Genomic DNA, 72,089 nt, shown 5'->3' on the forward strand with positions numbered 1-72,089 from the left:
AAATTTCGCGTCTGTAGCACGTCATCTTCGTAGTGTAGCAATTTTAATAGGTAGTAGTGTACATAAGTGCTTACGTTATTATAACACACAGGGTGATTCCACGATCATGATACAAACTTTCAGGGCCAAGGTATCAAACTGATGTGAGGGACAACGGAATGGAAACGACTGAGTCGGAAGTTTCAAGCGAATACCGTTTTGATACCACTCACAGTGGAATACCTGTACCTGCACTGTTGTTGCTACGATTGTGGGGTAGGTGTAACTTCCGGGGGCGGTTGTGTGAATCAAAACAAGCAAAAAATGCCTAGTAAACATGGGCTCTAAAACGAATACTTCAAGAACTAAGAGCATTTGTTAGTCTTCGATACTGTGAAATACATCTCTTCTTTGGTTCCCATATTTTTGGAGGAGGTAGCACGGACCAAAACAATAAAAAAACGTACAGTAAATATGTATGGGTTCTAAATGCCTACCCTAGGATCTATGGGTACTTGTGCAGTGGAAGAGATGTGTTTCATAGTACCGAAGATGAACAAGTATCAATAGCTCTTAAGGTATGTATTTTAGAGCCCACGTTTATGCGCAACATTTTAGTAACAACAGCAGTGGTACATATATTCCACAGTCAGAGGTATCAGGACGACTTCCCTTATAATTTTCGACTCCGTATTTTATGGGCCAGTGTTCCTTGCCTAAAATTGATACATTTACCATCGCACCTGAAAGTTTGTGCCAACATCACGTGATCACCCTGTACAAAGAAGAGATATACATGGTACACTTTAGCTACCTGAGAGGACACCATGACAAACAAGGAATAGTAGGACATGCAGAACAGAAATAAACCACAAACCATTGATGGAAATACATTTTATTTTGCACATGAGTAGGTAACATTCGTTAATTGCGTACTATCTTTACGTTCCAGGTCATAAAAGTGTGAGGACCATCTGCATTCACAGCAGCCTGGAACCGCACTAGAGATTGGTTTTCTGCCGCTCGAAACAGCGGTGGATCATAGAAAGATCAGCTGTGGCGGCACAGTTCGTGCACTGCTTGCAGATCGCACGTTGCGTCCTGAATTTGCAGCCATGCCAACAGTAACTTCTTCAATAATCTTTTGCGTAAAAGGCCGGTTGCCTCTCCCAGGAGCAATTCCCAAATCGTCAGTTAATTCGAACTTTCGAATCATGTTCCTCAAACCTGTTGCCGAAAGAGGACCCCTCCGTGTTCCTTTAATGCGCCGATACTCGCGAAGAGCAGCAACACCGTTGACGTTGTTTTGATAAAACAGTTCTGCTCACACTGTCCAGACCCAAGTAGACTGTCTGCAGCTGTAAGGCACTCTGACGCTCGTGTTTCAGCCCTACGTCGCCGTACCAGTACCGGCACCTAACGGCAACTCGTGACACTAACACTGCTAACAACGAAAATTCTGCAGCTCACAGTCTAGACATCAGACTGTAAAATTAGCTACCACTACGATAAAAAGTTTTCCGTTTACTGGCTAAAGTAGCAAAAGTTTAACCATAACTAGACTGTACACCCTGCAAGACATTTCACTCTGAGTAGCCCAGCGTAAAAGAGGGATGGCGCCAGTAGAAAGGTTTATTGACGAGGCACTCTGCAAGCAGAACAGTACATCTACATCTACATCTACATGGATACTCTACAGACCTATGCTCTCCCCATCAACTTCGTCCGTCTCGTTGCTTCCTTTCTCTCCCATCGTCCCTCCTATGTGACTATCCACAATTCCAACTCCCATACTTTCTATCCCACTGCTGGCGTGCCCCAAGGCTCCGTCCTTTCCCCTCTCCTCTGTCTCCTGTACACTGCTGATATGCCCAAACCTCCCCCACCTGTTCATCTTATCCAGTTTGCTGATGACACCGACTTCCTAGCCCTTTATCTTACCCTTCAACGCTCCCAACGTACCCTCCAAACCCATCTTGACCAATTCACCACTTGGTGCAACCAGTGATTCCTCCTATCAACCCCTCCAAGATCCAGGCGATCATCATAGGCCGCACCACCCGCTCCTTCCGTCTCCATAATTTCTACCTCACCATTTCTGGCCGTCCTATCCACCTCACTCCTACCCTAAAATACCTTGGCCTCACCCTCGACCGCCACCTCACCTGGACTCCCCATCTCCTTACCATCCAACACAAAGCTCACAACAGACTCCGCCTCCTGAAACTCCTGTCCGGCCAGACGTGGGGTCTGCATCCTTCTACCATCCTTCACACCTACAAATCCTTGATCCGCCCTATCCTCTGTTATGCCAGCATAGCTTGGATTTCTGCCCCTCCCCAGTTCTATAAAGCCTTCCAAATCCTCAAATGCATGCGCTCCGCCTTGCCTTCCGCATCCGCCTTCCGTCCCCCACGCACATCCTCTACGACCTTATCCCCTTCCCCCACCTTCTCCTTTTCCTTGAACACATCTGCACACTATATATTGTCCACCACCTTCATCCCCCTCACCCCTTGGTGTCTCCCTTCCTCTCCACCCCCAACCCGTTGCCGCGCCTTTACTGCAGCATCCCACCCTCTCTCCATCTCCACACCCTCCACCTCCCTTCCCAACGCAACTTCCACCATCTACCCCTCCCGGATGATGAGCTTCGCCCTGACATCTACCTTTACTACCAACTCTAAGCCCATCTTCCTGCCTCCTCCTCAGGGCTCCTCCTCCTCTGCCTCCCTTCTCCTAAGTGGCTTTCCCCTCCTACTCCCCCTCCCTCTCTTGTGCTCCCCTTCTGTGTCTCTGCACTCCCTCCTGCCTTGTCTTCCCTCTTCATCTCCTGCCCCAACAGTCTCCTGCCTCTTAGTGTACCTGCTGATGCCCCTACTCTCTTCATCCCGCCACCTCCCCTGCTGCCCTTGCTCTCCCCTCCTCTTCCACCCTCTCCGACGTCTCCCTCGGCAGGTCCCACCTGGCAGTTTTATACTTCACCATGTGTGCTCCAAGTGGGTTTTAAGTGTGTTGTTATGGAGTGTTTTTAATATTGTGGCCGACTTTTAACCTGTGCATGTGCATTCAGTGTCTTCATTTTGTTTTAAGGCTCGCCAGCTGTGTTTTTTAACTTTATGGTGACTTTTTTAATTGTCCCCCCATCAACGTCTCCCTGTCAGTGTATTTTTACCTCCATTATCTCCCCTTACGCTGTTTTATGTTCCCCTTTTTTATCGCCCTATATATGTAGCATTTTATTCTTGTGTTAGTTGTCATGTCACTCTGCTGAAGAGCGGCGGATTGTGCCACGGACAGCCCTCCCCTGCCCATATGGGGCAGGGGAATGAAATCACAATAAGGAAAAAAAAGAAAACATGGATACTCTGCAAATCACATTTAAGTGCCTGGCAGAGGGTTCACAGGAACGAATTCTCTATCATTCCAGTCTCGTATAGCACGCGGAAAATATGAACACCTATATCTTTCCGTACGAGCTCTGATTTCCCTTATTTTATCGTGGTGATCGTTCCCTCCTATGTAGGTCGGTGTCAACAAAATATTTTCGCATTCGGAGGAGAAAGTTGGTGATTGGAATTTCGCGAGAAGATTCCGTCACAACGAAAAACGCCTTTCTTTTAATGATTCCCATCCCAAATCCTGTATCATTTCTGTGACACTCTCTCCCATATTTCACGAAGTACAAAACGTGCTGTCTTTCTCTGAACTTTTTCAATGTACTCCATCAGTCCTATCTGGTAAGGACCCCACACCGCACAGCTGTATTCTAAAAGAGGACAGACAAGCGTAGTGTAGGCAGTCTCCTTAGTAGGTCTGTTACATTTTCTAAGTGTCCTGCCAATAACACGCAGCCTTTGGTTAACCTTCCACACAACATTTTCTATGTGTTTTTTCCAATTTAAGTTGTTCGTAATTGTAATACCTAGGTATTTAGTAGGAGGAGTCGGGACAGACGGAGGAGAAGGTACCTGGATTCGGTTAAGAATGATTTTGAAGTAATAGGTTTAACATCAGAAGAGGCACCAATGTTAGCACTGAATAGGGGATCATGGAGGAACTGTATAAGGGGGGCTATGCTCCAGACTGAACGCTGAAAGGCATAATCAGTCTTAAATGATGATGATGATGATGAGGTATTTAGTTGAATTTACGGCTTTTAGATTAGACTGATTTATCGTGTAACCAAAGTTTAACAAGTTCCTTTTAGTACTCATGTGGATGACCTCACACTTTTCGTTATTTAGGGTCAACTGCCAATTTTCACACCATTCACATACTTTTTCTAAATCGTTTTACTTTTTGTGTTGATCTTCTGATGACTTTATTAGTCGATAAACGACAGCGGCATTTGCAAACAATCAAAGACGGCTGCTCAGATTGTCTCCCAAATCGTTTATATAGATAAGGAACAGCAAAGGACCTATAACACTAGCTTGGGGAACGCCAGAAATCACTTCTGTTTTACTCGATGACTTTCCGTCAGTTACTACGAACTGTGGTCTCTCTGACAGGAAATCGCAAATCCAATCACATAACTGAGACGAAGCACGCAATTTCACTACGAGCCGCTTGTGTGGTACAGTGCCAAAAGCCTTCCGGAAAGCCAGGAATACGGAGTCGATCGGAAATCCCTTGTCAATAGCACTCAGCACTTCATATGAATAAAGAGCTAGTTGTGTTTCACAGGAACGATGTTTTCTAAACCCATGTTGACTGTGTGTCAATAGACCGTTTCCTTCGAGGTATTTCATAATGTTCGAACACAATATATGTTCTAAAATCCTGCTGCATATCGACGGTAACGATATGGGCCAGTAATTGATTGAAAGATCTGTTTTGAACCATTTTTGGGACGATTCTAAACAAGAGATTCAGAGAATTTTTTCTTTTTTTACTTTTTTTTCTTTTTATAGAGAGGATGACGTGCCATTTTTTGGTGATTGCGGGGCTTTCTGTACTCTTGGCAGTGGTCCTCGAATGTTTTTACCCGGTGGATGTGTCATGTATATTTTATTGGATTACTTGATGATTTTGGTTATCGTTGAACTTTCTGTGCCAGTGGTCGTCGAGTGTTTTTACCTGATGGCTGACGATGCTCCTCTGAAGGTGAAACGCGTCATAAATTAAATAAATAAAAAACCATTTGCAATGGAGACTGCGAAACTCTTTCTTGAACGTCTCAACAGGTTGCTGTACCATTAGCCGAAAGATGGAGTGGTGTGGTTTTCAAGCACATGTCATGCGCTTCCTGTCACCGCAAGTAACTAATTCCCACCCTATCAATTTCTCTTTTTAAATTCTCCAACGTATCTACCCCACTAAAGAATCCACATGTTACGCACCGACTCATAGAATTTCAGTTTTGTTTTTTCTGATGAAAACATTCTCCTTAATACTCCTCGCCCAGAGATGCGAATGGGTGACTATTTTATCTCCGGGCTACTTCACTTAAGCGGATGCTGTTATCATTAAACCATACAGAAGAGTTGCGTGTACTCGTGAAATATAACGGTTGCATTTTTCTCTTCTCTTCAGCCGACCACAGTAACAACATAGCAACGCCATGTTGGGTGATGTGACAAGACAGGATTACTCAGTCATCCAGACTTTTGCCCCTTCAGCTGCTTAAAAGGCTGCTATTCCTCTTCAGGAATCGGATGTTAGTCTTGACTCTCTAGAGATACCTTTCCGGCGTGGTAGCACTTGTGGTATGAAAATGCCATATCGTTGAGGAACTCAAACCAGCTCACAGAAGCAAGGTCCATAGCTCGTGTTTTACAGATAGTACGGTGAAATCTTGGAAATAAAGCCTTGTGTAGGAGCCACAGAGTGTCTCAGGAATACTGAGTGTCCATTAATTATCATTATTACTTTAGCCTTGAATAACTTTAAAACAAATCTAGATAATAAAAACTGGTTTTTAACAAGTTACAGGACAACTCATAAACTGATGGTCCTCTTACATACGAGGTGTTGCTATAACAATAATAATGGGACTGATGCTGTCACAGGGTAAGTACGCATGCGCCAAAGACGATCGACCAATAAGTGTGAAGCGTGAAGCCTTCTCTGTAGAATGCAGCATCTTTGGTATCAATAGACAAATCGGTGTGACCATGGCCTTCATTTGTATAAGAGCTTTTATTTTGTTTTCCAGGAAAATGGTAAGTGTAATAATAGAGCAACGAACTGTCGTGAAGTTTCGCGTGAAACTTGGAAAAAACCGCTACTGAAACCTATGTGTTACTAAAAGAACAGTACGGCGAAGACATTTTATCACGTACGCGAGTTTTTTTGTGGTTCAAGTGCTTCCAAGTTGTCCGAAAGACGTTCAAGATTGCCCGTGCCCAGTACGCCCTTCGACGTCAAACACGGATGGAAACATCGAAAAAGGACATAATGTGATTCGATTTGACTGCTGTTTGAGTATTCCACCGATTGCCGAAACTGTAGGATTGAAAAAGTATGCGTAGGGCAACATTAATTTAACGTAAGAAAAGTGTGTGCAAAACTGGTGCCGAAAATTCTGACGATCAAACAGAAAGAAGCTCGCGAAAAAGTTTGTACTGGTACTTTGAATACCACTGCAAATGACCTTGATTTCTTGGGAAGCGTGACGTTCTTGGTTTTTCACTTATAATCCAGAAACTAAGCACCAACCCATGAACTGAAAAGGTCGAGCTTCACAGAGAGCGACAAAAACTCGACTGAGCGAATCAAGACTCTGAGCGTTGATGATTGTTTTTATCGATGTTCATGGAATTGTGTATCTTCATTGTGTTCCCGAAGGTCAGACTATTAATAAGAATTACTACCTTGACATTCTTGCTCAAATCTGTGAGAAGATAAGAAAAAACGGACCATATTGTGGAAGAGCAAGTCATTGATTCTGCATCAAGATAACACACCGGCTAACACCGCATTGTCTATTAATCAGGTAAATATCAGTCTATTGAAGCAGTGAAAGAGAAATCGGCATGCGTTATTAAGGAGTTCACAGAGGAAGACTTCCAGCACTGTTTCAATAAATGGAAAATTTGCATGGAGTGTTGTAGGTAATGAGGACGGGACAATAAGTAAATACGTATTTTTTTTAAATAAAATGTTTTACAGTAGTAGTCCCTTTATTTTATAGCCATTCCTCGCACACGTTAATGTGTGCACCCCCCAGTGGCACATACAACGTCCAATCGATATTAAATTTCTCTGCATGTACACTCCAGGAATTCGTATGACGATATTTTCAAATTCTTTACGAATTTGTGTCTTCAAGTTCTGAAGATCTCTAACCTTGGTTCGGTAAGTCTAATCCATTACAAAAGCCGCTACGAAGAAGTGTAATTGTATGAGATCAGGTTATCATTGCAACCACCGAATCGTACCACCTCGCCCAATCCTGCACGAAGGCTTTTCATCCAGAAATTGATAAACGGATTGGGGCAAGTGAGGTGGCCCACCATCCTGCTGGAATATGACATCAGGTTGCAGCTGTTCTGATTGTGGCACAGCAAACTCTTGCAACATGTCCAGGGCACTGTTAAGTATAGACCCGCTCAACAAGAATGGACCAATGATGCAGTTGTACACCTGCACGCAAGCCCACGTCACACATTGCCTTGGGGGCAGTCTCTTCCACGTGTAACATGAAGACATCCTGATTGCTGTATGTGAACGTTATGGCGGTTCAGTTTTCTGGGTACTGAGAAACAAATCTTTTGTAAAAATAATATTTTTGCGTCATTCGTGGCTACCGTATCCACTGAAATCTGTTCGCGCTGATGGATGTCCGTTGGCTTTGGTGCCTGAAGCAACTGCAATTTATAGGCGTAAGTAGGAGATCTCTTATTGTGCACTTTGTGCACTGTAGATTGTGACATTTCCAAATTTCTGGCCTCCGTGGCCACAGATGTAGTCGGACTTCGAAGCAGCTGCATGAAGAGGATCGTCTTATAGAAGACTATGCAATGTTAATCATGACATTTCAAAATTTCTGGCCTCCGCAAAAATGTTGTCGGACTCCATGCAAACACCTGTCCACGTGGCTGGCTGAAACAGATGAGCGACCCGCCTTGTTTATGGAGAGCACTACCTGTATTCATCGGTGACGGAATAGTTCGTCAGAGGGGTGATTCCATTCCATGCCGTGTCCGAAACTTTGCCGCACTTTGGTATCGGACTTTGTCTCTATGAACCAGGCTACACACTCACTTTCTCCTGTAGCGCCCACATATTCGTCAAATCAGCGGCACCTAAATAATAAAAAAAAATCTTTATGAGTTCTCTTGTGACATGTTGAAAACTAGTATATTTTTAAAATTATCCAAGCATAAAGTTGTAATGATAATTTTTGTACGCCCTGTGTGATAGACTGCTAAGAAAGAGAAGCTACTAATGGTGAAATACGAGTACGTTGGAATGTAATTGGGATAGAAGACAAGAGTATCATGAATTTGTGCCAAGGCAGACGTCCACCTGTATATTTTGTCTAAATAATAGCTGGAAATACTTTTAGAGGAATTCAGTATAAGGTATCGCACAATCATGCAATCACCTTGTCTCTGACCCGTATTTGTGGGCGTTACAACACAAAGTGCCAAAACATCTCTTCCACTTTTTCGAACATTACAGCCGCTAAGCTGCAAACTTCGTTGGACAAGCACTCCTGCCAAAATGATATGGTGGAAAGGGACATAATTACAGCCTGTTTACTACCATAAGTGATCGTTACACCACACACTGTTCAGCAGAGGGAGGTTTTAAAGACAGAAATTATATTTGGAAAGTACATAATCTCTCGGTACTGGAATCTACCGCTCAGTAGCGAGCACTGTATGTACAAAGGTAGAGTAAGCGAAACGCCTGCGTTGATGTAATGTGTTTTGTAGGCATACTTAAGGTGTTGCCTCTCTGCAGGAGTTTAGGACTGTCTCAGTTGACAGATGACATTCAGGTAACGAACTACAACAAACAGCGTCCTGTAAACTTGAACTTCTTTGTTTGCACGTTGATAGTAAAGATTTGTAATTGCTGTGACGATTGTTATTAGTAAGAGGAAACTGATCTAAAAAAAAAATGATATTATAACAGATCAGTCGCTTGCTGTATAATCTTGGCATATAACTAGATTTTAGATATTCGAATTTTCCAGTTCGAATATTTCAAAGTTTTTGTAATACTCTTTATCCCTCCCCTTCCCTCATCACCGTCCTTTCTTTCGAGTAATTCCTTCTCCTTTATCTGTTGTTAAATGTTTCTTTCAGTATTGGGCGGTCCGGCATGATATTTGCACCGAAACTCCTTCCGCTGAGCGAAGGCATCATGACCAACAGCTTAACAGCATGCTGATCTGCCTTTGAAATGTAGTACAACAACGATTTTGCTTCCTCACTAGGTTTCCAGAGGTCTGTGACACCACTTTCGCAAATTTCGACCGTGTGGTTTTAGGGTGCAGAGCTGTCGCCCGACAATGTCTACATCTACATCTACATCTACATGATTACTCTGCAATTCACATTTAACTGCTTGGCAGAGGGTTCATCGAACCACAATCATACTATCTCTCTACCATTCCACTCCCGAACAGCGTGCGGAAAAAACGAACACCTAAACCTTTCTGTTCGAGCTCTGATTTCTCTTATTTTATTTTGATGATCATTCCTACCTATGTAGGATGGGCTCAAAAAAATATTTTCGCATTCGGAATAGAAAGTTGGTGACTGAAATTTCCTAAATAGATCTCGCCGCGACGAAAAACGTCTTTGCTTTAATGACTTCCATCCCAACTCGCATATCATATCTGCCACACTCTCTCCCCTATTTCGTGATAATACAAAACGAGCTGCCCTTTTCTGCACCCTTTCGATGTCCTCCGTCAATCCCACCTGGTAAGGATCCCACACCGCGCAGCAATATTCTAACAGAGGACGAACAAGTGTAGCGTAAGCTGTCTCTTTAGTGGACTTGTTGCATCTTCTAAGTGTCCTGACAATGAAACGCAACCTTTGGCTCGCCTTCCCCACAATGTTACCTATGTGGTCTTTCCAACTGAAGTTGTTCGTAATTTTAATGCCCAGGTACTTAGTTGAATTGACAGCCTTGAGAATTGTACTATTTATCGAGTAATCGAATTCCAACGGATTTCTTTTGGAACTCATGTGGATCACCTCACACTTTTCGTTATTTAGCGTCAACTGCCACCTACCACACCATACAGCAATCTTTTCTAAATCGCTTTGCAACTGATACTGGTCTTCGGATGACCTTATTAGATGGTAAATTACAGCATCATCTGCGAACAATCTAAGAGAACTGCTCAGATTGTCACCCAGGTCATTTATATAGATCAGGAACAGCAGAGGTCCCAGGACGCTTCCCTGGGGAACACCTGATATCACTTCAGTTTTACTCGATGATTTGCCGTCTGCTACTACGAACTGCGACCTTCCTGACAGGAAATCACGAATCCAGTCGCACAACTGAGACGACACCCCATAGGCCCGCAGCTTGATTAGAAGTCGCTTGTGAGGAACGGTGTCAAAAGCTTTCCGGAAATCTAGAAATACGGAATCAACTTGAGATCCCTTGTCGATAGCGGCCATTACTTCTTGCGAATAAAGAGCTTGCTGCGTTGCACAAGAACGATGTTTTCTGAAACCATGCTGATTACGTATCAATAGATCGTTCCCTTCGAGGTGATACATAATGTTTGAATACAGTGTATGCTCCAAAACTCTGCTGCAAACCGACGTCAATGATATAGGTCTGTAGTTCGATGGATTACTCCTACTACCCTTCTTAAACACTGGTGCGACCTGCGCAATTTTCCAATCCTAAGGTACAGATCTATCGGTCCCAAATGTCTTCCATCATGTTCGGATTGGTGACGAAGACACCAATTAGTTCATTCTCTTGCTCCTAAAACTAGTGTAGCACGATTATGATCTTGTGAAACGGTCAGTTATTCTGCTGGAAGATGCTGTCTTTATCGGGGAAGACATTGGGCATGAAGGAATGCAGCTGGACGGAATCATGTTCACGTGGTGCATCATTATGGTGCCTTCCATTAATATAATTGGTCCCATTAAGCCCAATTAAAGTTCCCCATAGCGTTATAATGCCCCCACCATCTGCATCGTTAGCGTGGTGCTTGTCCGAGTCAACCGTTCGCCTGGATGACGGCTTATCTGGGCTCGACCGTCGCCCTGATGTAACAATGAACGTGATTCATCTGACCAGGCGATACGGTTCCATTCATCCACGGTCCAGTCTCCATGAGCCCGTGCCTACTGCACACTGACCGGTATGCTCGAAATACCTGTACCTACGCCTGCATTGCACTCTGCCGCCAGATAGACAACAGATCGCCGCCAACCTGCTTTACCGAGCGGGAAAGCTTGCGACCTCCACGCTCTGTGATGAGTCACGGATGTCCAACACCTTGCCACCTACTCGTGGTTCCACCGTCCTTCAACCACATTCCGTACACGCTCACGACAGTAGCACCCAAACAGGCGACCAGCTTCACCGTCTCCGAGATGCTCATTCGTTGGCAGACGCCAGACCTTAACAATTTTCCCTTTGCCAGTCATTTACTCCAGTTGATTTGCACATTTATAACTCGTGTCGTAAGTGGAATGGTTTCCCATTAGTCTCTGCTCCGCTTATACACTTTCCTTAGCGTTTCACGTGCCCACAACGCCACTAATTCAAGCGACACCAAATGCGAGATTTAATATTGCAGTGGATAGTGAGCGTATTGTTTTGAATCAGCAGTATATTTATGGCTGGACCGTAGGGATAAGTCACTTGATGGCAACGATACTATGTATAAAGTGCTGATAGAATCTGTAATGCCTTCAGCGATATGCGGTACAATTTTTAATCAAGATTATTCAAGACACTGAAGAATTAATGGCATTATCTTCCAGCGGACATTGACTTAAACCATTGCGGAAATAGAGTAAACGTCCAGTCGACGACGAGGATTATTGTTGTGAGACCTCTTGGTGAAGTAGGTTAGGGATTTGTTTGGGGATGTGATTGGAAGGAACGTTATGTTAAAAGGATATGGGATATGTATGACGGACGGATATAATATGTGGGACGTGGGTGTCGGAGAATGAGCAAGATTGTAGTTAACGTTTTTAAGTTGAGGGTGGGATGAGTGTTGGTCTGGTATATGTAAATAACGACCGTGGTATTTAGTCCCCAGGTTCGAGAAGTTAGTAATTACAGTAATTCATCCACTTGTGGGCTTTCTTTTTCATGGTTAGTACTTGGGATTCTAGCTAAGTTTTTGATTAAGTTTTAGTCCTTGGTACCTTAGTGTTCTAGCTATGTGGATGGGATGGGTTTGGACATAGGGGAGCAGCTGCATCGGATTTTGGGTGATAATGGAGACGTACCACTGGTCGCACGAAGAGTGAAGACATTTTATGGAGTTGAAGGGATCGTTGTAACGAATTGGGAGAAGTGGTAGGAAGGACTGGAAACTGATGAGGAGAAATGAAGTATCAGGAATAGGTACACAGGAGTGGATGATTTTGGTACATCGGCTCTGTATTGATTGGACCGTACAGATCTGCTGGGAATGACTGTGGTGGGGTGGAAAACACGGGAATGGGAAACACTGGTTTTGAGTAGGGTGGATTGCTAGAAAGGACGACATTAGGCAGTTGTATGGTGCTTGGCAATTGCTAAGGAATAGGGGCATTGTTGGACAGAAATCACACGCAGTGATGGACGACATGAAACACAGTACATACCTAATAGAGGTTGAGTGGTATATTTATGACGAAAAGTGGTACTGATTTCACCACATGAGAAAGCGGATAACAGACATAAATAACGTTCATGTTTAACACAGCTCATAGTCGTAACATAAAGGTCGATATCACACTCCAGTCCTTCTTTGCCGTGCCGCACGCAGAGAGCCGCCTGTCTAGTTAGATTTTTTGCAGTACCGGCGTATTGTGCAGGTGGTATTGGAATGCGTTGCAGGCGGTATACGAGCGTACGACCACGGCTATGGAGAGGCAGGGAGTTGAAGATGGTCAGAAATGGACAGAGGGCAGGAGGATATGAAGGGGTGAATGGGGAGACAGACAGAGAGAGGGAGGGGAGGAGAAAATGGACAGAAGCAGAGATTTGGGGGGGGGGGGAGGTAGAGAGGGTAAGGAGGAGATGGACAGAGGGAGAGAGGGGAGGACGACAGAAAGATGGGGGATGGTTAGAGAGAGGGGAGGACGAGTTGCAGAGAGAGAAGAGGAGGTGATAGAGCGGAGGAAGGAGAGAAGGAGATGGACTAATAGAAGAATGGAAAAAATAAATACTTGGACAACGTCGGGTTTCTAAGGTAATGTAATTCACGCTGGTCACGTATTCAGGAGAATGGCGGTTGAAAACCTCGGCCAGGCAGCAGTGAGAGCAACAAAGCTTGCATAGACTGTTCACTATAGCGCTGTGAAATTTTTGAATAAGAGAGCTATCACATTGACGCAGAGTGCTGACCAGAATGGATTTATTTTAAGAATCCTAATCGGGAAAAATCATGGGTTAATCCGGGACAACCATCAACATCGACTGCAAAACCAGATCGATTCGGCAAGAAGACAATGCTCTATGTATGGTGGGATCATATAGGTGTGGTGTATCATGAGCTTCTAAAACCCGGTGAAACTGTGAATACTAATCGCTACAGGCAACAAATGATCAATTTGAACTATGCATTGATCGAAAAAAGACCAGAATGGGCCAGAAGACATGGCAAAGTAATTTTTTTACACGACAATGCACCTGCACACAAAGCAACACTGGTTCAGGATACAATCAAAACACTTGGCTGGGAGCTGCTACCCCACCCGCCGTATTCACTAGATTTGGCCCCTTCCGACTAACATTTGTTTTCATCAATGGGACACGCATTGGCTGAGGAACACTTCGATTCCTACGAAGAAGTCGAAAATTGGGTGTCTGATTGGTTTGTTTCAAAAGACGAATATTTCTATTGGCGTGGTGTCCATAAATTGCCAGAAAGGTGGTGAAAATGTATAGCAAGCAATGGTCAGTACTTTGAATAAAATGTTTTTACTTTTCAATTCAAAATTAGTGTTTCATTTTCACAAAAAAACGCTCGTTTCATACCGGGACACCTGGTATTTGGCCAAATAAATATGAAATCTCAGGTACAGCTGGAGGAGTTTCATTTTTAATAAAAATTATACCAGCTGATGTCCCACCATCATCCAATTTAAATATGGATGTACGAAGAACTAATATAACAGTGCATATTGTATCATTCGTAACTCTAGAAAAATGATTTGGATTTGTATTATGAGTTCATGCCGCAAGAGCGACTTGTTTGCCTAGTGCTGCGTTCTAAGTGTTTAACAAAGCAGTTTCACCGATCTTGCACGAGTGGACCACTGACGACATTCTCAGACTTCACTAACGCGCGCGTGAAGCCGGTTGCCGGCTGCCTCGTGAGCGCGCCACTCGGCTCCCCCCACTGCAGTGCGGCGACGTGTGGCGTGGCTCGCTTTGTTTCGGCCCTCGGGCTGCGCTGTCGTGTCAATTGGAGCCGACCCGTCTAGCGCCAACCCCACTGCGTGGCGTGACGCCCGCCAGCGGCCTTCCCGCGTTCGTCAGTGGCGCGGGTCGATCCTACACTCCAGAGAAGAGAGAGGAAGTGCGAGGGGTTCAATAAACTGCTGTCACCTACCATTTCCGAGACTGCAGGGGCGAAGTTTTCAAACAAATAAACGGTATCCCATCCAGATTTCAGTTCGTCGATTGGGTCTGATCACGTGCGTTAGACATGGTACGAGAGATCGCCACAATGTAGGGCATATTTCTGGTTTGCAAAGTATCCCAATTTAAGCCGAACATTTTAAAAACCTTGCCAGGAAATGCACAGGGTGACATTATTGAACATCATATCACATGACCATCATCAAACCCATGGCATTCTTCGAAGATGGTAGGTGGAGCACTCTTCTCAGCTGCTGTGATGTCACCAGTTGACATCACAGCAGCATATGACTGAAACCCGTCACCTGTGTTCTTGTAGCGTACGTGGTGCTATCAAGACTGAACTTTAAAAAGGAATTTTTTTGAAGATTTTTTGATCGCTGTTCAAAAATGATTATTAAAATTGTTATATGAAATAAAATCGTCATAAATTCTGAACTGTTTGCGTTACGACGTTCAGACTACACAGTTGACCACGGGGCATGTTGGGAATTAGTATGCGCTGTATGGTATCGTTTAGCGACGAAGCCCACTTTAATTTGGATGGGTTCGTCAATAAGCTAAATTGGCGCATTTCGAGGACTGAGAATTCGCAATCGATAAGTCTCATAACCATCAACGGGTGACTCTGTGATATGCGAGCTCCAACGATAAGAATAATCGGTACGATATTCCTTGATGGCACGGTGACGACCGAACAGTAAGCGAATGTTTTGGAAGATGAGTTCATCCTCATTATCCAAAGTGACCCCGATTTGGACAAGATGTGGTTCATGCAAGATGGAACTCGACTCCATCGAAGCCGGAGAGTATTTGATATCCTGGAGGAGCACTTTTGGATCCGCATTCTGGCTCTGGGTTACCCAGAGGCCACTGGCATGGGCCTCGATTGACCGCCATATTCTCCGGATCCGAACACGTGCGACTCCTTTTTGTGGGGCTGTATTAACAACAAGGTATACTTCAGTAACCCCAAAACCATTGCTGCGCTGAAAACAACCATTCAGGAGGTTACTGGCAGCATCGATGTCCCGACACTTCAGCAGGTATGTAGAATTTCACTATTCGTCTGAGCCACACCATCGCCAACGTTGACAGGCATATAGAACACGTCGTAACCTAGATCTGAATATCTGTAGTGACGCTTACATGTTGAAAAAGTGGGTGGACGCCGTAGTTTGTAACTAATTTAGGTCTTTTTTCATATAGTTCAATAATTGTCACCCTTTGAAAGTACCGATTCCTCTTCGCGACCTGAGAAGCCGTTTGTCAGCAGTAGCGTCGTGACCTGAGTTAATGGTGGAAATGAACTACTCACGTGCGTGCCTTCAGTTTCGTCTTTTCCCGACGCAAACGAAGGTAAGGTTCTATTAAAGGCCGGCCGGTGTGGCCAAGCGGTTGTAGGTGCTTCAGTCTGGAACCGCGCGACCGCTGCGGTAGCAGGTTAGAATCCTGCCTCGGGCATGGATGTGTGTGCTGTCCTTCAGTTAGTTAGGTTTAAGTAGTTATAAGTTATAGGGGACTGATGTCCTCAGATATTAAGTCCGATAGTGCCCAGAGCCATCTGAACCATTTCTATTACAGAGGTTAAAAAAAAAACAAGTACAAATATCAATAAGGTAAAATTGAGAGCTTTCCTACAATTTGGACTTTTACTATGGAAGCAATAGGGCCAATTCAGACTTGTTTACGCTGCATTATCCGTCTTGTAAGACTTTAATAATTGAAAATAATAAACCACTAATGGCAGGTTGTCTATTTTGAGTTTAGGACTTGTACCAGTTTGAGTTAAGTCTTTAGACATGTCAGTTACAAACAAATCCTATTTCAGAATAAATCTTGGCAACTCTAGCATGTTTCCTTGTCATTGACGTTACCACGGGCGTTTCCGTAGCTAGTCTGCACGAAAGGTAAGACTTTGGAGTCGCTTTTTTCGCCAATATCATTGCACGAAGATTTTTTTTTTTTTTTTGCTGAAGTTTCCTGGCTCGCCTTTAACGTAAGGTTCCTTTGACCTCTTAGTAACTATCTTCTGGAGAGTGGAAAGGTAAGTAACGGTATGAGATCCCTAGCAGAAGGCCGCATCAAACTAGGAATAACCAGCGGAGCATGGACCACATGGAGTGCCAAGGCCGTTTCGAGGCAAAGACCAATCAGTCTGTATCACACTGCTGATACTGCTGATCCCGAAAAATCAGATACGCTGTCGTGAACCCTCTTCGAATGGAACAGGTTGGTTTTTGGTATCCTGCTGTAGGCAGGATGTTGTATCACAGTTTTCTTTATTTTCTTAAGAAGGCATACGTGCCCGCAATCTACCAATATTGTAAATCACAGTTACTTTCCTTTCGCCTCTAGGACTTGTATCGATGGGTCTCACTTTTGGAAGACGTGTGTGTTGTGATCGAACCCCAATCTTGTCCTAGACTATGGGACTAGCAGCAAGCTGAAAGAAATCTTGGTCGTAGACTTTTAGATGCTTGTTAGAGTGGGGATAAACGTTAATGTTTCCGCATAACCTAAACTGTTTTTAAAATTTCGTATTTGTGGGGATCCACTGCCTCCAGATGCTTAATAAACATGATCCGTAGTAGGCTGTAATGCGCTTTTTTTTAATCGTGTGATTAGCTAATTTCGGCTACTTGTCATTTTAAGCACATGAAAAACTAACATAGAGAAGCACTACGTTGCCCGTATGCATCGCCGTGTATAGATAACACTTTACATACCTCACAGATAAAACATGACTGCACAAAATTTCTTACGACCACATGGTTACCAGACTGTTACAAGGTTCGCATCAAGGGAGCAGTACAGATCACTGTTTCACCTTCCCCCGCATGTCTAAGCGGGCTTGGTGGCGCCTATGAAAAAGTTGTCTCAAATCCAGCAGCACAGGGAACTGATATGGGTTACCTTCACCGACTGCGGTGTATTACGTCATGTTGCGAAATAAAGAGGGGGGTGGGGGAGGGGCGGCAATATTCTTTCGACATATAAAACAATACCCCGCCTATAATTTTGGGTGTTGCATACGTCACAGATCAGATTCGGCTAAGGCTGATGTGGAGATGGCTAGTCATGCCGACAAGGATATCCTCAAGATACCATCTGACGTTGACTGAACAGTCAGGACGCGGAGTCCAAGTGCAAGAACGTCCCCGGCAAAGGATCTGCGGCGGCAAAGATGACCATAGCCAGAGCGACTAAGACAACAGAGTGGCTGTCTTCGGTTCTACCACTGGCGCCGCAAACGAAGTTATTCTGGCCATGGAGCCGTTTTTGCGGCAACCGGAGTTTTCGTGCCATTTCAGTCGACGCTTCCGAGTTGCTCCGGTTGAGTACGGATCGAAGGAGTTTCAATTACCCGCCCTCCAAGGTCGCGGGGTGACGATGTTCCCTCGATGCCCACATACAGAGCGGCGCGTCTCACTCGTTTTAGATACTTTTTCACACGCATGTTGTCGTAAGCATATTAACCCTGAAGATGTATCATATTCGTTTTTCTTTTTTTTTTCAAATCATACTATACGCCTGTCGGTTCCAGAATAGTAGCTCCAGATCATTTCTGCTGCTCCCATAAATTAGTACTTTATCAACTAATTCTTCGTTACTGAAATCATTTACATATTAATAACAATACGCACTAAATATTCAACGAACAGCATAAACTGAATGCACTTCGGTATATGCACCTGATCTAGAAAGACTTTCATTCCACTGTACTTCATTCATAGCTTCAGAAGGCCAATCTATAATATTAACCGCGTATCTCCTGTCTCAGCCAAGCGTTTTATTGTTGAGAGGGGGATAAAATCCTCTGTGGTGCATGCTTACTACAGGATTGCCCAGGTCATAGCAATCTATAAAAAGGGTAGAAAATCGGATGCACATAATTACCGGCCAATTTCACTGACATTGATTTGTTGTAGAATCATGGAACATATTTTGTGATCAGACATAATGACCTTTCTAGACTCTGAGAAGCTCATCTGCAGAAACCAGCACGGTTTTAGGAAACAGCGGTCATGTGAGACGCAGTTGGCCCTCTTTGTGCGTGATATACAACAGGCTTTAGATACCGGCTTCCAGGTTGATGCCATATTTCTCGAAAGGCGTTCGACTCAGTTCCGCACTGGCGCTTGCTACAACAAGTGCGCGCTTACGGTCTATCCGATGACATGTGCGGTTGGACAGAAAGTTTTCTAACAGACAGGGAGCAGTATATCGTCCTGAACGGGGTGACTTCAACAGAAACAAGCGTAACTTCAGGTGTGGCGCAGGGCAGCGTAACAGGTCCTCTGCTTTTTAGGATTTACATAAACGATCTGGCTGATGGTATTGACAGCGGCCTTAGACTGTTTGCCGATGATTCTGTAGTCTACAAGAAAGTAGTATCACACGAAAGTTGTGAACAGATCAGTGAGGATTTGCAGAAAATAAATGCGTGGCGTAATGACTGGCAGTTATCTCTGAATATTAGTAAGTCTAACCTACTGCGTATAACAAGGTGAATATCCCCATTAATGTACGAGTACAAAATAAATGCCCAGTCTTTGGAAGCGGTAACGTCCGTCTAGTATCTGGGTGTGACCATTCGAAATGACCTCAAATGGAATGATCAGATTACACAAGTAACAGGTAAGGCGAACTCTAGATTGCGGTTTATTAGTAGAATCCTGAAGCGATGCAGACCTTCAACGAAGGAAATAGCTTACAATACGTTAGTTCGTCCAGACTTGGAGTATTGGTCGTCTGTGTGGGGCCCTTACCAGTTGGATCTGATTCAAGAGGTTGGGAAGGTCAAAAGAAGAGCGGCAAGATTCGTGACTGGTACATTTAGCGTTAAAAATCTCATAGGAAGTTTGAAGCGGGACACACTTGCAGATAGACGGAGCGCTAAACAGAAGGGGCTGCTCACTAAATTCCGAAATCCGATCTTCATCGAGGATGTAGAGCGTATATTATTACCACCAATCTTCAAATCGCGCAATGATCACCATTCAAAGATAAGGGAAATAAGAGCTCGTACTGAGGCGTTCAGACAGTCGTTTAATCCTCGCGCGATCCGCGAGTGGAACAGGGGGGGGGGGGGGGGGAATACGACTTTGGCGCGAATTGAGCCTTCCGCCACACACCGCTTGGTGGCTAGCGGTGTATATATGTAGATGTAAATGTAGAGCGTCAGGAAAACTTAGTTTCAGATACATTTTTACTATGTGATACCTTTCAGACCTACAAATTGCTATATCGCTGAATTAAATACACTCAGCAGCTGTATCCCATTAACCCCCTGCAACGCTCAAGTTTTAATTTTGGATCAAAAGTTCCTAAACCTTCGACTGTAATGGTGCAAAAGGGTGGGACCCTGCGACGTCGCCCTCGACCTCAGTGACGCTTGAAACAGCAAGGTATCGACGTATACGAAAAAAGGTCACACATCAGTTCACGTCAGCTGAGCGTCAATAACACCACCCCTTCCGTTGGCTCGTTGATTCCCACACATTTCGCAGTTTGCTGTGTGATCAGCAAGATGACGATGTTCTTGACAAATCTGGCCATTGCTGCCAGCCTATGGGCATTTCAACCATTCTCGATGGATATTGGGGGCTGCAGCCCCAGTAAACGTGATCGCACACCTTTGGAGTGTAGAGTGAAAGCAGATTTTGCTGTGTCATGCAGGGTGGTATCACTAGGGACCATTCAAAAATTCAGCAAAATGTGAATGTGATACGAAACATGTTTTTCCATCCCTCGTTTCTCGCGACCTGCTGTCGCGCGATCATGGGACGGTTCGACATTAACACACGAATGAATAAAATGACAAACTGTCCCCCTAAGACGACCCATTTAGGCGATACTCTCGGTGCCACACACGCACATTTCTTAAGCATGTAGAAGTGTACCTGTCAGAAAGTTCGCCACCAACTCAGCCGCAAAGCTGCTCTAGCACTTGACGGTTAGGCAACCCATTCTACACCCGCAGGTAGCGTTTGCCTTCCTTCAGGCGCTTGAGCAGCCTCAAGGCTGAAGGAAAAATAGGAAGATTGGGCTTCACGTCACGTCGACATCGAGGTCATTAGAGACGGAGCGCAAACTCAGTTGGTGTCGAACTTGGTGAAGGAAATAAGCCGCGCCCTTTGAAAAGAACCATCCCGGCATTTGCATGGAGCGATTTAGGGAAACCATGGAAGCCCTAAATTTGGATAGCCGGAAGCGGTTTTGAATCGTCGTCCTCCCGAATGCGAGTCCAGTGTGCTAATCACTGCGCCACCTCGCTCGGTACCGCAAAGCTGAATTAGTGTCGAAATTTCTGACAGGCATATATTTCTAATCACTGCGCCACCTCGCTCGGTACCGCAACGCTGAATTAGTGTCGAAATTTCTGACAAGCATATTTTTAATGTGCTCAATAAAGGTGTATGGATACCACAGAGGGTGTTGCCGAAATGGGTGGTCTTCGAGGGACAGTTTGCCATTTTATTCACGCAAGAGCCAATGTCGTGCAACAGGAGGTCGCGGAAAAAGGACAAAAAAAAAAAACACGTATCACCTTCAAACTGTCCGCCCCTTGTAGCTGAGTGGTCAGCGCGACAGAATGTCAATCCTAAGGACCCGGGTTCGATTCCCGGCTGGGTCGGATATTTTCTCCGCTCAGGGACTGGATGTTGTGTTGTTCTAATAATCATCGTAATTTCATCCACATCGACCCGCAAGTCGCCGAAGTGGCGTCAAATCGAAAGACTTGCACCCGGCGAACGGTCCACCTGACTGGAGGCCCTAGTCACACGACATTTATTTACCTTCAAACTTCGTCGAATTGTTTGAATGGTCCCTAGTGGTTCCACCCTGCATGGCATAGCCAAAAACTGTTCTCATGCTAAACTCCAAAGGGATGCGATCACATTCAGTGTGGTTTCAGCTCCTCAATGCCCACAGAGTAGAGGTGAAATTCCGAAGGGGTGGCAGCAGTGGCCAAATTTGTCAAGAACGGCGTCTTGTTGCTCATCACATTGTGAACTGTCTTTCCGATAGCGAAATGTGTATTAATCAACACGCCAATGGAAGTTGTGGTTTCATTGAGGTCCTTTATGCCAACCTCCCCCCCCTCCCTCTTCCCTCCCCCCGTCCCCTGAGGACTTATCGTGCAGATTGTGGGCGGCGGTGATTTCTGACCGCAGCAGAGGGGCAAAAAAAGGGGTGAAATGTGGGTAAGAAGGGGGTGTCGACCTTCCCATCGTGTGACACGTCCACGGTGACGTTGATCAGAACTGTAGTGAAATTTGGTGCTAATGTGACATCATTAAGCCACCTTACAACTCACATGAACTTCTGAGATGTGGCCTTTTTCCACATGTGTCGACTCTTTGTTGTTTGAAGCGTCGCCGAGTAGGAGTGTGAAACATAGAGCGCCACTCTTTTGCACCATTACAGCGGAAGGTTGTACGCAACTTTGAGCCAAATTTCTAACTTACACGTCCCAATGGCAGACAGTTACGGAATTTCGAAAAAGTGAGCACAGTGTGTATACAGAGTGTTAGGGGCATAGGTACGGATATTGTGATCACTTCAATGTGTTAGTTATTTTTTCTCTGCTTCTAACAGTCTTCCAGCAATCACATAACACACTTTACTAACCGTTGTTTTCTGCACGGTCGTAGCTGCGCTGCACAGTGGACTGCACCTGTCAGTATAGCCTACCCGGTTTATATCAATGAGTCCACACTTCGGTACCTAACACGCTGCCCAACGGAAAATAAACATTAATGGAGGCGGAGGCACTAACCAACCTAATAACACAGTACATGTAATAGCTACAATTATTAGTCTGCAAATGAAGTGAATATTGATTATAATATTGTACACAGTCATTACTCATCAATGGAAGTATCTGCGCTTATGCTGCTATATCTCGATTATTTTTCAAGGACTTGCTTTCCGCTTCGCACTTTTAAATTTTACAGTTTTTTGACCTCTTACCATTACAATAACTTCATTAACATCGTTTTTAACTGAGTGTGTAGGCGTTCCTTCATCTGTTCCATAGATCTGCCACCCAAGTTACAAATCGCCTGCCTTTTGTCTCACATTCTCAAAAATTTCAACCACCTGCTTTTTTTGTATGATACGCTAAGTTACACACAGGCCTATCGCGTCTGTTGTAGATAACTGGAGCGACCACACTAGCCAGAAATTTCGATTAACCTGCCAGTAACTTGCTAAGCCTCGGTCAAATGACGGCCTGCTCCATTTGCTCTGGCCGAGCTCTGATTGCAGTCGCCTCCTGCGGAAGCACCGAAGATAACCGGCGGGAGTTCACTGCTCGGAACTCTGACTCATTCGCCAGTCAACTGGATCAGCTGACGAGCTCTACATGTGATCCTATAGGAAATCACGTAGCCCAGCATACGCACAGCTGTCTGTCGATGATAAATCTGCCGGCTCCACAGAGCTTTCCAGAATCGTACTTGAGATGGACGAGTATCGCTAACACAAATTAGACTGTGGTATCGCACCGATTATACCCAGCGGATCTTGGACAGTGACAACAGCTTTGCATAATGTTGTCGTGTGAACTGATTGTGCGTTCCTGGTTGTCTTGTTAGTAATAATACACTCCTGGAAATTGAAATAAGAACACCGTGAATTCACTGTCCCAGGAAGGGGAAACTTTATTGACACATTCCTGGGGTCAGATACATCACATGATCACACTGACAGAACCACAGGCACATAGACACAGGCAACAGAGCATGTCGGCACTAGTACAGTGTATATCCACCTTTCGCAGCAATGCAGGCTGCTATTCTCCCATGGAGACGATCGTAGAGATGCTGGATGTAGTCCTGTGGAACGGCTTGCCATGCCATTTCCACCTGGCGCCTCAGTTGGACCAGCGTTCGTGCTGGACGTGCAGACCGCGTGAGACGACGCTTCATCCAGTCCCAAACATGCTCAATGGGGGACAGATCCGGAGATCTTGCTGGCCAGGGTAGTTGACTTACACCTTCTAGAGCACGTTGGGTGGCACGGGATACATGCGGACGTGCATTGTCCTGTTGGAACAGCAAGTTCCCTTGCCGGTCTAGGAATGGTAGAACGATGGGTTCGATGACGGTTTGGATGTACCGTGCACTATTCAGTGTCCCCTCGACAATCACCAGTGGTGTACAACCAGTGTAGGAGATCGCTCCCCACACCATAATGCCGGGTGTTGGCCCTGTGTGCCTCGGTCGTATGCAGTCCTGATTGTGGCGCTCACCTGCACGGCGCCAAACACGCATACGACCATCATTGGCACCAAGGCAGAAGCGACTCTCATCGCTGAAGACGACACGTCTCCATTCGTCCCTCCATTCACGCCTGTCGCGACACCACTGGAGGCGGGCTGCACGATGTTGGGGCGTGAGCGGAAGACGGCCTAACGGTGTGCGGGACCGTAGCCCAGCTTCATGGAGACGGTTGCGAATGGTCCTCGTCGATACCCCAGGAGCAACAGTGTCCCTAATTTGCTGGGAAGTGGCGGTGCGGTCCCCTACGGCACTGCGTAGGATCCTACGGTCTTGGCGTGCATCCGTGCGTCGCTGCGGTCCGGTCCCAGGTCGACGGGCACGTGCACCTTCCGCCGACCACTGGCGACAACATCGATGTACTGTGGAGACCTCACGCCCCACGTGTTGAGCAATTCGGCGGTACGTCCACCCGGCCTCCCGCATGCCCACTATACGCCCTCGCTCAAAGTCCGTCAACTGCACATACGGTTCACGTCCACGCTGTCGCGGCATGCTACCAGTGTTAAAGACTGCGATGGAGCTCCGTATGCCACGGCAAACTGGCTGACACTGACGGCGGCGGTGCACAAATGCTGCGCAGCTAGCGCCATTCGACGGCCAACACCGCGGTTCCTGGTGTGTCCGCTGTGCCGTGCGTGTGATCATTGCTTGTACAGCCCTCTCGCAGTGTCCGGAGCAAGTATGGTGGGTCTGACACACCGGTGTCAATGTGTTCTTTTTTCCATTTCCAGGAGTGTAGTTTCACAGTCATTGCCCACCTTCGTAGCTGACCTGTCAGGTTTCTGACTGTCATGTGGAGAACGCACCTCAAATTTCCATTATTGGCTATGATATTTCCTTGGTGGAAGTACTAGAAGCGAAGGCACTCGTCCTTGTGAGACGACGGAGGAATGGCGGCTCCATCGTTCGGAAAGCTGACAAAGACAAAGAGAGCGATTTGTCGACCCCGTGCACCTCCATACATCTACGTGATTACTCTGCTATTCACAATTAAGTGCCTGGCAGAGGGTTCAATTAACCACCTTCAAGCTGTTTCTCTACCATTCTATTCTCGAACGGCGCACGGAAAAAACGAGAACTTAAATTTTTCGGTGAGAGCCCTGATTTATCTTATTTTATCGTGATGATCATTTCTCCCTATGTAGGTGGGTGCCAACAGAATGTTTTCGCAATCGGAGGAGAAAACTGGTGATTGAAATTTCATGAGAAGGTCCCATCGCAACGAAAAACACCTTTGTTTTAGTGATTGCCACTCCAATTCAGTTATCATGTCTGTTGCACTATCTCCAATATTTCGCCATAATACAAAACGAGCCGCCCTTCTTTGAACTTTTTCAATGTCATCCGTCAGTCCCCCCGGATACGGATCCCACACCGCACAGCAATACTCCAGAATAGGGCGGACAAGTGTAGTGTAACCAGTCTCTTTAGTAGATCTGTTGCACCTTCTAAGTGTTCTGCCAACGAATCGCAGTCTTTGGTTTGCTCTACCCACAAAATTATCTGTGTGATCGGTCCAACTTACGTTATTTGTAATTGTAAGTGGGATACGGAAGTACTAAGGAATGACGAGATACGTTTGAAATTCTCTAACGCTATAGATACAGCAATAAGGAATAGCGCAGTAGGCAGTACAGTTGAAGAGGAATGGACATCTCTAAAAAGGGCCATCACAGAAGTTGGGAAGGAAAACATAGGTACAAAGAAGGTAGCTGCGAAGAAACCATGGGTAACAGAAGAAATACTTCAGTTGATTGATGAAAGGAGGAAGTACAAACATGTTCCGGGAAAATCAGGAATACAGAAATACAAGTCGCTGAGGAATGAAATAAACAGGAAGTGTAGGGAAGATAAGACGAAATGGCTGCAGGAAAAATGTGAAGACATCGAAAAAGATATGATTGTCGGAAGGACAGACTCAGCATACAGGAAAGTCAAAGCAACCTTTGGTGACATTAAAAGCAACGGTGGTAACATTAAGAGTGCAACCGGAATTCCACTGTTAAATGCAGAGGAGAGAGCAGATAGGTGGAAAGAATACATTGAAAGCCTCTATGAGGATGAAGATTTGTCTGATGTGATAGAAGAAGAAACAGGAGTCGATTTAGAAGAGATAGGGGATTCAGTATTAGAATCGAAATTTAAAAGAGCTTTGGAGGACTTACGGTCAAATAAGGCAGAAGGGATAGATAACATTCCATCAGAATTTCTAAAATCATTGGGGGAAGTGGCAACAAAAAGACTATTCACGTTGGTGTGTAGAATATATGAGTCTGGTTATATACCATCTGACTTTCGGAAAAGCATCATCCACACAATTCCGAAGACGGCAAGAGCTGACAAGTGCGAGAATTATCGCACAATCAGCTTAACAGCTCATGCATCGAAGCTGCTTACAAGAATAATATACAGAGGAATGGAAAAGAAAATTGAGAATGCGGTAGGTGACGATCAGTTTGGCTTTAGGAAAAGTAAAGGGACGAGAGAGGCAATTCTGACGTTACGGCTAATAATGGAAGCAAGGCTAAAGAAAAATCAAGACACTTTCATAGGATTTGTCGACCTGGAAAAAGCGTTCGACAATATAAAATGGTGCAAGGTGTTCGAGATTCTGAAAAAAGTAGGGGTAAGCTATAGGGAGAGACGGGTCATATACAATATGTACAACAACCAAGAGGGAATAATAAGAGTGGACGATCAAGAACGAAGTGCTCGTATTAAGAAGGGTGTAAGACAAGGCTGTAGCCTTTCGCCCCTACTCTTCAATCTATACATCGAGGAAGCAATGATGGAAATAAAAGAAAGGTTCAGGAGTGGAATTAAAATACAAGGTCAAAGGATATCAATGATACGATTCACTGATGACATTGCTATCCTGAGTGAAAGTGAAGAAGAATTAAATGATCTGCTGAACGGAATGAACAGTCTAATGAGTACACAGTATGGTTTGAGAGTAAATCGGAGAAAGACGAAGGTAATGAGAAGTAGTAGAAATGAGAACAGCGAGAAACTTAACATCAGGATTGATGGTCACGAAGTCAATGAAGTTAAGGAATTCTGCTACTTAGGCAGTAAAATAACCAATGACGGACGGAGCAAGGACGACATCAAAAGCAGACTCGCTATGGCAAAAAAGGCATTTCTGGCCAAGAGAAGTCTACTAATATCAAATACCGGCCTTAATTTGGGGAAGAAATTTCTGAGGATGTACGTCTGGAGTACAGCATTGTATGGTAGTGAAACATGGACTGTGGGAAAACCGGAACAGAAGAGAATCGAAGCATTTGAGATGTGGTGCTATAGACGATTGTTGAAAATTAGGTGGACTGATAAGGTAAGGAATGAGGAGGTTCTACGCAGAATCGGAGAGGAAAGGAATATGTGGAAAACACTGATCACGAGAAGGGACACGATGATAGGACATCTGCTAAGACATGAGGGAATAACTTCAATGGTACTAGAGGGAGCTATAGAGGGCAAAAACTGTAGAGGAAGACAGAGATTAGAATACGTCAAGCAAATAATTGAGGACGTAGGTTGCAAGTGCTACTCTGAGATGAAGAGGTTAGCACAGGAAAGGAATTCGTGGCGGACCGCATCAAACCAGTCAGTAGACTGATGACCAACAAAAATTGTAATTCCTAGGTATTTAATTGAATTTACAGCCTTCAGATTTGTGTAACTTATAGCTTAATCGAAATTTAGTGGATATCTTTTAGTAGTCATGTGAATAACTTCACACTTTTATTTATTCAGGGTCAACCGCCACTTTTCGAACCACACAGATATCGTATCTAAATCATTTTGCAATTTGTTTTGGTAATCTGATGACTTTACAAGACAGTAACTGACAGCATCTTTTGCAAATAATCTAAGAGGGCTACTCAGATTGTCTCCTATGTCGTTAATATCGATCAGGAACAATAGAGGGCCTGTAACACTCCCTTGGGCAACGCCGGATATTACTTCTGTTTTACTCGATGACTTTCCGTTTATTAGTACAGCCGTCTATTAGTACGAACTGTACTAATAGACGGAAAGTCATCGAGTAAAACAGAAGTAATATCCGGCGTTGCCCAAGGGAGTGTTACAGGCCCTCTATTGTTCCTGATCGATATTAACGACATAGGAGACAATCTGAGTAGCCCTCCTATGTCGTTAATATCGATCAGGAACAATAGAGGGCCTGTAACACGAACTGTGGGGTGTGAAGTTAGTTCGCCTCCACGTGGTGCACCCTGGGTAGCGCTAAATGAACTAACACAACTGGCCCGTCCGCAGCTCGTGGTCGTGCGGTAGCGTTCTCGCTTCCCACGCCCGGGTTCCCCGGTTCGATTCCCGGCGGGGTCAGGGATTTTCTCTGCCTCGTGATGACTGGGTGTTGTGTGATGTCCTTAAGTTAGTTAGGTTTAAGTAGCTCTAAGTTCTAGGGGACTGATCACCATAGATGTTAAGTCCCATAGAGCTCAGAGCCATTTGAACCATAACATAACTGGCGGCAGACCGAACGAAGAATTCCTGCCCCACATCACAGCGAAACAGAACGACAGACAAAGCGCTATGCATGATACATACAACGGTCCTCCTAGGGACCAACAGACTAAGGATCTCGGACCATGCATCCGAATCTGCCATTTCAACATTGAGGCCATAAGCAGAGCAAAATGTCAAGTATTGCAGAGAATTTTACACGATAACGACATTGACCCGGTAGCCATACAGGAAACTCATGCTGAAAATAAAGCCCAACTTGAAGCTAGAGGAAGGATACTGGGATAGGGTCTACTTGGGGCCACGTATGACAGACACTATGGCATAGCGACCAATGTGCGTGGGGACATAGAGGATGCCTTTCTAGTTGAAGCCTCCACTGCAAATGATGTCCATGAAGTTGTCATCAAAAAAGGAGAAGTTACAGTTACTAACATCTATAAACCTCCTGCTACTACATGGCCGGCTGAAGTGATACAGAGCCACCCACGCCCAAGAGTATACGTTGGGGACTATAATAGTCACCACGAAATGTGGAAATACAGTACGAATGATAGCAATGGAGACATGCTGGTCGATTGGTCCGAGCAACAAAATACATATCTGGTCTTTGATGCCAAGGACCGAGGGACATTCAGATCAGCCGCATGGAACTGCGACTATAACCCGGATCTGTGCTTTGTTTCGAGGGATACAAACGATAGACCACTGACACCCTCTAGAAGGGTCCTGACGGACTTCCCTCATAGCCAGCACCGCCCTGTGCTTATTCATATCGGTATATCCATCCTGTTAATAAGGTCTTACCCTCGACCAACGTGGACAAAATTCTCTGAACGACGTGATTATACCTTGAGCTGGATCCCTCCAACCAGCAAGAGCTATGAGAGGTTTGTCGGAGCGGTCATTAGCTCTGCGGAAACAGCGATCCCAAGAGGGTACCGCAAAAAATACATTCCCAGTTGGACTGGGATACGCGATGACCTGTACGCGGAGTTCCTCAAGAATGGGGACCAGGAAATAGCGGATGAACTATTACATAACATCGACTTTATTAGACGGCAAAAATGGGAGAATACTGCTGAAAATCTAGACTTTTCAAAGTCAAGCCGACAAGCCTGGTCCCTACTGCGTAAACTTGGAGGCGCAAATCCACCAACATGGAAAGGACGAAATATCTCCCAACAACGTTGCATCCCGCATAGTTTCTGAGTCAAGAGCCCCCGAGATAGAAAGCACACAACAAAAGTGAAGAAGGACTTAAAAACATTAAAAAGGACCCGTGCAATGGACTCAGAATACTCATCAGATATTCGTATCGAGGAGGTTATCAATGCCCTGAAGAAGGTTAAACCAGGCAAAGCTCCGGGTTTCGATGGTATCCACCTTGAGTTCCTCGTACATGTCGGAGCCTACGCAAAACAATGGCTGGCTAAGTTCTTTATGGACATTCTCCAAGTGGGTAACATTCCTCCCTCACTTAAACGAGCAAAGATCATCGCAGTCCTGAAACCTGGTAAACCAGGTGATAGACCAGAGAGTTACCGCCCCATTGCCCTTCTCAGTATGGTCTATAAATTACTAGAAAGACTGCTCCTCAACAGAATAGGCCAAACTATATTCAAAAAAATCCCTATCGAACAAGCAGGATTCCGTCCCTATCGCTGCTGTACCAAAAAAAAAAAAAAAAAAAAAAAAAAAAAAAAAAAAAAAAAAAAAAAAAAAAAAAAAAAAAAAAATGGTTCAAATGGCTCTGAGCACTATGCGACTTAACTTCTGAGGTCATCACTCCCCTACAACGTAGAAGTACTTAAACCTAACTAACCTAAGGACCTCACACACATCCATGCCCGAGGCAGGATTCGAACCTGCGACCGTAGCGGTCGCGCGGTTCCAGACTGTAGCGCCTAGACCCGCTCGGGCTGCTGTACAGATCAAGTCCTATCACTGACAACATATATAGAGGCGGGGTTGCAGAAGAAACATAAAGTAGCTGCAGCATTCATAGACCTAACAGCAGCCTATGAAACAGTTTGGAAACAGGGACTCATGTACAAATTAATCTGTGCCGTCCCCTGCAAGAAGGTAACCAACCTCATTGACGATATGTTGTCAAATAGAACATTCCAAGTAATAATGGGGAATGAGAGAAGTAAACAGATGAAACTCAATAATGGACTCCCACAAGGCTCTGTCCTTGCTCCCCTTCTTTTCAGCCTTTACATCGCTGACATGCGTGCAACCAGATAGCACAAATTTGGTTATGCTGACGACTGGGCTCTGACAACAGCCCACAGAAATATAGAAACTGCCGAAGATATCCTTACGAGTGACCTAGGGATTCTCAGCGAGTACTTTAGAAAATGGAGGCTACAACCTCGTGCTACAAAGACGGAAGTATCTGCCTTACATTTGAACAACAAAATGGCCAACAGAGAACTACATGTATATCTAGACGAGAAAATACTAAATCACAACAAACACCCAAAGTACCTTGGGGTTACCCTAGATAGGACACTAACATTCAAAGAACACCTGACGAAAACTGCAGCGAAACTTAAAACAAGCAACAACATACTGCAGAAGCTCTGTGGCACCACTTGGGGCTCCACAGCATCTACCTTAAGAACATCCGCACTTGGCTTGGTGTATCCAGTGGCAGAATACTGTGCCCCAGTGTGGCTCAACAGCAAACAAACACACATGGTAGATAGCCAACTTAATGCAAAAATGCGTATTATATCAGGCACAATCAGGCCAACTCCTACAGTGTGGCTGCCCGTTCTCAGTAACATAGCCCCTACTAAACTGCGCCGAGAACACGCTCTGGTTAGAGAATTTCAAAAAATCATGACCAACCCTCAATAACAAATCCATGAAGATACTCACGACATCCAAAGAAATCGACTCCGGTCTAGGCATCCTCAACTAAAGACAGCACAGGCGATGCACCAAACCAACTTTAAAATAAATGACCGATGGAAAGAGGAATGGGAGAGCAGAACAGCAGTAAACTGCCACAGTATGCCATGCATCTTTAGTATACCAAAAGGATTTGATTGCCCTCGCAAAGTTTGGTCAACTCTTAACCACATCAGAACCAACTGTGAGAGATGCGCCGACTCCTTACACAGATGGGGTAAACTTCAAAATGGGTTCAAATGGCTCTGAGCACTATGGGACTTAACTGCTGAGGTCATCAGTCCCCTAGAACTTAGAACTAATTAAACCTAACTAACCTACGGCCGTCACACAAATCCATGCGCGAGGCAGGATTCGAACCTGCGACCGTAGCGGTCGGGTGGTTCCAAACTGTAGCGCCTAGAAGCGCTCGGCCACCCCGACCGGCGGGTAAACTTCCTTCGGCCGCTTGTGACTGTGGCGCTGAGAGACAGACGGTCAAACACATCGTGCAGGAATGCCCACTAAGGGCATATGAGGGTGACCCTCAGGATTTCCTAATGGCGACCCAAGAGGCAATCGACTATATATTATCTAATTTGGACGTTTTTTTGTGATTGCTCTTCTGTGAGTGTAAATTTACAATTGGTGGTGTCCTTATATACAAACTGTTAATTATTGCTCTGTTTATACACATGTGATTCTTTTTTTTTTTTTTTTAATCGTGATGTTTCTGTAATTTTTACTGTGATGTTATGAGCCATACGCTAAATAAATAAAATAAATAAGTACGAACTGTAACCTTTCTGACAGGAAATCACGAATCTAGCCGCACAACTGAGGTAATATTCCATAGGCTCACAGTTTGGTGAGAAGACGCTTGTGAGGAAAGGTGTCGAAATCCTTCTGAAAACCTAAAAATATGGAGTCAATTTGACATCCCCTGTCGATAGCACTCATTACTTCGTGAGTATAAAGAGCTAGTTGTGCTCTGCAAGAACGATATTTTATGAATCCGAGTTGACTATATGTCAGTAAATCGTTTTCTTCGAGGTACTTCATAATGTTGGAGTACAATATATATTCCAAAACCCTACTGCATATCAACGTTAGTGATATGGGCCTGTAATTCAGCGGATTATTCCTATTTCCCTTCTTGGGTATTGGTGTGACTTGAGCAACATTCCAGTCTGTAGGTACGGAACTTTCTGCGAGCGAGCGGTTGTATATAACTGCTAAATATGGACCTATTGCATCTGCATACTCTGAAAGGAACCTGACTGGTATACCATCTGGACCCGAAGCTTTGCCTATATTAAGTGATTTAAGCTACTTTGCTACACCGAGGATATCTACGTCTATGTTTTCATTTTCCCAGTTGTTCTTGATTGCAATTCGGGAATATTTACTTCTTTGGTGAGGGAGTTTCGGAAAACCGTGTTTAATAACTCTGCTTTGGTGGCACTGTCATCAGTGAATTCACCGTTGTTATCGCGCAGTGAAGGCATTGATTGCGTCTTGCCACTGGTGTGCTTTATATATGACCAGAATCTCTTTGCGTTTTCTGCCAGATTCCGAGTCAGAGTTTCGTTGTGGAAATTATTAAAAGCATGTCGCATTGAAGCACGCGCTATATTTCGAACATCTGCAAAACTTTGCCAATCTTCGGGGTTTCGCGTTCTTTTAAATTTGGCATGTTTTTCTCGATGCTTCCGCAACAGCGATCTGACCCGTTTTGTGTACCATGGGGATCAGTACCATTACTTATTAATTTATGTGGTATATATCAAACAATGCCGTACAGCACAAAGCCAGTAAAGCCCCTATTCTTTAAAGAATCGAATTCCCATATAAAAAACCGCTTCAGACGACTGATTAATTTACAAATGATTTAATGCAGTGGTTCCCAACAGGTGGTCCGCGGACCCCCAGGAGTCCGCGAGCTGTGCCACAGGAGTCTGCAAGATGCTATTAGAATAAAAAATATATTAAACGAATTTCGTATGATAACAAATGTTTTGTTTTGACCGCTTCCTGCATGAGCAGAGCTTTAGCGAACCCTAACTTCTGCGACTAGCATCTTCCTGGAGCCAACTGACACTAGCACACTCTAGCGTAAAACTAGAATTAGATAGAGGCAAATAGTTCTGCTGTATGCCGTAAGACTGCGCGCGCTGCCTCTTTGCAGCTGACAACTGACAGTCACTTTACACAGAAACTCGCATTTCAGACGACAATCGGCCATTGTTAATTTATTGCCAGTGCTTTCACAGACCGTTTTTGTTACACATTCAATATTCTGTATTAAAACAGTAGTGATTGTAAAGCGTTGTTTTCCGCGGAAGCTACAGTTCGCGTAGTTAAAAATGGACTGTTGGTTAGAAAGTGGTTCGTTAAAACGAGAAAGGCCTAAAAATGAAGAGGAAGATGATGCATTTGATGTTCAAGCAAGTAAGTCAGTGACTATCGAACCGAAGTTGTCAGTGTCCATTGAATCTAAATCGTCGGCGTCCCTTGAACCTAACCCTTCCAACATCAGTGTTATAAAACAATTAGAAAATATAACCCTGATTACTTCGAAATCGGTTTTACGTTCACTGGACCTGAGCAACAGCCTAAACCTGTAATTTGGTATGAAAGCCTTTCGAATGAATGTATGAAACCAGCAAAACTCCGGCGCCATCTTGAAACAAAGCACCCAAAGTACAAAAGTAAGTCATTAGATTTTTTAAAAAAAATAATTAGGAGAGTTGAAAACATCTCTTAAAACAATTGCCAAACACTGCAGCGCAAACGTAAATGAAAATGCAAACCCTTGCGTCTTCGAGATGGCTCAGCCTGTTGCTAAATGTGGAAAAAACCACACAATTGCTGAGGAACTTATACTGCCATCAGCAGTAACACTTTGCAAGAGAATGTTAGGTGATGCAGCTGCTAAGGTAATAGGAACTGTCCCGCTCTCAAATAATACTGTTCATAGACGAATTACGGATATGGCAGTTATCACTGAAGAAACATTGCTGGCTAGCCTTTGCGTGAGTGACATGTACGCTCTACAATTGGATGAAAGCACAGACATATCAAAAAAGCTATAATGTTGGTTTTCGAACGATTCTTATGTGAGAATCAAGTGTTCGAAGATTTTCTTTTTTCATGCGAACTACTGCATACAGCAGCAGATGATATTTTTACTGCATTAAATAATTATCTCAGTGAACACGATGTCACCTGGAAAAAATGTGTAGGCTTGTGGACGGATGGAGCAAAGTCAATGGCTGGCAAAAAAAACAGGACTTATAGCTCATATCAAAGCAGTAGCCCCTGAGGTGAAATGGACCCACTGTAGTATCCATCATGAAGCCTTAGTAGCCGAAAGATTGCCTGAACCTTTGTAAAAGATATTTAACGAAGTAGTTCAAATCATCAACTACATTAAAACTCGACACTGCAATCCAGATTATTTTCTTTGTTGTGTAAAGAGATCGGCTGTGAGCATGAGCAACTTCTTACTCATACAGAAGTAAGATGGCTTTCTCTAGGTAGGATCTTGTCAAGATTCTTTGAACTTAGAGACGAGATTCGTGTCTTCCTTCTTGACACAAAGTACGCGGATTTTCTCACTAACTTCTCTTGGCTTTGCTCAGTTGCTTACTTATCTGATGTGTTTGAACACTTGAATGTGTTAAACTTGAGTTTACAAGGGAAAAATGTAGAGATGTTCAAAGTTGAGGATGAGATTAGTGCTATGGTTAAAAAGTGTCATATCTGGGCGTCAAAGATAGAAAACGAGGCACTAACTAACTTTTCTACTTTAAAACAGTTCTTGGAGTCATCAGAGGAGAGTTTGCCTGACCAGATCAAGATCAATGTAGCCAAGCATCTACGCAGCCTAGCCACCACTTTTAGAGAGTATTTCCCTGAACCTGAACCTGACCCTGACAACAGATGGATTCGAAATCCCTTCAGCTGTGAAGAAATAGACAAAATCCAAGGGCTCATTGAAGAAGAGCAAGATCAACTCTTGGATCTGTCCAGCTGTGGTATGATGATAAACATTTTCATCCGTGATAAAATTACAGACTTCTGGCCATCAGCACGCAAGGACTATAAGAAACTTGGAGATAAGTCAGTGAAAAAGATTCTTCCATTTGCAACCACATATCGGTGTGAGCAAGCATTTTCTTCCATGTGTTTCATGAAAAACAAATATAGGAGTCGGCTCGACATGTGGTCGGATTTCAGAGTGAAAGTTTCAAGGCTGGAACCTAATATTTCAGAAGTAATGCACTCAAAGGTCAGATTGAACTCATTAAGAACTGAAAATTAAAATTTAGTGTATACTGGTGGAGTACTCTGTTGTAACTGTATTTTTCCAAATAAATAATATCTTGTGTGAAATTAGTGTTTTCTTATTTTTCACACATGTCTACTCAATGCAATCTCAAGTGTAGTACACTTGAAAGACCAATACACTCAGTTTTGATTTTTTCCTGTCATTTTCAGTTCATACTCAATTTCTATTTTTTAAGGAGTTTGTTATACTAAACACCCAGATTTGAAGACATAGATTTTGAGAAATAATCAAAAATTTAACAATAACAATGATGGCCAAATTGAAAAAGTTTTAAGCTCTATATTTTTTCAATAATGAATATGTCAATGTTTTTTCTAAGTACAAAAAATAGAAAACGTATAAAAAAGACTCTTAATTTGGCTTTTTTAGGTGCTTGATACTGTGATACGACAAGGTACCAATCATGCTCGATTAGGGGGTCCTCGAGAAAATTTTGTTGGGAACCCCTGATTTAATGTGTTAAATACATTTGATGTTAAGCATGTAAGCGAGAAAGAGCTTAAGAAAGGTTTGAAAGTAGCTTTAAAGTTTGTTGCAAGTCGCTAAGAGCTCTCATTATAAAACATGGGATGAATAAAGTCCGGCTAATTTGCGCCATGTTTTAAGGAAAGGCTAGTCCAAAGTTTATGACGTCAAATCTCCTGAACTATGTGTCGTACAATGACATGATTTTGCAGGTACATTCAGTCATTTACACTGAAGTGGCAAAGGTCACGGGATACCTCCTACTGTCTTGTCTGACCTTCTTTTGTCCGGCGTACTGCAGCAGCTCGACGTGGCATGGACTCCATAAGTCACTGGAAGTCCCCTGCAGAAATACTGAGCCATGCTACCTCTATAGCCGTCCATAATTGCGGAAGCGTTGCCGTTGCAGGATTTTGCGCACGAACTGACCTCTCGATTTGTCCCTCAAATGTTCGATGGGATTCATATCGGGTTATCTGAGTAGCCAAATCACTCGCTCTAACTGTCCTGTATGTTCTTCAAACCAATCGCGAAAAATTGAGGCCTAGTGACATGGAGCACTGCCATCCATAAAAATTCCATCGTTGTTTGGGAACATGAATACCATAAATGGCTGTAAATGCTCTCCAAGTAGGCGAACATAACCACTTCCAGTCAACGACCGTTTCAGTTGGACCAGAAGCCCAGTTCATTCCATGTAAACACAGCCCACACCATTATGGAACCACCACCAGCCTGCACAGTGCCATTTTTGGATAAAATAATTCTGAATACCTGATGGGGACACTGTAACTACTAAAACAGCTATACCCTCCGGCGTTTCGACCGACTTGCACCTGCTGCGGTCCTCATTTTGCATTTCTTGGTGTTCGAGTGGTAAATTAATAATTCTGTTGACCACTTTGACACCCAAAATCGCCGAAATATGCCTATTTCAATTGTATGATCAATAGAACAATCAATTTACCACTCTAACATCAAGCAATACAAAATGAGCTAAGAATATTCCAATATATAGCCTAGCAGAATAAATTAAATCCGAATATAGTTCACGAACTGTACGAAGAACACACGAAACCTAAAACGCAAACCATTCACAAAGACATAAAATTAATAAGAGAAAGAAGAAGCAACTCACGTACCGGCGATACACTTGGCACAAATATCGAATAAAATAAAATAAATTTTAAACAAAACAACCGTAAAACTAGCTTTCCTAATAAATCAATCTAGAAACGAAAATTAGATCTGGAAAAACCAAAATCCCGATTTTTGTGGACCCAGACGCCCACAAAGTTTCGTGTAACGACCGTGCAAAATTTTACACCAGTCAAACAGTACGAAATTTTAGCATTAGATTCAAAGAGCACACAAGAAATTGCGTCAGCAATCACTTAAGCTTTTACCTGCATCTCAGAAACCAAAACAACATAGCAGAACATACCGAGACTGAATTACAAGTTTTGCATAGAATACCAAAGGAACATGCCATGGACATCTTGGAAGAATCAGAAATATATATATAATCCAAACCATATTCTTATGAACGAATCGACCTCAGACAAAAACATATCTACAAAATTTTATTGACGTACTGTGAAACTAGAACGGATAAGAATCACAGTAAACAGAAAACGAAAGATAGCCATAGATAAAAATGATGATAAACTTATAGTACTAATGAAACGTAACACATCACTGACTAGCAAAGATCGTACTGTAAACATAAAGCATCACCGAAGATAAACTGTCAATCCAGCTGTCACATGTATTTCAAGAAAATATGCTACACAAACTAAACTCGCGTCATTATAACGATCTGGCAGCAAATATACAGTTGACAGTTTACTCACTGATGCATTATGGCCATATACGAGGTGTGGCTAGAAAAAAACCGGACTAGTACTGGTGAAACAATAAAACGAATGCAATAAGGCTGAAAGTCGCGTGGCCTGTTACGTGACTCTCGCTCCGCCTACTGCTCGAGTTTCATCTGCCTCCTGCACTCAGTCTGCCCGTGGCGTCTGTTTTAAGTAGTTGACGTTTTGTCTGTGCGTCGGAAAATGTTGAGTGTGCAGAAAGAACAGCGTGTTAACATCAAATTTTGTTTCAAACTAGGAAAATCTGCAAGTGAAACGTTTGTAATGTTACAACAAGTGTACGGCGATGATTGTTTATCGCGAACACAAGTGTTTGAGTGGTTTAAACGATTTAAAGATGGCCGCGAAGACACCAGTGATGACACTCGCACTGGCAGACCATTGTCAGCAAAAACTGATGCAAACATTGAAAAAATCGGTAAACTTGTTCGACAAGATCGCCGTTTAACAATAAGAGCAGTGTCTGAGTTAACAGGAGTTGACAAGGAAAGTGTTAGGCAGATTCTTCATGAAAGTTTCAACATGAACAAAGTGTGTTCAAAAATGGTTCCAAAGTGTCTCACAATTGAACAGAAGGAACGCCGAAGAATGATTTGTTCTGACATCCTGGAAAACATTGAAAGTGATCCCACCTTCTTACAAAATGTTATTACTTGCGATGAATCGTGGTTTTTTACTTACGATCCCGAAACTAAACGCCAATCGATGCATTGGAAAACCCCTGGTTCTCCACGACAAAAAAAAGCACGAATGTCAAAATCGAAATTCAAGGCAATGATGATTGTTTTTTTTTTTTTTTTTTGACATCAAAGGGATTGTGCACATTGATTGGGTACCAGAGGGACAAACAGTGAATCAGCATTACTACATTAGCGTCCTGGCTACCCTACGTGAGCGAGTACGGAGAAAACGGAACGATTTGTGGAGAAAAAAGTCATGGATCCTTCACCAAGACAATGCCCCAGCTCACAGTGCGTTGTCAGTGAAGACGTTTTTGGCAAAACACAACATTCCCATCTTAGATCATCCACCCTACTCACCTGATTTGGCCCCCTGTGACTTTTTTCTTTTCCCTAAAGTCAAGTCAGCTTTGAAAGGAACTAGATTTGAGACTGTTGAAGCAGTAAAAGAAAAAGCGACGGAAGTAATGTATGGATTTACCGAAAATGATCTGCAGCATTGCTATGTACAGTGGAAAATTCGTATGGAGCGGTGTAGAGACCGAGGAGGAGAGTACATTGAAGGAGATAACATGAAATTGTAAATAATTGTAAATAAATGTTTTTTCCAGCATCAGTCCGGTTTTTTTCTAGCCGCACCTCGTATTCCATCTAGATGCAAGTATATTCGCGGATAGACCTTCATACACAGTTTTCATAAACGTACGTGGTCTCACCAAATGTGACATCTACAGGTTTACTTGAAAATGACGCTACAGCCGAAACAAGCTGACAGTAAGGAAAAATAATTAATAATTAAACCATTTGCAAAATGTCATATTATGTTGTATTCTGTGCTGTTGGCCAGGTCGAAAAGAAGATAACAACGTGGGAGATTGATGTGCGTGTAGAGGCATGTAGACAGCCATTTTTTTCTCGTTCAGTACGCGACAGGAATAGGATAGAAATTAAAGAATATTGGCACAGAATATCCTACTCCATACACTTGTGCTGTGGATATGTGTAAACGTAGTTGCAGAATGAGTAACGTAACGGACTTGTGTTCAGCAAGATCACTGTTCACATCCCCTTTAGATTACTTTGATTTGCTATTTCCATAAACTTTATGTGAATCTAGGTTGGCATCCACTGTGCTAGTGTCGCGTCTCCAACGATTTTTACATTTGCAGGAAGAACCAACACTCCTTCAATCTTTTCTTAGACTCTCTACGCCGTGCGCCTGGTGCTTATGCAGCTCAATCAACACAGCAGTGTACGGAGTTGCAGATATTGTAGGTTCAGCAATAAATCCATCCTTTGATTGCGATATCTGCGTACCTCAGCGATATCAAACAAGACCATTTCTTCAGTTTTTCGTGATTTAGAAAGATGCTGGAATGTATCAAGCGAGCAGCTTCATAACAGAATATGGCATATAATTGAAGTCTACAGAACATGAACTACTTGTTTCTAATATTAACTTTCATATGCATAAACAGTTTCTACTGGACGCATATTCGGAAGGACAGTGCTCAAATTAACGCCTGCCATTCAGATTTAGATGTTCCGTGATGTCACTAAATCACTTACAGCGAATGCTGAGACTTCTTAAATCCGTGTTTGTACTCCTTTTTTAAGAATCTCGTCTTCGAAGAGACATTAAATTCAAATCTTCCTTGCTTTTGTGAACAGTTTCCTAACATATTTAGTTTTTTCACAGTAGCATAAACTTCTATTTTCTTTATGACACTTCCGACGTACTTTCAAAATGTGCGCTGTCAATGAAGATTGCTCTAAACTTTCTATAAAATGCGCACACAACTCTGTATCTTCATTCGTTTATTTATACTGGCGCGTTCCGTTTCTAAAGAGAAATAAGATTGTTAGATAGATTATTGCAGACGACGGTGAGAATAATTACAAATTACTTCCAGCGACTAAATCAAAAAACCGTGAAATAAGAGTTACAAAAAGAAGATGGCATTTCATAGTGCTCCACTGGTATACAACAATCAAAAAATGTGACACTCACTGAACAAATAATTGAATTATCAAATGTATAAAGGAAGTGTCATAAACCCTTTCCAATGGAACAAATATGAGGCAAATCTATCAAAATACTATTTATATCAGTCCCCTCCCCCCCCCCCCCCCCCCACACACACACACACTCTTTGGGAACCTATGTTCCTACTTTACAAAGATAAAATCGTTGTCGGAGGGACTTCCATTACGTTACGTTTTCACGAATTATGTGTAACGGAAAAAATCGCCTGGTCTCGGCCTTTCAATGCAGTTTTCTCAAGGATTTCGATGAGCGAATAGCCTCAAGCTTCCACTAACTCTCGTACGGAAAACTACCTACAGAGCGTAAGGATCGGCAAATTAACGGCACTGGGCATCAGGAGGTGATAGTAAAATCTCAGATCATATTTTTATAGCTGGTAAATTCCTAAAATAATCTTTCATAACCATTTATATCGCATGAAAAGGTATAGTAACACTCTATCGTAACCTGTGAATGGAGGTTGCTAAGGCTGAATTTATTAAGGACGAATGAGGTTAGCGGTCTATTCTAGTAGGATGCTGTATTAGAAGTCTGAGTGTTGTGGGGAAACGTTACAATGTGATGAGAGACGAGGATAAGATGATGTTTCTAGATATTAGAGAAAAAAGACGGGCAGTGTATAAAGACTTCTGATTAGGTATAATGGGACAGTACAGTTTACCTATTTTCAAAATACGGTTTGCTGAACATGTGCGTCTAGACAAACACAACTGAATCAAATAAACCTGTATTTATATTTCAAAATCCTACAGCGACATCTTTTTAATGATTCTTTGGCATTTGAAACCGTATGGCCTTGAAACAGAGGGGGCGTAACAGTAAATAGCGAAAACTGACACGGGCGCAAGTATACGATGGTAGAAGCAAAAACGCTTTAGTAAACATGGATCCACAAACGAATTGTGAACGTGTGGTTACGTGCCACCACTTAGTTCGGTATTAAATATTGTTATAGTTGGAACAAATGTATTTGAAATGTAAACTTTTCGAGTATGTCCCCATCTAACCAGCCTCAAATTTGACATAAGCGCACACTCTGTTCATAAGTCATCACATCAGCAACGCATCTCGTTGAGTATGTCGTTAGAAGTACTCACAAGGGGAGGCCGTCAATTGTGAAATTCAGATTCGATTCATACTGTGCATAATAAAAGCTCATGGCCACCTTCTTTCGAAGTTAGCAGGCAACTACGCTGTTGTGCGGCGGCTCGTTTCGGCCCATTCAACATCTGTCATTCAAGTGTAACGAGCGAGTAACGGAGTTTATATTTCATAGCTGCCACAGCAAATTTGAGTTCGTGGGGTCTCTATTCTAATTCGGACGTTTAACGTACGCTATACGTATTCGTTTCGGAATATCGTTTCTACGTCTTCCGTTAACTATACGTGGTTAACATTATGAAGACAATTAATAACATTTGTGAAATACAACTTTGCGGGAAACATAATGATGCTTGAAGTCGCCAGGTTTTCCACGACAAACGACTTTCAACAACTTATTATATGCATAATTGTTGCAATTGATTGCCGCAACGGTTTCTTTTAACTGTCGATTTTCTCGACAACGGCTGAGAAGTGCATCTTGGTGCTTTGCCACATTACACCTCTGGCCATGAGTTTTTATTATGCGCAGTATGAATCGAATCTGAATTTCACAATTGGCGGCCTCCCCTTGTCAGTGATCGTCTCAGTGAGCTCTACATATTCTCACAAGGAAACTTGATGTACGAGTGTTCCTTCGGTTTCTGCTGCGGCATTTCCAGGATTGCTCGTGCAACGTTATGGAAAATGGTACTTCAGCTATGGCGCACCGGCACAAACTGCGCTGCTGACGTAAGACGATATCTAACGTGACAAAATAGCTCAAGAAGGGTATCTCCGCAAGCGTCCCTCCCCCCTTCCCCCCCCCCCCCCCCCCCCCACCGGTATGCATGCAATCGAACGTGATTAAACGTACCTAATTGTCGGGTAAAAGCGATGAATTTCGAAGAATATGGACCGAAGAATAAGGGAAAGTGTATACTAGTAACTGATCGTTGCTATGAGACATAGGTTACCGTAATAACGACTGGATGCAAACGTACATAATTATGAACATTACTCTTGATTATTTAGTCGAATTTGTCACTAGCTGCAAAACCTCAAAACAGAGTAACTTTAATTACCGGGTGAAACAATACTTTGCCATTTCTAACGTGGTCAATAGTTTTTATACTGACTGTGTCAGATTGAATTTGAACTTACATAACAACGATACGTAGGTTGGCGAAAATTGTCGGTTGAATACATACGCTATGGCAAAATTTAAATGGCCAATTGTCATTATATGCAACACTTTAGAATCATTAAAAACCAAAGTAACTGACGCTGTCTCACGTGATGCAGTAATGATTAAAAAGCGTGACCCTGCACAATAATGTTCTCTCACAGAGTTTAACAAACCACACTGGTGAAGTAAGCAGAATTCATTACCAAAAGACACACTAATTACTGTAAATGACATCACAATTAACCGCAGTGTAATAAGTCAACGCCGAAATACGATAGTAAAAATCGATACAGAAATTTACTAAACACACAAAATTATCTGAATGTAAAGTTTATTATAGTTTTGCCAGATTCAATGCTATATTTTTTTTTGTCCACGAAATCCTGCGTTTAACTTCGGTTTCAAACAAGAACATTAAAACTGTTGCAGCACCGGATTCATTAACAGCCTTGATTAATCACCAAAGGTGACTTCACCAAAGTAAGTAGAAATATATAACTTTTACTTTCTGGTACATTTAATACTTTTATGTTAAAGTCTTTCTTTGTTTTGACAGTGTACTACGTGGTTGTTTCGATGATAGGACATGGATCCCGCTTAAGATAATAATGACTTGGATACATAATTACTGTAAGGACAGGATTAACACTGGCACATACAGTATATTGTCCAATTAATACTTCCACGACACTGGCAAGTCTTTTAAAGTGCTAATCGTCTGAAATGGCACAATCTTATTTGAAGTGAAGCTGCTGGCTTTCCTTAATAATTTTCTTGACATTCCTTAATTAACTATTGTGACACACAGACTGGATGTTCATCACACACACACACACACACTCACACACACACAACACACACACACATATATATATATATATATATATATATATATATATATATATATATATATATATATATATGGTGTTACAAAAAGGTACGGCCAAACCTTCAGGAAACATTCCTCACACACAAATAAAGAAAAGATGTTATGTGGACATGTCTCCGGAAACGCTTAATTTCCATGTTAGAGCTCATTTTAGTTTCGTCAGTATGTACTGTATTCCTCGATTCACCGCCAGTTGGCCCAATTGAAGGAAGGTAATGTTGACTTCGGTGCTTGCGTTGACATGCGACTTATTGCTCTACAGTACTAGCATCAAGCACATCAGTACGTAGCGTCAACAGGTTAGTGTTCATCACGAACGTGGTGGACAGTCAGTGCAATGTTTACAACTGCGGAGTTGGCAGATGCCCATTTGATGTATGGATTAGCACGGGGCAATAGCCGTGGCGCAGTACGATTGTATCGAGACAGATTTCGAGAACGAAGGTGTCCCGACAGGAAGACGTTCGAAGCAGTTGATCGGCGTCTTAGGGAGCACGGAACATTCCAGCCTATGACTCGCGACTGCGGAAGACCTAGAACGACGAGGTCACCTACAATGGACGAGGCAATTCTTCGTGCAGTTGGCGATAATCCTAATGTCAGCGTCAGAGAAGTTGCTGCTGTACAAGGTAACGTTGACCACGTCACTGTATGGAGAGAGCTACGGGAGAACCAGTTGTTTCCGTACCATGTACAGCGTATGCAGGCACTATCAGCAGCTGATTGGCCTCTACGGGTACACTTCTGCGAATGGTTCATCCAACAATGTGTCAATCCTCATTTCAATGCAAATTTTCTCTTTACGGATGAGGCTTCATTCTAACGTGATCAAATTGTAAATTTTCACAATCAACATCTGTGGGCTGACGAGAATCCGCACGCAATTGTGCAATCACGTCATCAACACAGATTTTTCTGTGAACGTTTGGGCAGGCATTGTTGGTGATGTCTTGATTGGGCCCCATGTTCTTCCACCTACGCTCAATGGAGCACGTTATCATGATTTCATACGGGATCCTCTATCTGTGCTGCTAGAACATGTGCCTTTACAAGTACGACACAACATGTGGTTCATGCACGATGGAGCTCCTGTATATTTCAGTCGAAGTGTTCGTACGCTTCTCAACAACAGATTCGGTGACCGATGGATTGGTAGAGGCGGACCAATTCCATGGCCTCCACGCTCTCCTGAGCTCAACCCTCTTGACTTTCGTTTATGGGGGCATTTGAAAGCTCTTGTCTACGCAACCCCGGTACCAAATGTAGAGACTCTTCGTGCTCGTATTGTGGACGGCTGTGATACAATACGCCATTCTCCAGGGCTGCATCAGCGCATCAGGGATTCCATGCGAAGGAGGGTGGATGCATGTATCCTCGCTAACGGAGGACATTTTGAACATTTCCTGTAACAAAGTGTTTGAAGTCACGCTGGTACGTTCTGTGGCTGTGTGTTTCCATCCCATGATTAATGTGATTTGGAGAGAAGTAATAAAATGAGCTCTGACATGGAAAGTAAGCGTTTCCGGACACATGTCCACATAACATATTTTCTTTTTTGTGTGTGAGGAATGTTACCTGAAAGTTTGGCCGTACCTTTTTGTAACACACTGTATATTGTGCGTGTGATGAACATCCAGTCTGTGTGTCACAATAGTTAATCAATGTACCCACTTTTTTCACAGTCACATAATTCCCAGCCACTTTCACAGCTAACGTCAAACTCTTTCCTTTGCTCTCTCGTACTTCACAGACGCTGTACCAATCAAATTAAATCATTTTATATCAAGCGAGAACCCTGATATTCCAAGTGTGTCTACTTACCCCGTTTATAGTGGTGCGATTGATTATCACTGACGAGGAAACAGTGCAAATAAGTAAATTCATCATCAGGGGACAACACTGAAAAATACCAAAGGAATATTGTTCCAGTCTGTGGTATATAATGTATTGTACAAAGAGTTCTTCTTATGGAGCAATCACATCTCTATAAGTTCACTTTGTAAACTGAAAAAACTACACAAGAGTTGCTTAATCCACAATATTTTACTGCGTGCACGATCGGTTTCGGAACGCATTAAGTTCTATCATCTGGTGTAAACTGTAACAATGAAATATTGTGTTACACGACAATGGGAGGGGAACCTCAAGTCTGAGATATCAGAGAAGGAACTATGCGGCTAAAACTTCTAAAATGAAATAAAATAAATTAAAAGAGAGAACATGACATTACTTGCAAATCAAATAACTTAACCATCTGAGGTCATGCTCACCCCAATGATGTCATGGAAACAAAGGGATTCCCATTCGAGTTCCTGAAACATGTCCGTAACACTGTGTGTCGCTCGACTCTATCAGTATCAAATCTATCGGCCCGTCTCTGAATTGCCTCGTGTCTGCTTTTATTTCGACCTGGTACGGATCCCAAACACTCGAGCACTTCTCGAGGATAGGTCGCGCTAGCGTCTCATACGCGGTCTTCTTTACAGATGAACCACACTTTTCTAGAATGGTAGTTCGAATTTGACGCTTGGACATTTCACTTCGGAAATCGCTAGGCAATTCAACATTCCAAGATCCTCCGTGTAAAAGGTGTGCCGAAAATAACAAATTTCAGGCATTACCTCACTCCACATGCAAAGCAGTGATCGATGGCCTTCACTTAATGACTGAGAGCAGCGGCGTTTGCGTAGTGTTGTCAGTGGTAACAGACAAGCAACACTGCATGAAATAGCCGCAGAAATCAACGTCGAGTGTTCGACGAAAGTATCCGTTAGGACAATGCGGTTAAATTTGGCGATAAGGCCAGGTTCTCATTCAGAATGGTCGAAAATGGGTTTTTTAGTGCATTTTTGAAAGGTGTATATGTCTAGAACGTTGGGATGAAAAGAGTTTTTAATCTGTGCTTTACAAAAGTTTCTACAGCTTAATGTTCGAAGCAGTGTCACGGACGCCATGGGACGCTCTCAGTCGGAGACGCCCGGATCAGGTAGAAAATTATCATGCCATGACACGTTCACGAAATGGTTTATAGTGCAGTATGCACGCAAACGTATTCGCAGGAAAAGCTGAAGAATAACGTTTCCAGGCTGCCGAAAGCAGCATATCCAGCTCAAACACATCGGCTTTTCTCGTCAAGAAGGAAGAGGGAATTGCTCTCCAGGAACAATTCGAGTTAGAGGAAGGGTTGACATACGGTTCTGAAAGTGCAGACTAAACTAAGTAACGAAAACACTCCTTTTTGGTCGAAATTGATTAAAGAATAATTTTTGGCCCGCCGTATCGAATTAGCCATTTTGAATTTTGAAAATATAACTTCAGATTTAAGTTCAGCGACATCAAAAATATAAACATGTAGTTTTTATGCGAATTGAACTAATAATACATGTAAAAGTTTTCCCTAAACTTTGAACACGTTTTAAGAAACGATTTTTCAAAACTGCGTGCAGCATAATATAAAAATTGTTCAAACCATCAACTTCTACCTTTGACACCTGAAAGTAAACACTTTTCTTCAGAACTTGTACTTATAATATGTGAAATTTATTAATATTAACTATTTCTTGTAAAACCATAAAGAGTGAAAAAAATCGAATTCAAAGTTCGAGTTAGCACCAAATCGTGAAATTTTTAGGTCATATCATTGTGGCTAGGGATAAGCTCCCATAAATTTAATGTAGTATCGACTAATGTTATCCATTTTTTTACTTCAGATAACTCTTGAGGGGGCACATTGCACGCAGTCTGCATACTTCAAATTCGCAGGCCCTTGATCAAACAAAAAAGGATACCATTCGAATAGTAAAAATGGCAGATCCTGAACGTGGGCTTTCCGCTACTGTTTACTGTCTATCTCAACACCTAGAAATTTGAACTGTTCAGTTTCACTAATTATGTGACTATTCCGTGAAATTAAAATGTCGGGTTTTGTTGAAATACGTATTAAAAATTGTAAAAAAATAAGTCTTCTTGTGATTTAGTCTTAGTTTATTTTCTACAAGCCACTAACTTACTTCATGAACTGCACTATTTGAAACAGTGCCAATTTTGTACCCAATGTCCTTTACTACCAAGCTATGTCATCACTAAACAAAAATATTTTAGAATCACCTATTATACTAGAAGGCATATCATTTATATAAATAAAGAACAGGTGTGGCACCAGCACTGATCCCTGTGGCACGTCCCATTTGACTGTACCCCACTCAGACCCCACATCATAGCCATCCTCAACACTATGAATAATGACCTTTTGCTGTCTGTTATTAAAGTAAGAGGTGAACCAGTTGTGAGCTACTTCCCGTATTCCATAATGGTCCAAGTTGTGGAGCAATATTCTGTGATCAATACAATCAAACGCCTTAGTTAAATAAAAAAGGATGCCTAGCGTTCGAAACCTTTTGTTTAATCCATTCAGTTCCTCACTGAGAAAAGAGACTATGACATTTTCAATTGTTCAACCACAGTTGTTAAACCGAAATGTAAATTTGATAGCAAATTATGTGAAATAAAACGGTATTATCCTTACATACACAGCCTTTTCAATAACTTTAGCAAACACTGATAGCATAGCAATAGGTCTAAAACTGTCTACAATATCCCTTTCTCCCATCTTATCAAGCGGCTTTACTACTGAGTACTTTAATCGTTCAGGAAACTGATCAGTCTTAAAGGAAAAATTACAAATATGGCTAACTACAGGGCAGACATGTGCAGCACCGTACTTTAATATTCATCATATCCATGAAAGTCCCTAGTTGATATGATTTCACTTAATGATTATTTGTGCGTAAGTGGTAACAATGTAACAGACAAGCTATTAAATTTGGTATTGACAAGATTTTCTCGATTGCAGTACTTTCAAATGTCAACAGAATATTTGTTCCTAGGTACATGACCTCTGTCATTTAATAGGATAAAAGGGTGGAATTGATTGACTGAGTTCAAGTTAACATTTGAACAGTTATTTATTTATCAAGAAGTTGAGTCAAGATCAATACAAAAGCGCAATTTTACTTGAACAATAAACCTAAATGCGATCGAGTTATCAGTCACTATAGTCTGTGGAGGGCCAAACTTGCCAAAAATTCCCGACAAATTTGGCAGCACTGGTCAAATGGTTCAAATGGCTCTGAGCACCATGGGACTTAACATCTGAGGTCATCAGTCCCCTAGACTTAGAACTACTTAAACCTAACTAACCTAAGGACATCACACACATCCCGGCAGGATTCGAACCTGTGACCGTAGCAACAGCGCTGTTCCCGACTGAAGCGCCAAGAAACGCTCGGCCACAGCGGCCGGCAACACTGGTCGAGACGACACCAATTTTGGTGGAATAAATCTGTTTCCCGTCTTCAACCTACGCAAAGTGTTTGCAAAAGCGATGTCCACTTGCTTAAAGATTATTTTTACTGATATAGTTGCCAAATATCTGGTCGTGTTGTTTTGTGCTGGTTTATTAACACTACATACCCCACTGCTCACTATCCGTTTACGAATCTCGTTACTCATTCCTGCCTAAATAAATTCCAATTTCAGTTTCTCCTGCGTAAGGATCGAAGACATCATCAGCCTCGAGCCACCATCTTCCATCAGCTGATTATCTCCTTGATTGTTCTCACTCCCCTCAAATATCTACACAGCCCATCAGCCACAACATTCTCTGAGCCTCTTATAATACTGACTTCAAACTTGAAGGTTAAAACTGTCGTAGCCCAATTGTCAATGCGACCAGTTTTTCTTGGAGTGGTCAACACGCAGGCGAGGGCTTGAGTGTCGGTTTCCAATATGAACTTACGATGTTCAAGATAATACCGAAACTTGACAAACAGCACTGTCAGAACCTCCAATTCGTTTAACCCTCTTTAGGCATAGGCGACTACGAGGTGCATTCAAGTTCTAAGGCCTCCGATTTTTTTTCTAATTAACTACTCACCCGAAATCGATGAAACTGGCGTTACTACTCGACGTAATCGCCCTGCAGACGTACACATTTTTCACAACGCTGACGCCATGATTCCATGGCAGCGGCGAAGGCTTCTTTAGGAGTCTGTTTTGACCACTGGAAAATCGCTGAGGCAATAGCAGCACGGCTGGTGAATGTGCGGCCACGGAGAGTCTCTTTCATTGTTGGAAAAAGCCAAAAGTGACTAGGAGCCAGGTCAGGTGAGTAGGGAGCATGAGGAATCACTTCAAAGTTGTTATCACGAAGAAACTGTTGCGTAACGTTAGCTCGATGTGCGGGTGTGTTGTCTTGGTGAAACAGCACACGCGCAGCCCTTCCCGGACGTTTTTGTTGCAGTGCAGGAAGGAATTTGTTCTTCAAAACATTTCCGTAGGATGCACCTGTTACCGTAGTGCCCTCACTGTCCCAGAACATGGACACCATCATTTTTTCAGCACTGGCGGTTACCCAAAATTTTTTAGTGGCGGTGAATCTGTGTGCTTCCATTGAGCTGACTGGCGGTTTGTTTCTGGATTGAAAAATGGCATCCACGTCTCATCCACTGTCACAACCGACGAAAAGAAAGTCCCATTCATGCTGTCATTGCGCGTCAACATTGCTTGGCAACATGCCACACGGGCAGCCATGTGGTCGTCCGTCAGCATTCGTGGCACCCACCTGGATGACACTTTTCGCATTTTCAGGTCGTCATGGAGGATTGTGTGCACAGAACTCACAGAAATGCCAACTCTGGAGGCGATCTGTTCAACAGTCATTCGGCGATCCCCCAAAACAATTCTCTCCACTTTCTCGATCATGTCGTCATACCGGCTTGTGCGAGCCCGAGGTTGTTTCGGTTTGTTGTCACACAATGTTCTGCCTTCATTAAGCTGTCGCACCCACGAACGCACTTTTGACACATCCATAACTCCATCACCACATGTCTCCTTCAACTGTCGATGAATTTCAATTGGTTTCACACCACGCAAATTCAGAAAACGAATGATTGCACGCTGTTCAAGTAAGGAAAACGTCGCCATTTGAAGTATTTAAAACAGTTATCATTCTCGCAGCTGGCGGTAAAATTCCATCTGCCGTACGGTGCTGCCATCTCTGGGACGTATTGACAATGAATGCGGCCTCATTTTAAAACAATGCGCATGTTTCTATCTCTTTCCAGTCCGGAGAAAAAAAATCGGAGGCCTTAGAACTTGAATGCACCTCGTACTTTGTTGTCCCTTCCCTGGTTGTACAACAAAACTACTCCCACCCCCAGAGCCGACGCATCAATTTGCAAAATGAATTCATCATCGTAATCTGGAATGCCAAATACCAGTGCTGACCTTAAATCATTTTAAGGCAATGTTTCTTCTTTAGGGCCAGCAGCGTAATGTATATCTGATAGCGACATGATTGTTAGAATAGATACACTACATACTACGGACGTCACATCAGTCTAGACGTACTTGAAAATGACGATTAAGCCAAAACGGTCTGTCCAGCCTGTCGTAAAGAAAGATTACTTATTTTAAGCTGCTATTTGGTAACAATTTTAAGGTAAAAAATGCAGCTTCCTGGGAACGTCCCCAACAGGAATTTGCATCCCTTTCTACGTAGTTCGTTAAGTGGAGCTGCCTTTTCAGTAAAACCACTAATAAATATCCTAAAAATAATGGACATTCCAACAAACCTCACAAATTGCTTGAGATTCTGCGGTTGACGGAATTGATCGATGGCTTTAATTCTCCCTGTGTCGATATAATTTCCTCCCACCGAAACTATACGTCCTAAGAGCATCACAGAAGCAAATGTAAAAACAACCTTCTGAAGACTGACTGTCTGTTCTGCCTTTCTTAATCTCTTGAACACCTCCTGCAAGTGCTGTATGTACAAGTTCCTGGATCGAGTTACTATAGACAACCAGATCATCCAGATAACGGCAATCGTAACTTAAATTTTATTTTGGAAAACATGGCATCCAAAGGTTCATGGTTATACCTGAATAAGTTCCAGTCCATCACAGACGCGATGATTGGCTTTGAAGCCTCCTATACGGGTATTCGATTATAAGCCTGATGAAGATGTAATGTCGTAAATACCTGCGCTCCCTTAAACTATCCTCGAACATGAATGCAAATCTCAGTATCGTCTGTTTGTCCACTGTCAGTGGTGTTCGCCATTAGACTTACGAACCAAGAACGTTGGAGCACACCATGTTGTACCTGGGAACAATATTTCACATTTCAAAAAACTTAACTTTTCTTGGGTAATTTTTGTAATTTCAGAGAAAGACTGAAGCACACACGACGTGAATTCTGTCCTTTCAAATTGGAATAAAAATATATTAAATTTATGTTACAGAGATGGCTAAAAAACAACTCTGCCCCTAAATGTAAAAATATAATCGCTTCTAGTAAGATTTTTCTGCGAATGATTTGAGGTAGGCGGGATTAAACAACACAAAAGGAAAACGGCAATGATGGGTCCTCAGTTACGCAAATGTTGCCTGGGTACCCTCCCCTTCCAAATTTTACGAATCTGTTCATAACCTTGACACACATTTCTTCCCGCATTCGGCATTCGGTTATAGCTCCCACCCACGTCCTACGCCAGGTTATAGAGTTCCCACATCTCAGACACCTGGAATACCTCCTCAAGCCCTATCTCTCCCCTTAAGGGGACTATTACGTGAATAAGTGTAAAAATTTCTACTTCTTATTTTGTTTTTCTCTTTTTGTCCTAAAAATTCCCTGTAGTTTCCTGAACAAGAAAATTTTTACATCTAAGAAATTGTACAGAAGGAAGCCCCAAAATAACAGGAATTTAGCCGCGTCGGATTAGCCGAGAGGTCTGAGGCGCTGCAGTCATGGACTGTGCGGTTGATCCGGCGGAGGTTCGCGTCCTCCCTCGGGCATGGGTGTGTGTGTTTGTCCTTACGATAATTGAGATTAAGTAGTGTGTAAGCTTAGGGTCTGATGACCTTAGCAGTTAAGTCCCATAAGATTTCACACGCATTTGAACATTTAAATGGAATTTAAAAGTGTCTGCACACATTATGATGCCTTCATGTCACGCATGCAGCTCTCTTGAAAACAGGATTTTGTTCTCACTTGTTTTTTTTAATGAGTTTTCAGTCTCTAATGTCTTAGTGACACAAGATTATTAGAAAAGTAATTACATGGTAAGACTCAAAATCCAAATGAGCGTTTTAGCAACTGTATATGGGAACGAATACCAAAAACTGTTGTGTTAGGACTAAATACTTTGAAAATAGGTCTGCTGGATGCTCTGCTATGTTTCATTGATGGTGCAGTGTCAAGGTTTACGGTTATGGAATTGATACGAGTGCTAAATATGCAACTAAATATGCAAAAAGCATTAATTGCTATTGACCATAGGAGACTCTTGGAAGCAGAGAAATCAGTGCTGGAGGCCACCAAAGATACAAGAATAAGAAGAAGTCTGAAAAAGTAAAGGGAGGGAGTACAAAAACAGAAACAAGATGAATATGGACCTGGTAAGTATTGGTGTTACGCAGGGTAGTAGAGAAGCAAGCTTTAACTTGAATTTTCGGGCGTTCACTTTTTTGATTTTTCTATAATACATTGGCTACAAATTAGTGAAGATAGAGGACCGTAATTCTGTATACTGTCTTAAAACATACTTAAGTAAAAAGTAGACTATTCTTATGACTTAAATTTGAAAATTAAAAACTTTTTTAAAGAAAAACTCTGAGTCAATTACTCCAATTTTTGATAGTCATTATTAAAAAATGTTTTGAATCATAATTTATGAGAGCAACAAGTGTTTAAACATTTACTTTTAAACATAGTAGTGTAAAGAACTTCCAGGAAAAAAAAATCAAGCTTTTACTTTACTTTTATTTCGAGATATATCTACGTATGCTGTACATAAATAATGAACATACTTTGTTTCACTTGCAACACAAAATACAATTCAGAAAAAAGTGTGAGCCCAGAAGCTGTTGTTCATACATCAGATTGCTCTCATTTTTAGAAGGTAAGCATTACATGAGCTTGCAATACTTATTCTTTGAGTAGGCTATTTAGAAAACTGACAAATTTCTCCTTGTGATCACAAACCAATCCCTTTAAGTCGAATCCCATATCTTGATAAATATCAAGTCGATAAAATACACACAGTTGGTAAAATGCACACAATTGATAAAAAGCATACAGATAAAATCCTCGTATTTATATCTGTATGCATTTTACCAACTGAGTGTATTTTATCGACTTGATTTTTATCAAGACATGTATACGTGGGGAGCGTCTTTCACGCTTTGACTTCATGTGCTGTAACATGGCAATTATACAGCAAGTTCTAGAAGATCAGATGATGGCAGCATAAGACTGTTGAAACTGGTCATCTTGGAGCAATAAAAGTGTCTGCACTGAGATCGCGGCGTATGTATTTTCTATCTAAATACTCAGCAAGCCAGTGTACAACACATAGCGGAAGGTACTTCGTAAGAATGCTGTCGATTTTCTTTCCTATTCATCTCGTGTATAGAGCGAGGGAAAATGACTGTCTCTATATGCCGCTGTACATGCCCTAGTACCTTACCTTATTCTCATCATCCCTACGTGAGATATATTTTAGTGGCAGCAGAATTTTCGAAGTCTTCTTCGAATACTGTTTTCTAAATTTTCAAACAGTTTTTCGCGATAACTACGTCCTCTTTCTTGCAAGGTTTTCCATTTATGTTCCCCGAGCATTTCAGTTACAGTTTCGATTGGTCTATACCGATCTATTGCAAATCTAGCAGCTAGTCTCTGAATCGGATCGATGTCTGTTGTCATCCCTACTTGATGAGGGAAGCAAACGTTGAAACAATATTCTAGAAATCGTCGCAGTAGCATCTTGTATGTGCACCGCACTTTCCCAGAACCCTTCCTACAAATCTGTCTCAGTTCACCTTCCCTAACTCAGATTTTTACGTGCTGGTCCCATTACAATCGCTTCTTAGTAATGGTCCTAAATATTTGCACGCTGTAACCTGCTTATACGAGGGCAGTTCAATAAGTAATGCAACACATTTTTTTTCTCGGCCAATTTTGGTTGAAAAAACAGGAAATTTCTTGTGGAATATTTTCAAACATTCCCGCTTCGTCTCGTATAGTTTCATTGACTTCCGACAGGTGGCAGCGCTGTACGGAGCTGTTAAAATGGCGTCTGTAACGGATGTGCGTTGCAAACAACGGGCAGTGATCGAGTTTCTTTTGGCGGAAAACCAGGGCATCTCAGATATTCATAGGCGCTTGCAGAATGTCTACGGTGATCTGGCAGTGGACGAAAGCACGGTGAGTCGTTGGGCAAAGCGTGTGTCATCATCGCTGCAAGGTCAAGCAAGACTGTCTGATCTCCCACGTGCGGGCCGGCCGTGCACACCTATGACTCCTGCAATGGCGGAGCGTGCGAACACACTCGTTCGAGATGATCGACGGATCACCATCAAACAACTCAGTGCTCAACTTGACATCTCTGTTGGTAGTGCTGTCACAATTGTTCACCAGTTGGGATATTCAAAGGTTTGTTCCCGCTGGGTCCCTCGTTGTCTAACCGAACACCATAAAGAGCAAAGGAGAACCATCTGTGCGGAATTGCTTGCTCGTCATGTGGCTGAGGGTGACAATTTCTTGTCAAAGATTGTTACAGGCGATGAAACATGGGTTCATCACTTCGAACCTGAATCAAAACGGCAATCAATGGAGTGGCGCCACACCCACTCCCCTACCAAGAAAAAGTTTAAAGCCATACCCTCAGCCAGTAAGGTCATGGTTACAGTCTTCTGGGACGCTGAAGGGGTTATTCTGTTCGATGTCCTTCCCCATGGTCAAATGATCAACTCTGAAGTGTATTGTGCTACTCTTCAGAAATTGAAGAAACGACTTCAGCGTGTTCGTAAGCACAAAAATCTGAACGAACTTCTCCTTCTTCATGACAACGCAAGACCTCACACAAGTCTTCGCACCCGAGAGGAGCTCACAAAACTTCAGTGGACTGTTCTTCCTCATGCACCCTACAGCCCCGATCTCGCACCGTCGGATTTCCGTATGTTTGGCCCAATGAAGGACGCAATCCGTGGGAGGCACTACGCGGATGATGAAGAAGTTATTGATGCAGTACGACGTTGGCTCTGACATCGACCAGTGGAATGGTACCGTGCAGGCATACAGGCCCTAATTTCAAGGTGGCGTAAGGCCGTAGCATTGAATGGAGATTACGTTGAAAAATAGTGTTGTGTAGCTAAAATATTGGGGAATAACCTGCTGTATTTCAATGCTAAATAAAACAACCCCTGTTTCAGAAAAAAATGTGTTGCATTACTTATTGAACTGCCCTCGTAATTTGGTGTCCAAGTCTTCCTACATTTCCTTAAGATCGCCTTGCCACGAAACTCTCCTGTAGACAACAGCATCGTACAAGAAAAATCGTAAATTGCTGCTAATCCTATCTGATAAGTGTTTCACATATCTTGAGAACGTTAGAGTTCCTATTACGCTTGTTGTCACTTCCATTTGTGTAGATCGTCCATTACAACGTACTAGGTTCTGTTGATCAAATAATCGAGTCAGTCACATATTAGTCACATATTTGCAAAGATACTCCGTGTGATACATGTAGCATATGTTTCAACACGTCGCTATGCCTCAGTTGGCTGCAATGGAAATGAGCGTTTGGCGTCATTGGCCGGGAGGCCCCTTGCGGGGCAGGTCCGGCCGCCTTGGTGCAGGTCTTATTACATTCGACGCCACATTGGGCGACCTGCACGCCGGATGGGGATGAAACGATGATGAAGGCAGCACAACACCCAGTCCCTGAGCATAGAAATCCCCAATCCAGCCGGGAATCGAAACCGGGCCAATAGGACGGCAATCCGTCACGCTGACCACTCAGGTATCGGGACGGACAGTTGGCTGCAATATATCGAAAGAAATATCAAAATAGTTTCTACTAAAAGAACACCACATATTTAGAGAATCTATAAGAAATAAAAAATAAGGAAAAATTTGGTTCAAATGGTTCTGAGCAGTATGGGACTCAACATCTGAGGTCATCAGTCCCCTAGAACTTAGACCTACTTAAACCTAACTAACATAAGGACATCACACATATCCATGCCCGAGGCAGGATTCGAACCTCCGACCGTAACAGTCACGCGGTTCCGGATTGAAGTGCCTAGAACCGCACGGCCACCGCGGCCGGCTAAGGTAAATTTAATCGTGCTTATAATAACACGGGCGTTAGTTGCCTTAGGACAATTAAAAGACACATGGAAATCGTCTGAGGCACTGAGAAATAAAAATGAAGGTCAAGATGTGATAGCACTGCGTAGCTGACAAAACAAGCCTGCTGTTTCAGACGCACGACGCGTGCCCGGAAGAAACATAAGCGAATTTGGAGGCCAGCACCAACCGCCAAGTCCACGCATGTCTCCCTGAGGTCAGCGAGGAACGCAGCTCGGGCGAAGAGCTGAAAACAGCGTTATCCTCAGACCCCAGCTAGCCACATTAACGTTTGTGTAAACTGAAAATCACAGAAACATTCGAAACGAAAAAATCCAAATATGAAGATTTTAGTACAGTGTACTAGTAATGAGTACGTAGGGACACGAAAATTTCACTTTGAAGATAATGCGAAAAATAACAAGAAATCGGCGCTTTTTTACGACACGGCGCGAATATCTCGGTTTTTATCGATATTAGGAGAAATTCGTTCTTTTTAATAAAATGTCGTGAACTTTGGCGTTTAGCTCTGTTCCCCAGCAAAAATTTCGTAGATCTGAGAGCAGCTGTTTGATAATATCGATAACTGTTAGCTATATAATGTTGAAATTGAATCTTTACTTTACTTTTGAGACATAGGTTCACGTACACCCTCATAACGACCACGTAAAGAACTAATTTCCTAGATATGACATCAGGCGAACATACCCTACTCGAAACGAAATACATTCCGGTAACAGCTTTATTCGTCAACGTAACGTTCCCTCGACACTTCTGCACATATCAGTCGTATCAAACACTACTAAGTTTTGAAAAAACTTTAATGTGATGCATCCATCAAACTACGTATTTTCGTAATAAGCAAATGCGAAAACCAACAAATGAGACACTTTGGGTATTTATTGGTTTTCTGTATCCAGAACGTATCGTTTTTTGGTACCCTTCGTTGTACAAAAGAATGGGGTAATATGACACCGGCGGAGAAAACAGTTACCTCTATTCCAAGTTAGAACAACTTGATGTTATCTTCATTTTCATGAGAAACGACTTATTGGTGATGAAACTAGCAAGCTTTTAGAAAAGATGATGAGATAAATACTTCAAGCAAAGTTGAGGAGCCATCTATATGCACTGTTGTTGTTGTTGTTGTGGTCTTCAGTCCTGAGACTGGTTTGATGCAGCTCTCCATGCTACTCTATCCTGTGCAAGCTTCTTCATCTCCCAGTACCTACTGCAACCTACATCCTTCTGAATCTGTTTAGTGTATTCATCTCGTGGTCTCACTCTACGATTTTTACCCTCCACGCTGCCCTCCAATACTAAACTGGTGATCCCTCGATGTCTCAGAACATGTCCTACCAACCGATTCCTTCTTCTAGTCCAGTTGTGCTACAACCTCCTCTTCTCCCCAATTCTATTTAATACCTCCTCATTAGTTATGTGATCAACCCATCTAATCTTCAGCATTCTTCTGTAGCACCACATTTCGAAAGCTTCTATTCCCTTCTTGTCTAAGCTATTTATCGTCCACGTTTCACTTCCATAAATGGCTACACTCCATACAAATACTTTCAGAAACGACTTCCTGACACTTAAATCAATACTCAATGTTAACAAATTTCTCTTCTTAAGAAACGCTTTCCTTGCCATTGACAGTCTACATTTTATATTCTCTCTACTTCGACCATCATCAGTTATTTTGCTCCCCAAATAGCAAAACTCCTTTACTACTTTAAGTGTCTCATTTCCTAATCTAATTCCCTCAGCATCACCCGACTTAATTCGACTACATTCCATTATCCTCGTCTTGCTTTTGTTGATGTTCATCTTATACCCTCCTTTCAAGACACTGTCTATTCCCTTCAACTGCTCTTCCAAGTCCTTTGTTGTCTCTGACAGAATTACAATGTCATCGGCGAACCTCAAAGTTTTTATTTCTTCTCCATGGATTTTAATACTTACTCCGAACTTTTCTTTTGTTTCCTTTATTGCTTGCTCAATATACAGATTGAATAACATTGGGGATAGGCTACAACCCTGCCTCAATCCCTTCCCAACCACTGCTTCCCTTTCATACCCCTCGACTCTCTACTTCGACCATCATCAGTTATTTTGCTCCCCAAATAGCTGCCATCTGCTTTCTGTACAAATTGTAAATAGCCTTTCGCTCTCTGTATTTTACCCCTACCACCTTCAGAATATGAAAGAGAGTATTCCAGTCAACATTGTCAAAAGCTTTCTCTAAGTCTACAAATGCAAGAAACGTAGGCTTGCCTTTCCTTAATCTTTCTTCTAAGATAAGTCGTAGCGTCCGTATTGCCTCACGTGTTCCAGCATTTCTACGCAATCCAAACTGATCTTCCCCGAGGTCGGCTTCTATCAGTTTTTCCATTCGTCTGTAAAGAATTCGCGTTAGTATTTTGCAGCTGTGACTTATTAAACTGATAGTTCGGTAAGTTTCGCATCTGTCAACACCTGCTTTCTTTGGGATTGGGATTATTATATTCTTTTTGGTGTCTGAGGGTATTTCGCCTGTCTCATACATCTTGCTCACCAGATGGTAGAGTTTTGTCAGGACTGGCTCTCCCAAAGTATTCAGTAGTTCTGATGGAATGTTGTCTACTCCGGGGGCCTTGTTTCGACTCAGGTCTTTCAGTGCTCTATCAAACTCTTCACGCAATATCATATCTCCCATTTCATCTTCATCTACATCCTCTTCCATTTCCATAATATTGTCCTCAAGCACATCGCCCTTGTATAGACCCTCTATATACTGCTTCCACCTTTCTGTTTTCCCTTTTTTGCTTAGAACTGGGTTTCCATCAAAGCTCTTGATATTCATACAAGTCGTTCTCTTTTCCAAAGGTCTCTTTAATTTTCCTATACGCAGTATCTATCTTACCCCTAGTGAGATAAGGCTCTACATCCTTACATTTGTCCTCTAGCCAACCCTGCTTAGCCATTTTGCACTTCCTGTCGATCTCATTTTTGAGACGTTTGTATTCCTTTTTGCCTGCTTCGTTTACTGCATTTTTATATTTTCTCCTTTCATCAATTAAATTCAATATTTCTTCTGTTACCCAGGGGTTTCTGCTAGCCCTCGTCTTTTTACCTATTTGATCCTCTGCTGCCTTCACTATTTCATCCCTCAAAGCTACCCATTCTTCTTCTACTGTATTTCTTTCCCCCTTTCCTGTCAATTATTCCCTTATGCTCTCCCTGAAAGTCTGTACAATCTCTGGTTTTTTCAGTTTATCCAGGTCTCATCTCCTTAAATTCCCACCTTTTTGAAGTTTCTTCAGTTTTAATCTACAGTTCATAACTAATAGATTGTGGTCAGAGTCCACATCTGCCCCTGGAAATGTCTTACAATTTAAAACCTGGTTCCTAAATCTCTGTCTTACCATTATATAATCTATTTGATTCCTTTTAGTATCTCCAGGTTTCTTCCATGTATACAACCTTCTTTTATGATTCTTAAACCAAGTATTAGCTATGATTAAGTTATGCTCTGCGCAGAATTCTACCAGGCGGCCTCCTCTTTCATTTCTTAGCCCCAATCCATATTCACCTACTATGTTTCCTTCTCTCCATTTTCCTGTTGATGAACTCCAGTCACCCACGACTATTAAATTTTCGTCTCCCTTCACTACCTGAATAATTTCTTTTATCTCATCATACATTTCATCAATTTCTTCGTCATCTGCAGAGCTAGTTGGCATATAAACTTGTACTAGTGTTGTAGGTGTGAGCTTCGTGTCTATCTTGGCCACAATAATGCGTTCGCTATGCTGTTTGTAGTAGCTTACCCGTACACCTATTTTTTTAATTCGTTATTAAACCTACTCCTGCATTACCCCTATTTGATTTTGTATTTATGACCCTGTATTCACCTGACCAAAAGTCTTGTTCCTCCTGCCACCGAACTTCACTAATTCCCACTATATCTAACTTTAACCTATCCATTTCCCTTTTTAAATTTTCTGGCCTACCTGCCCGATTAAGGGATCTGACATTCCACGTTCCGATCCGTAGAACGACAGTTTTCTTTCTCCTGATAACAACGTCCTCTTGAGTAGTCCCCGCCCGGAGATCCGAATGGGAGACTAATTTACCTCCGGAATATTTTACCCAAGAGGACGCCATCATCATTTAATCATACAGTAAAGCTGCATGCCCTCGGGAAAAATTACGGCTGTAGTTTTTCCTTGCTTTCAACCGTTTGCAGTACCAGCACAGCGAGGCCATTTTGGTTAATGTTACAAGGCCAGATCAATCAATCATCCAGAGTGTTGCCCCTGCAACTACTGAAAAGGCTGCTGTCCCTCTTCAGGAACCACACGTTTGTCTGGCCTCTCAACAGATACTCCTCAGTTGTGGTTGCGCCTACGGTACGGCTATCTGTATCGTTGAGGCACGCAAGCCTCCCCACCAACGGCAAGGTCCATGGTTCATGGGGGGACTGGTCCACCTTCAAATCATTAACAATTCTTGTAGCCACAAACCCATTCAAGTCTGTGTTAACAGCCATAGGTTTCTTTAGAACCCAGATAATAATTAATGCCGATGTGGCTCAGGGTCTTATGTATACATAGAATGGTAGATCTCTGCAATGTACGTATTGTGAAAGGATACAAATTAAGTGAAAAGCGCCAGCCGCTGTGGCCGAGCGGTTCTAGGTGCTGCTGCTACGATCGCAGGTTCGAATCCTGCCTCGGGCATAGATGTGTGTGATGTCCTTAGGTTAGTTGGGGTTAAGTAGTTCTAAGTCTAGGGGACTGATGACCTCAGATGTTAAGTCCCATAGTGCTTAGACACATTTTTTAAGTGCAAATCAACTGCCCTTCCCAGCAGAAAATGTGGATATTACGAAATGTCTACTGCTGTGCAAAAGTAGTTGCCCTCCCAAGTTAAAATATCAGCTACGAGCGGTTATTTCACTTTACATTGAAGTGTTGACGTGTGAACAGTATACTGTTTTGCGAGGAACTGGGAAGATATGACAATGCTGTCTTTTGAAAATCTTTCAACAGTGTACGGTTGCGGAGTAATTTGGTTTCACTGATTAGATTTAATAGGTTTACCATTAAAGCTTTTTTTCAATGACGTCAACAAATGAGATGTCAATAAATATAATGCAGGTATATTTTCATTTTCAATATAATATAAAAATGAATAAAATAAGACAGACGTAAAAGAACATTTAGGTCTTGAAAAATAAGCTGTTAAAAATAACATCGTAACTTGCAAAAAGTAACTGCGAAAATAACAAAACACCCAAATTGCTTAAAGTTACACTGTCATAATCAGCAAATAAATCGAAATTGGGCATAAAATAAAGGATTTTGCCTCTCTCTAACAGTAAGCGCTATGACCGTGAAATGTTATGTACGCGTACACCAAGGGGTGGTGTCCTGTTTTGTGTGAGTGGATATCGCGAGGAGCCATCAGACAAAGTGCTGATTGGAAGCATGTGTCAGTATTCCTCGTCGACGGCAACTGGCGTAAGATTAGCAGCTGAGTTCGAACGGGCAGGACGACTGTTCTCTGTGAAACTGATTCCACTTGCGCTGACATTTAGGCTCTTAAGAGGACGCACACCGCTACTATAAAGACGCTATTGCGAATCTGTGGATAGAGGAGGACCGAGCGCAGTGACAAATGGTTTTTGGCAGACGATGTCTCTATCTGTAAGGATATTATACACGCTAAAAATTGGAGTAATACCGGTTTAGATCACTAAACAACAGTCTGGTGCAAAAATTGGCAACTAGCTCTAAATGTAGAGAAGTGCGAAACTGTGCGCTTTACGATGTGCAAAAGAGGGCTATTTTTTGATTGTAGAACTGATGAGACAGTCGTTCCATACAAATATTTGGGAATAACGAAGTATTGGCATAGGACGTAGAATGACTACACAGGCTCAGTTATAAACAACAGTCCCTCCTTGAGAGGGAAAAGCACAGCACGGTTTTAGAAAGCATCGCTAGTGCGAAACTCAGCGTTCCCTTTTTTCACATGAAATATTGCGAATCAAGGATGGAGGGGAACAGGCAGATTCCATATTTCTAGATTTCCGTAAAGCATCTGACACGGTGCCATAGTGCCGACTGTTAACGAAGGTACATGATACGGAATAGGTTACCAGGTATGTGAGTGACTCGAAGGCTACTTAAGTAACAGAACCCAGTATGTTGTCCACGACGGCGAATGTTCGCCAGAGACAAGGGTATCGTCAGGAGTGCCCAGGGAAATGTGATAGAGCCATTGTTATTTTCTATATACATAAATGATCTGGCGGACAGAGTAAACAGCAGTCTGCAGCTCTTTGCTGATGGTGCTGTGGTGTTGTACACTCACGCTCATAAATTAAGGATACTGGTGATACATGGTGAAACAACGCTCTGGTGGGCGGCTTGCGGGTTTAAATCACCTCGGGGTATGACCCAGCTGTGCATCTGACCCGCGGTCGTCGCACGGGGGCGCTTGCAGCAGTCCACATACGCAAAGGTATGTCGGTGTATGTCAGAGTACGATGCAGCAAGTAAGTGTGCAGACGTTTTCAGACTTGCTAATGGTGGCCGTGTGTTGAAAATGGCTCAAAGAATACATATGAGGGGTAGAATACTAGGGCGACTAGAGGCTGGTCAAACACAGCAGGTCGTGGCACGGGCCCTCCGTGTGCCACAAAGTGTGATCTCAACCAGCAGACAGGAAAAGTGTCCTGGCGCTACAGTACGGGACGTCCACAGTGTACAACACCACAAGAAGACCGATATCTCACCATCAGTGCCCGCAGACGGCCACGGCGTACTGTAGGTAGCCTTGCTCGGGACCTTACCACATCCACTGGAACGGTTGTCTCCAGACACACAGTCTACAGTCGACTGAACAGACATGGTTTATTCGCCCAGAGACCTGCAAGGTGCATTACACTGATCCCTGGTCACAGGAGAGCCTGTAAAGCCTGGTGTCAAGAACACAGTACATGGTCATTGGATCAGTGGACCCAGGATATGTTCACGAACGTGTCCAGGTATAGTCTGAACAGTGATTCTCGCCGGGTTTTCATCTGGCGTGAACCAGGAACCAGATACCAACCACTTAATGTCCTTGAAAGGGACCTGTATGGAGGTCGTGGTTTGATGGTGTGGGGTGGGATTATGATTGGTGCACGTACACCCATGCATGTCTTTGACAGAGGAACTGCAACAGGTCAGGTGTATCGGGATGTCATTTTGCACCAACATGTCCGCCTTTTCAGGAGTGATAACGCACGGCGCCACCGAGCTGCCATCGTGGAGTAATATCTTGAAACAGAAGTGGCCTGCCTGTTCTCCAGACCTAAACCCCATCGAGCATGTCTGGGATGCTCTCGGTCGACGTATCGCTGCACGTCTTCAAATCCCCAGGACACTTCAGGAGCTCCGACAGGCACTGGTGCAAGAATGAGAGGCTACATCCCAGCAGCTGCTCGACCACCTGATCCAGAGTATGCCAACCCGTTGTGCGGTCTGTGTACGTGTGAATGGTGATCATATCCCATGTTGATGTCGGGGTACATGCGCAGGAAACAATGGCGTTTTGTAGCAGATGCGTTTCGGGATGATTTTCTCAACTTATCACCAATACCATGGACTTACAGAACTGTGGCGTGCGTGTTCCCTATGTGCCTATGCTATTAGGGCCAGTTTTGTGTAGTGTCACGTTGTATGGCTCCACATTCTGCAACTATCCTTAATTTATGAGCATGAGAGTATTTCAGTGACTATAGAAATATAAAAGATGGCTTAAACAAAATTTCTAATTGGTGTCATGAATGGCAGCTAGCTCTAAATTTTCGAGTATTGGGATCCGCATCAGGTCGGATTAAAGGAACACATTGAAGCAATGCAGAGGTGCGTTGCTAAATTTGTTATTGGTAGGTTCCGATCAGCGTGCAAGTATTACGGAGATGCTTCGGGAACTCAAATGGAAATGACTGGAAGGGAAGACGTCTTTCTTCCCGAAGAGCATCATTGAGAGAATTTAGAGAACCGTCATTTGTGACCGACTGTAGAACGATTTCACTGCCGCCTGCGTACACTTCGCATATGGACCGTGAACGCGGGATTAGAGAGACCATTGCTCATACGGACGCATATAGACAGTCATTTTTCCCTCGCTCTATGGAAGTGTAACAGGAAAGGAAATGACTAGAGTAGTACAGGGTGCCCTCCGCCACGAGCGGTACTATGGCTTGCGGAATATGTATGTAGACGTAGTGTGTACATAAAACGTGGAAAAATCTTAACTGGCAGGCGATCGAAGAAATTCGCCACACTGCTCGCTAGAATCTGTTAGAAAACTTCAAGAACCGTCTTTCAGGGAAAACATTACGGGTATTCCTCATCACCAACGTACATAAGCACACCAGATAAAAAGTTAGTCTTCTGCAAGAAATAACGGGTCAATACCGTGTAACACCACCTCTAGCGCTAACAATGGCGTCAGTTTGGCAAGGAAGGGAATCCACAAGTTTAATCAGGTTGCCATTTCCAGCTGAATCCACTCGTTGACGATTACGTCCCATAGAGCTACTACACTAGGGCAATGTTGATTACTTACCATTCGCCCCCTGTTCCAAATGCTCCCAGACATTTTTATAGGTTTAACTGTAAGATCAGGTAATATTGCGGGCCAGTCGCTGTCCGACGGGGTACCTGAGTGTTCGTCTAACCGAGAACGTTGTAATTTTGGAAGGGTGTGTCCGCAGCACACTCGTCTTGAAGGGCGAATCTTGCGAACCGAGGATATAGAGATAAACATCCTTTGTTCATGATCGTGGTAACCTGAATGAGCGGCCCCAAGTCATCTTATAGAAAACATACCCAAAATACCACAGATCGTCCTCCGGCCCGAATAACATTCTCCAGATACTGCCAGTTAAGCAACTGACTGAGTCGTCAATGCATTCGACGTCCTGCTTCATCTTAAAACAAGCAAAATCGCGACTCTGCGGACCACCCTATACCAGGTGTTTCAGAAATAAGTACAGAATTTTTGTTGGATGATAGATTGGATACAGGAAATCATTTTAAATACGAACATGGGATAACTGACATATATTTACGACGATATGCGACCTCAAAAAGTCATCGGTCCGCCATGCAGTGCGATAACCGGCGATACGTAACCGTAAGTTTGGATGTCTAATGTCATTTTTTTTCAATGGTATCCGAGCCCTGACGAATAAACTCTGTACTACTTCCTTTTGTCATTTGATGCTGTGTACCATAAGTGAGCTGTCGTTTGTGTACTTCGCTTCCACTTCAACGTAATTCGTAATCAAGTAATGTACCAAAGGTAAGGTAGTATGTTATGTAACAATGGTATGCACTTGCAAGTGTATAAGATTTACTCTGTGTTATCAAGCGTAGGACATGGAACGTTTCAAGTGAAATGAACTTGCACACATGCACTTGACCTTTGGTGCTGCAGGAACTGTGGAAAGAGCGCGACGCTCATACGCAAACGTTATCGAAGCAGACGAATACAAAAAAAAAAAAGTGGTTCAAATGGCCCTGAGCACTATGGGACTTAACATCTGAGGTCATCAGTCCCCTAGAACTTAGAAATACTTAAACCTAACTAACCTAAGGACATCACACGCATCCATGCCCCAGGCAGGATTCGAACCTGAGACCGTAGAGGTCGCGCGCTTCCAAACTGAAGCACCTAGAACCGCTCGGCCACACCGACCGACACTAATACCAAATCAGAGAACATTTCCTGCTGTGGATCTTCGTCTTCTTGAAAGGGTCGCATTTGAGAGAGATTTCCATGCTCGAGGTCGACCACAAATTGTACACAACCCTGGATTCGAGGAGAGAGTACTACAAACGTTCGGTAACGATCCTACAGATAGCACTCTCTCCGTTACTCATTTTCTAAATCCTAATGTAGCAGTGTTTAGTGACCTCTACGTGATGATCATTGTCATCCTACAGGACCTACTACCCATTTCTTTTCAAATTCGGTATGATTTTAGCGTATAGGTTTTGCAGCAAAGAATGCCAATTCCCGCCTTTGCAAACATTGTTCTGTGGACCGATGAATCGACTTCCACCCTCGAAGAAATGTTCAAAAGTCGCAGATTCCATGTACGGTCTCGTGAAAATCCTCGAAGTATGGCTGTCTGCCATTTTCATGAAAGATTTTCAATTAATGATTGGACTTGAATTATTCACAACCAAGTAGGGCGGCCTTACATTCTTCCACGCCGTCCAATTTTTCGTGTTTACCGCGTATTTCTCGAACACGTGCTTCGCATTCTTCTCAAAAACGTGCCGCTTCAAACCAGAAGACAAATGTTCTTCCTCCGTGATGGGGCAGCTCACTTTTTACAAATCGAGTGAGAAGATTTCTGGGCAGACAACACCTGGACGCTGGATTGGACGTAATGGACCTGTTCACTGACCTGCAAGATCCACACAACTCGACTTTTATCTTAGGAGCTACGTGAAGGGTCTTGTGTATCAAGCTCCTGTAAACACTACGGAGGTACTCGTAGCTCGAATAGCTGTTGCTGCAGGAGTCGTCCGAGATCAAACCAATGAAACATTACCCAACGTCCATCGTTCCATGATCCGACGGCGTTGTGCCACCAAGTCAAGGGCGCACACGTTGAGTACTTACTACAGCAATCGCAATGTACAGTGATGTTTCCTCCAGGCAAAGCACTGTCCAGCACACTATGACTCAGAGGCCCCATGTTCGTATACTTAAAACTATTGCTTGCCTATGTCCAAACAATCATCCCATAAAAATTCTGTACGTGCTTCTGAAACACCTGGCATGTCTCCCGCCAGTTACTGTACATTTTATGTGTTGTTTGGCCCATTGCAGACGTGCAGCTTTATTAGTTTCTGTGAGGAATGGTCATTGCATGCAGTTCCCACGGCAAATTTCGCTCCGGAACTCTTCAGATAGACCACTTACAGCAGCACATCCTGTCGATTCATGGATATAAGTTCCGTCTAAGCAACTAAATGAAAGGCAGTTTGTTTATTGACATACGCGATTCACTTCTTTTATTTGTGAAGCATCTTTAGTGGGCTATAATACATGTTTCTTTTTATACATACAACAAATGTATTATGTGTAGTTACAATATGTTACTATGTTACATTTTGTTATGTTTTTCTCTTGTAGGACAAATTTCGTGAGGTGAAATTATCGTTCGATTTTACTTACGATTTCCAGAGCTGTTAGCTGCGCAGGATAGCCGCGCGGTCTCGGCCGCCTTGCCACGGTTCGCGCGGCTCCCCTTCGTCCGAGGTTCGAGTCCTCCCTCGGGCATGGGTGTGTGTTGTCCTTAGCGTAAGTTAGATTTAGTAATGTGTAAGCATAGGGACCGATGACTTCAGCAATTTTGCCCCATAGGAACTTACTACCATAGCAGAGCTGTTAGACCATAAGTGTGATCCTGGAGACGTGTTCATTATCCCCATGCTCCATCTGGCCGATTTCCGGCGTTTTTTCGCCCACATCTGTTACAACACATCACTTGCAACTCTTGCACTTTTGATTTTGTGATCAGCATGTGTGTGTGTAGTGTTCCCAATTGTCGCTGTATGTTTATCTTTCGTCTTTTGTGTTTGTGTTGTGTGTGTGATTTGAGATTTTTCATTTGTTTTGTGTGTGTGTGTGTGTGTGTGTGTGTGTGTGTGCGTGTGTGTGTATTTCGTTCTGTCATTTGTTTTGTGTGTTTGTGTGTGTGTGTGTGTGTGTGTGTGTGTGTGTGTGTGTGTGCGTGTGTGTATTTCGTTCTGTGTAAATGTGTCGTTCTTTGTCAGAGCACGATTTCTTAAATGGATTTTTGGGTGTGTGTGTGTATGTGTGTGTGTGAAAGAGAGAGAGAGACAGACAGAGAGAGGGAGAAAGGGGGGAGAGTAAGATTCATTAATTATTTATTCTGGTTATGTTTTAGATGTCTGTTTGTTATTGTTTTAGTGGCTAACATGGTCAGAATAAATAATTAACGAATCTTACTCTCCCCTCCCTCTCTCTCTCTCTCTCTCTCTCTCTCTCTCTCTCTCTCTCTCTCCCCCCCCCCCCCCCCCCCACACACACACACACAGAAATATCCATTAAATAAATCACGCTTTCACAAAGAATGACGCATTTACACAAAACAATTTACACACATACAAGTGCGTGCGCCCCCCCCCCCCACACACACACACACACTCACACAAAACAAATGAAAAATATCAAACCACACCTACAACACAAACAAAAGACGAAAGATAAACATACAGCAACAACTGGCAACATTACACACTGTACACACACACATGTTGATCACAAAATGAAGAGTGCAAATGATGCAAGAGATGTGTTGCAACAAATGTGGGTGAAAAAACGCCGGAAATTGGCCAGCTGATGCATGGGGACTAACGAACTTATTTCCAGAACCACACATGTGGGCAAACAACACTGGAAATCGTAAGTAACATTGAACGATAATTTCACTTCAGGTAATTTGTGCTACAAAAGTTTCAAAAAATGGTTCAAATGGCTCTGTGCACTATGGGAGTTAACTTCTGAGGTCATCAGTTCCCTATAACTTAGAACTAATTAAACGTAACTAACCTAAGGATATCACACACATCCGTACCCGAGGCAGGATTCGAACCTGCGGCCGTAGTGGTCGTGCGGCTCCAGTTTGTAGCGCCTAGAACCGCTCGGCCACTCCGGCCGGGTACAAAAGTTTATTCTAATCTGAAATACAAGAGTAAAACATGATAAAATGTATTACAGTAACATACTGTAACTACAACATAATGCATTTGTTATATGTATGAAAAGAAACATGTATTACAACCCACTGAAGATGCTTTCGTTTAGTTGCACAGACGGAACGTACCACCATGAATTTTGGAGCAACCAAGAAACGACGGAAACAGAAAAAATTACGAAAATCCTCTCGAGTATGAAGGCGATTATCACTGATAAGCCGTTACATTCGTCTCCGACCCCTGTCGGTTAGGAGCTATTTACGATTACCGTTCTTAAGCCATGTTACATGTCTGCCTTTGGTACATCATTCGCTGTAGATACGTTGGACAGTCCCCACTGATACACCAATAAATCGGTTAAATTCATCCACGACGTGTTCAAGGGCACATCCAACGATGATTCCTCCTTTCCACCATTCTGTCACGTCTCTACGTCGTCCCATCTTACTGCACTAATTCCGTGCAGCCGACTGGCAAATACACACCACTTCACTGCCATTACTTTCGACAGCGGTGAACGGTCACATGACCATTCTACACCATGCAGAGTGACAAAGCTACTAGCGTGGTCTTGCAAGAGGGCATCTCAAGCTGACTGCCCAACAATTCTACTGCAGCCAAGATACACTGTGCGTAAAGGCCACGAAGGTGAGACAGAGAAATTAGAGGTCATATGGAGGCATGTAGATAGTCGCTTTTCCCTCGCTCTATTTGCGAGTGGAACATAAAAAGAAATAACTAGCAGTGGTGCAAGGTACCCTCCACCACGCATCGTACGTTGGATTGTGAAGTATTGATGTACATGTAGATGTAGACTAATATTTTGTCTGGTGGAAAAGCTGAAATATACGGATCCAAGTCGCGGCATGGTTCACTTTTTGACCGGCTACTGCCAGTACCCAGCACATTTGAACCGTGTGGGCCTTAGCCAAAGCGCTACGGGAACACTCGCGGGGCATATGGTTCTCATGAACATGTGGCATTACGCTGAAACATCTTCACACAAGAAGAACTGTAACCAAATATAATGACATTACAGAAATGTTACATGACTCAGACAAATGGTGTGTTGTAGGCAACATCGCTGGTAATGTTTCAAGGACACTGCATGATGCCTATAAGAAAATCCATACGGCAGATATCGAACAGACAAACAACAAGCACAAGAACAGGATCCGTGGGAGGGCACAAACTCAGAAACAGCCACAGACATTGATATACTGACATAGATACAGACACAGAAAAATGACATAAACACAATGACTACGTTAGACACAGACTCATAACACAAGGAGTATAACACCTAAAATAGATAAATAAGATAATTACAAGAAATGCAGACCTAGCACATGATTGGTTCATGCATCTAAACTGCATTTTAAATATAAGAACTGAACAATGTAAAGGAAAATAACTAATATAAGTAACGAGACAATAATTACATGTAAGGAACACACCTTACGGGGAGGGGAGGCTCGAAGTTTAAGTTCTGAGACTTCCCTCCCGCGAACATCTATGGTTGTGCACACAAACATACAACACAACATCATACATACAACTTATAGAGCTACGTCGAGTTATAGTAGCACAAATAGTGCAATGGGTATGCCCTATACAAGCACTTAAAAATGTATTAAGTAGTACTAGTTTCTTAGACAGTTGAAGCAGATACACACAGAATCAATCTTGATATATTTCATTTAGTACTGTAAGGAGAGTATTTTGTACTCTACTTCAGGTGCGGCAGGCTCGATGTTTCTACCGGGGCCCTCCCACCTAGAATAGAAATACGAAGCATAATTTGTATGTTATATTTGGTTTTAACAGTACAAAAAATGCAGATTGTTCCTTTCCTATCTTTGAATTACTTTCTTCTAAATTACTAACATTATAATTTTAACACTCCGTTTCCTACAAATAATTTAATTTTCTGTCTTACTCTTTGTTATAACTCTTGTTTTATTGCTCAAAACAAGTTGTGCTAGCAATGTATCATGTACGACCTGCTTTTTAAAATATCAGGTAGCAGCTCCTTAAATACGCACTAAATGAAATGAATAGTGAGCCAATCTCCTAGCGTTCACGCAGGAAAAATAAATAGGCAAACAACAACT

Source organism: Schistocerca serialis, chromosome 8 (assembly GCF_023864345.2).
Source record: "Schistocerca serialis cubense isolate TAMUIC-IGC-003099 chromosome 8, iqSchSeri2.2, whole genome shotgun sequence".
NCBI lineage: Eukaryota > Metazoa > Arthropoda > Insecta > Orthoptera > Acrididae > Schistocerca > Schistocerca serialis.